Genomic DNA, 60,948 nt, shown 5'->3' with positions numbered 1-60,948 from the left:
GTAGTTTTGTGCTGGATTACTAGACATTGGATTATTGGGCATCAGATCAACACTGTGCATATTTTCCTTTGATCATAAAAATCCTTTATTGCACCCACAGGCTTCTGCCCATAGCAGATGGCATCCTGGGTGGCATTTCTCCTGCTCCCTTAGCTGTGTGGTTGCAGAATTGTGTGGATGTGTATCATAGCAAGTAGCATGATATCCCAATTGCTCTTGTGCAGAACATTTTGTCTAACTTTCCCTTTAAATGTGAAATAGTTGTCTGGTTCACTCTATTATTGGAATTAGATACGGATTTATGTCATCAATGTAGTTCACTTTTGGTGCGTTTACACAGAGAGATTTATCTGGCAGATTTTTGAAGCCAAAGCCAGGAATGGATTAAAAACTAGGAGAAATCTCAGTCTTTTCTTTATGACCTTTTCTCTGTTTATAGTCTGTTCCTGGCTTTGTCTTCAAAGCCAAATTTCTCTGTGTAAACGCACCATTTGGCTCAGACATGCAGTTTCGGTAAGATTAGCATCCATCTAGCTCATTTGATACCTCTTATTTCCAGAGGAAACAAAGTGTATGACCCTTGAGGAATTGGGGTTTGTTCACACACTGCAAATTTTTTGCAACGGCTCTTGAACTGATGAAGACAGAAGCTTTGCATATTTGATAGTTGTCGGCTGAACATTTTTATGGCCAATGGCTATCTTTGTCCCATACACATGCTCCCTGGGCTCTGCGGAGAAAGGGGTAAACTCTGGCTTTTCTCCCAAGGAAGGCAAGAATCAGGCATGTTGAAACTCATCATGCCCAACCAATTTCTCTCCTGACATCTGCTATGGGGAAAGTCAAGAGGCTCCATACACATTAGATTGGGGATAGGGAACCTTTGGCCCCCTAGCTGTAGCAAAACTACAATTACTATCATACCTGGACAGCTAAAGCTTTGATGGGAATTGTTGTTTTGCAACAGCTGGAGGCCGAAGGTTCCCCATCCCTGCATTAGAGGGTTGGCTGATCACTCCAAAATCCACAAAGAAATTTAATGTGTATGAACAGGATAAAGTGTACCTATCTGACGTCAAAGTTCAATGTCAAAAGTTTTGACAGAGGGGATCGAGGTGCTGAGACATTAGCAATCGGTAAAATAAAGGTGCAGAAGGCACTCCCCTTCCCCCCCCCCCCCCCCATGTGGTATTGCAGCTCCGTTGCATTGAAGTGAATAGAGCCAAATTCTAATACTATTCACTACCTGTTGCTACTTAAAGTGTCACTGTTGTTTAAATTTTGTTATAGTATAGGCAATTTTATATAGATAGAGATAGATATATATATAGTATAGGCAATTTTAAGAAACTTTTTAATTGGGTTAATTAGCCGAAAAATGCATTTTTAACATGAAAAGGCAGTTTGAAACTCTACCCTCTGTCTTCATGGTTCTCTATGGAGAGGGGAGAGGTGAAGGGATATGAGGCACCAAAACAGGACAAAAGAGAGTTAATTTACAGCTACATCACTGGGCTATCTGCTCTGAAGTCAGCACTGACCTCTCTGACCTATGAATACCGGCTTTCACACAGGTCCCACTGTGTAATCCTTTGTTCTCTGCTAGCCACTAATCTCCCTCCTCCCCCCTCCTCCCTCCCTAGAACAGACAGGACCCGACTGATGTAAAAGAGTCGAGATTTCCTGATATTGAGCAGTGGATGAGAGGGGGAGGGGGGACTTGGGGAAAGGCTTTTTGAGTGCAGATAATGGCATATTTGCCTAATAAACCTAATTACAAAGTTTCATAAAATCGCCTGTACTATTAATTTCTGCAAAAAAAAAAATACAACAGTGACACTTTAAAGTGTCACTTCACAAAACTTTTGACATGTCATAGAGACATTTCAAACGTTTTGATTGGTCTGGGTCTGAGTGTTCAGATTTGTACTGATAGAACAAGGAGAAGACGCGCTGCAGGGCCTCCACACCCGGCTCTGTGTCACCTGATCAGTCAGGCTCCATAGAGCTTCATTATAAGTCCAACAGATCGGTACGGGTCTGAACACTCAGACCCGGACCGATCAAGACTTTTAACATGTCTCTATGACATGTTAAAAGTTTTGTGAGGTGACATTGACACTTTAAGGAAGAAGAATGTTTTTTCTAATCCTCGATGACCCCCTTTAAGGTAAATCTTCACCTTTTAACATCATTGCCAAACTATGTCTTCCTGTAGCCATCACTTGTAGACTAGTTTGATCATTGGTTTCAAGGAGAACCTTTAGGATCTGCCATCACATATCCGTCGTGTTTTGTTACAATGTGCCGTGACCTGATCCGGAGACGTAACCTGAAAAGCAATGCTGAGCAAACATTGCCATCAGGCCAGGTGTTGTGCTTTCTTGGTGCATTGTGTTACTTTTACACTTCCTTATATAGGATACTTTGTTGTCTTCTCTATCTGCCCCCCCCCCTTGTTTTCTGGTTATTTGTGACTCATCATCTGTGTGACAGTCTCTTTATCAGCGGCCTCCTGGCGTTCTCTGAATGGTACAGAAGAATTCTGCACACAGAACAAAGCGCCAAATTATAGCTTGGCCAGAAGACAAGAAGCATCGAGCGATGCAGGACCCCCGTCTGTACTGAACCCTGCGCGAGGCCCCTGCTGGAGCTGTAAGTAGATATTAGAAGAATTCACATCCTGCTATTAATACCGCTTTACTGCAATGGGTTAAATAATGTGTTTGTATGAGCTGCGGTCTGCTGAGTAGCGTGTGAGACACAGAGCCTCCTCTTTACCTGGGTCAGGTAACCTGATTCTGTCTGTACGTCCTCTCTGGGTGTGTCTATAGCCGTCCCTGCCCAGGAGTGAGACAGCACCAGAAATGTCAGCAAGCCCATCCTCTGGAAGCATCCCTGGACTAGGATCCCCGCAAGACGCTGGGCTTTAAGGTAGGCCACTGGATCTGTTGGCCATATGCTAACCTCTGTGCATCAGAGCTCCAAGATATGAAGTAGTTACAGGCGTAGCAGAGCTGAGTTTGTCAATTGGCACAAGTCATACTCATATAACAAATGGATTTACATAGGACTGCAGATACACCTGCTGCTTTAGCTTAACTCAGGCAATGCAAGAAATAAATAGCACCCGGTAGAATACAGCAGGTGCATAGTTTGCGCATATATATATATATATATATATATATATATATATATATATATACATATATATATATATATATATACACCTGACCTCAGTAGGTTTACCTGTCGTCCTAAACGTACCGGACCTCCTTACAGTTTACAGGATCCCAGTGAATTGTGCCAAATGACAAACTTGGCTTTGCTGCATGGGTGTATTGTAGCTGCAGCTGAGCTGTAGTTGTGTAGCACAAATCAAAAACAAGGTTTATCTGCATTGCCTCAAACTTAAAACAGTATACTAAAATAGCAAATTCAGTTCTGCTATAGCTGTATAGATACATTATATATATATATATCTCCAGGATATAGTGGCCCGTTCTCGTCAATGGTTGGGGATCAGCGGTACACATCAGTCACAGGGCAGGCAGGTTATCACAGCACGTTTCTTCGAGATGGTTATCAGACATCCTTCTAGTGTTGATGGACGAGGACAGGAGATAACCGCAGGGTAAGAAGTTGTACACCTGCTGGGGGAGGATGGTTGTGTACACTGCACAAACTACCCCCACTCCAGAAACCAGGCAGACGTTATGTATAAACCAGAATACAAAGCGAAAACCCCATTGCTAGGAAAGCCAGGACTATATATAATTACCATTGTTTCCTCTGCCCATACAAATACAATATAGCAGCATGTAAATGCAAAACTATGGCCAGTTCCATATAACGAGGATTTAGTGGCACATTGCATTGTTTTCGCTGGTGCTGGCAAACCCTGTACCATGTTTACAGCTGATCCTCTTTTTGTTCTTGCTCTGGAGGTGTCTGGCAGCCCCCTTGTCTCCCCACTGTTTAGCTGTATTGTGAATGCTTGGAGGGGGTTATCATTGGCTGTGATATCACCTTATTGCTGGCAGCAATGTGTGCAGGCACCAGTAGTGTTGGGTCTTGGCAGTGTCCATGGGCTCCTTACTGCCAGCATAGTAGTTTAAAGGGAACCTGACACATTGAAAAAGCAGACATGTTATAGAGTGAGCGGATTCATATATTATATTATGTTATAGAGCAGGAGGAGCTGAGCACATTGATATATTGTTTTGTATAACAAGGATAACTTGTCATTTATTCATAGAAATCTCCGCTCATTTTGGGTTAAGTAGTCAAGGGGGCGGTCCTATTCAGTGATTGACAGATCTCTATATAAAGCTGTCAGTCACTGAGTAGGTCCTCCCCCATGACTACTTAGCATAAAATGAGCATAGATTTACATGAATAAATGACAAGTTATCCTTGTTATACAAAACAATATATCAATGTGCTCAGCTCCTCCTGCTCTATAACATGTCTGCAGACTGGGCTGCATATTCACTGTTCCCATTAGCAGAATTTCTCAGTTTTGTGCACTTAGAGGGGAATTGGAAAAGCTTTTTTTTCTAGAAGCAGCACTATACCTGTCTATGCATTGTGTGTGGTATTACAGTTTAACTATACTTATGGGACTCGGCTGCAATACCTTTCACAACCTTTGGACAATGGTGGTGCTGTTTTTTGGAAGAAAGCTGACTTTTTTCTTAAATCCTTATAATTGTTAAAAAAATGTGGCTTTTGGTCCCTGCTTGCCATCGGCCTGCTGGTGGAGCGCTAATATCCATACGGTCAGTCTACTCCTGGCCGGCCCAGTTGGCATTCAGATGTTTGACACCAAGGCATATTTTAACCCATCTGACACTAATCAGCGACTACAGAGGTGTCTGTAGGTTTTACCATAAATGTGTCCCCCGATGACATAAACCATGCATCATGCATCTGTGGCGGCAGCAAGTGCACTCTTCACCCTTTTCGCAAACTACCGTCTGACGGTGACTAATCTTTTATAAGCCAATAGGATACAGGTGATGACTGACTAACTAATATTGAAGTGCAAGTGATGACTGTCATTACATCACTGTATACAACTCGTAATCTTTTATAGATCCTATTCCAAGAGCTGATGCTTTATGCGGCCCAGTACCCTGTAATTGTAATGTAATGGATCACTACGTAAATCCTGTAGATCCCATCTGACCTGTCTGCAGAAGCCGATACCGAAGGCAAATATTTACCCAACGACTTTGGCCTGATATCAAACAGCACTAGATGGCGGGCCAGGTCTGCAGCCTGTTTATTCAGGCTGGGTACTACCCGCCATGTTGTGTACTGCTCTGCAGGAGGCTAAGGCTGACAGGTACTGTTTATCCATTACACATAAGACTTGTGTATATACCATTGTCCTGCTCAAGCTTCTCGGCTGTAAGGACATGATCATGACATGGGTGTGACCCGTTTATAGGAAAGCAGTTTAGCTTCAGGCAGCCGTACCCATAGGATAGCCGTCACCTGAACAACCAGCTGTTAGCTGTCACCCCTGATGCCCCCTATAAAGTACGGTTAGCTCTACCAACGTAACATGGCATCAATAAAGGAGCTTATCACCTTGTGGAACAAAGGATATAATGACATCTGCTAGTCATCCATCAGCATTGTATACAGGCAGTGTGAGGTGGAAGCATTGTTTGCTGGGGTTTCATCAGGATGGCACCCCTGCTGCACTGAAAGTGGTGAAATCTACCAGCCTGGCACTATAATCTGCTGTGGATGTTACCTGTGTAAATCTGCAGAATTTTCTCCATTTATGAATTTAGCTTTAAAGGGTTTCGAAAACAAGGATTAGAAAAAACAGCAGTTGATTTCCAGAAATAGCGCCATCCTCAGGTCGTATGCGGTATTGCACCTTAGTTCCATTGAAGTTATTCATATGCACCGCTGTTTGCAAAAATCATCCGGTTGCTTGTTGCAGTTTATCTTAAATCATGTGACCTACCAGATTAGCACTATGTGTAACAGTCACCTGCACTCCCACAATGCACTGCATCTTGTAAACAAACACTATGGGTAAAGGTAATACACTGGGTTACAGCTCGTGCAGGACTGGTGGGGAGCAGCATGACGCAGGGATTCTCTCTTCGTTGGCTCTTGGTACAATATAGGGTATCGGTAGTTCTGCACAGCAAAAAAAACAATATGGAAGGCAGCACTCGAATTTTCCCATCAGATGGGTGAATAAAGCACTATTTTTCATCTTGTAACTTTTGAGTGCCACCTTATATATTATTTTTTGGTATATTGGAGAAGCGTGTCCAGCTTCCCGAGGCTATATAAAGGGTTACATATAGGGTATATGAGATTACATGCAGTTCTGCACAGAGTATTACTGTAACAGGTATTCCCCTTTAAGGCCACACATAGAAAGGATGTATACAGTAGGTAGACTTATGTATTTGATGGTTGGCGATATTGCTGTTATCAGAACAGGTCATTGGATGCACACCGGACAGAGTGAGACCATTTGGGCCTGAAATCTACATTCTAGTCAAGGGGGTGTAGCTGGAACAATAGACTTCTATGTGTTTCTGTATGACTGTGCATAAAGAGGCTTATCCCCTATCGCCTGCTGCAGAAATTAGGAAAAATTATCAGTCACTTACAGAGAACTTTTGTCCCTGAAGAGGAGGCCCTGTAACGCCCTTCTTGGCACACGCATTAACCGATCATATCTGCTCGCCTCATCTGTAATATTATATATAGGGCCCCTACTCCTGTTATTGGAATAGAGCGCTGCTCCATTAATTGCCTATGGAACTGCCGGGAATAGAGAGGCAGCACACATACATGCCTAAGTTGCTGCTCCGGGTCCAGTCATGAAACATGAAAACATGAAACTTAGTGTAGGGTAGGGGGCGCTGTTTGTACTACTGGTTATGGATACCTGGGAAGATATTAGTATCTGGGGTTATAAGAAGGGGTTATAAGAATCTTAAACCTTTTCTTGTGAATTCATTTGTATTAAAGAAACGTATTGCTTAGACACAGGCATTTGTCGGGATGTGGGGTGAAGGGGCATTTTAAGGGAAACAGCATTGAAGCTGTATAAGAGGACATCCTGGACCCCAGAACCAGTGTTTTTTATAAGGATTGTTTCCTCCAGGTCTTATGACCACTTTGTAATACTACTGTTGACCAAATCAATGTTTTCTTGGTCTGCTATGGAAAGGAAAAAGTAACGCAAATGTCTATAGTGAACAATGATCTGTTATCTCTACCCCATTCCCCCCCATCACTAGCACCCCCATCCGGACTCCTTCACCCCAGTAACAGGGCACCTGCCAGTCAGTCACCATTCACACTGACCTGGATATCCATACAGATGACACAGTATTCTCACCTTGTAAACATAATTGGCAGTTGCCAAAATCTCATAAACCTAGCCACATGAAAGGAGGTGGAAGTGTCATCTGCTCCATAAGCATATAAAGAGAGGGTTGTACAAACATGGCGGCTTCACATGTCAGGCACCACGCCTGCAGCCAGTTATAAAGTATTATATTCATGGGAAGAAGAAAAAAATGCTTACATTTCACACCTAGACCACAATCAGTCAGTGGCCGATCTGTAAGTACAGCTCCTTGCATGTGATGTCATCATTTCCAGTGAAGTCAACCATTCACATTCCACTTTGCAGAATGTCATTTGTTTGCTTTGAGTTAATAAAACGTTTCCTTTTGTCGTTGTAATGTTGGAATCTATTTTTCTTGTTCGGTGTGTGTTTTTGTATATTATAATAATAGCAATAATATATTTGTTTATTTTTATTTTTTAAAGGAACAGTCCAAGTAAAACAGCGGGGGGACAGACAGGCATGTTACAAGGATTACAAGTACACCCATGACTGAATCTCTGTAGTCCCCTTACTGTCTACGCTAGTCACAACACAACTTTCCCTGGAGTGTTCCTTTAACTTTGCCTATTATTCATCAGATTGCTGAGAATGCTACCTGATTCCACTCTCTGTACATACAGTGTTGCAGAAGCCATATATCACATTCAGGGCTGATGCCGGCCATACACATACCTATTATTATGAGACACGGTACAAATAATGGGGGAGATTAATCAAACATGGTGTAAAGTGAAACTGGCTCAGTTGCCCCTAACAACCAATCAGATTCCACTTTTCACTTTCCAAAGAGTCTGTGAGGAATGAAAAGTTGGGATCTGATTGGTTGCTAGGGGCAACTGAGCCAGTTTCACTTTACACCATGTTTGATAAATCTACTCCATAGAGTCTATAGACAATTATCCAGCATGCCTTCACCAATAGTCCTATTACAGCCAGCTGGGTGCCACCATAGGGAAGGTTCCCTCCATATTGTAAGCTGTATTGCCACAGAGCATTCCTGTGGTTTTTATGGGGAAAATTAAGCTCTGACTGCGGCTTATCTCTACCAGAACACAGGTGTCAGGTGGTGATTTTTTTTTTTCATCTCGGCCGACGCCAAAGTCTGACATCATTTGTCAGTGGTCAGCTAGGAGAGCTGTAGTGTTTCGGATGGTTGTGTATCGGATGCCTTTGATGTGGTGTGCAATAAATGAACCAGACACAACCATAGCTAAAAACAACTCACAGGTTGCTTCACTAGTGTTTATCAAGATCTTCAAGAAGGAGGTAAAGTTCTTGGGCATTAAAGTTAGGGGGGCTTTAGGCTGGAGCAGGGTAACTCAAGGTTTTGTCTCTAGGGTCCCTGGAGCGGATCCTCTTTATTCAAGCTCTTTTTGTCACTTGCCCAATGACTAGGTGGAGACCATGCATTAACTTGCCTTTCCTGTACTGCAATTCCCATCAATGCGGTGCGAGACTGAAAAACGTAACAGTTTTCAATACTTCTTAACATTAATTCTTAACAGAAACCAGTGTCAACGCCAAACTGGATGAAATAGAATTCTTAGTTGCTGGTGTCATCCCAAGCTGTCCTCAGCTATTCTCATTGGACATAACTCTCAGTAGAAAGGCTGTTGTATACTTCCTCTCACTAAGGAGACTAGCTGTCCATTGAACGTCCTCTTCCTGTTAGTAGAGAGACTGGAGCAGAGCAAACTCCGCCCTTTCTTCTGCAAGGTTCCTAGCAGCGAGGGAAATAAATTTGTGGAATACGTGAAACAAAAGTAAAAAACTGTTATCACTGTAGTCCTTTTTTTTACCATATGACCAAAGAGGGGTGAGGAGCCTTAAGGTGATTATCGGGCGTACTCGGCCGATACCGAGCGTTACGGCTGATAATCGCTTAGTGTAATAGGAGACAACAATGAGGATAGCAGCAATATGCTGCCGGCGCTCTGCTTAATATGAGTGGCGGCAGCAGACCGACGCTAACTCCTATGGGCTGTCCCCCCCCCCCCCCCCAGACACACAGCTCCCCGTGGCCCCTCCAGCTCTTACCCACTCACTGCCGGTGCGTGCAATAGCAGGGAACGAGAAGCAAGAGAGCGCTGACCTGACAGGTTGGCGCTCATTTACTCCTCTTAATCGTCCCGTGTAATAGGGGCCTAAGTCTTTGCAGTGATATGTATTGGTGATTGCTGACAGTACTATATGTGATGGGATTACCCCAGCGTCCTCCGCATCGTGCTGTGCATTCCAGATCTGTTTGGGAGTGGTGGGATGATTTCAAGGATGGGCCCCCTCCCCCCGCTGTCTATATGATTAGACTAGTTATTATTTGAACGAGAACGGCAGATAATTATTTGTGGTTTTCCAGACAGTTTGAGTCACGCAGGTTCTTTGCTTACATAACATAATCCAGTGTTTTCCTGCCAGTCCCAGAGGCGCAGTTGTATCTCTGTGTTACTTGGTATCTTTGGCACAAAGCTACAATTCCCAAGGGCCCTTGACATCATCTGAAGCCTCTTCTAAAAGTTCTACCAAGCAGCTTCTTGGCCAAAGGGATGTAAATTATAACTGAGGTCTTAAAGTGTCTGCTAAGAATGGGACAATACAGTTCCCTGTAACAGATATGCCTTCTCTTTTGTGGCCCTTAAAGGGAACCCGTGTCACTGAAAGTGCAGTCCATTCTACTACCATCATGTTATAGAGCAGAAGGAGCTAAGCAGAATGACATATATTTGTAGTAAAAAAAAAAAAATCAGTATAACTTGTAACATTGCTCTTTCTAATTAGCACCGCCCACCGGACTCCTAAGCCCAGAAATATAAGATATATAAGTTCTGTTGACTCTTTTCCCACTAAATTATATATCAGCATTTTCAGTATGACAAATACCCCTTAAGGTCATGAGGATGCACATGTGGAAACCAGAACCATATACATAAGGGCTTTTTTTTTTTTTTAGCGTCTTGTCAGATCTGTTGCATCTATAGTTATCAACCAACAAAACACAGTAATCACTGAACTCAAGGAGAACAGCGAAAAAATTTCCAATGAAGTACTCAATCAAGAGTCTCCACTGATGCCCCCCAAAAATTTAAATATGCGAAACAAGAGTCCGTGGAGCCTCAGTTACGAGTCTCAAAACACGGGATAGCCAGATATTTCTAGCCTGTTGCCAACGGGGTGCCTCCATGATGGGGAGAGCACCACACCACCCTGATAAATAACCCCTTAAGTCCCACTCGGTTGCGAGTATTGGAACATAGACAGGGAAACAGGCTAGAGATATCTGGCTATCCCGTGTTTTGAGACTCGTAACTGAGGCTCCACGGACTCTTGTTTTGCATATTTAAATTTTTGGGGGCATCAGTGGAGACTCTTGATTGAGTACTTCATTGGAATTTTTTTCGCTGTTCTCCTTGAGTTCAGTGATTACTGTGTTTTGTTGGTTGACTTTTCATTGCCCCAACTAGCCAGAATCCTACCCCACACTGACGAGGGGCAAATACCCCGAAACAGCTGTCTGTGGGTGGAGGCCTGCCTTTGCAAGACCTTGTCATGATCGCAATACTCGCACCTTGAGTTAGACATTGACAAAAGAGGCCACCCTGTTGTTTCCCTGTCTATGTTCCAATACTCGCAACCGAGTGGGACTTAAGGGGTTATTTATCAGGGTGGTGTGGTGCTCTCCCCATCATGGAGGCACCCCGTTGGCAACAGGCTAGAGATATCTGGCTATCCCGTGTTTTGAGACTCGTAAATGAGGCTCCACGGACTCTTGTTTTGCGCATCTATAGTTATGTAATATCATATGACTGCAGTGATGTTTCCATAATAATGACTTTCAGAAGTGACTGACCATTCAAGCCTGCTCCATATGAAGGACTGATACTGACCAATAATAGAATATGCTTCAGTCTGCAACAATGTTCCCTTGCACTGACATACTGCCACCCAGTGGCCACGCTATCATGTAGCACAATTTCCTATATATTTAGTCTGTCAATCCTCTGATGTATATAGTAAACATATTTATAGACCTCCTTTACCCTATTACTCTGTTACTCCTGTAAGTGTGAAATGAGAACTGGGTGTTATCATATTCCCTTTCAATGGGATGTGTCCGTATACAGTCAGCGCTCACTGGACCATGCCAGACTGTGAATGGAATAGTATTGCCCAATGGTCAATTTATTATAAATTTCCAGGAGTAATAACAGAGGAGCCACACAATGCAAGGGAAGATGCTCCCGCATTGTCCCTTTATAAGAGGAGAAGAGGAGACAGATCTTTTACAAAGTATTTGACTGTATGACTACTTCATGTAAATGATTTCCTGAGCACGGAGTATATATAGATGGAATTTGAACTTTCCATTCAAGAGAATTTATTGCTGGGACTATAACAAAGCATACAATAATGGTCATAATTAGAGGACACAGTATATGGATTGGATTATAATCACTGCAAAACCACAAAGGGCGTATGTGATCCCAATTCCTGGGACAGTACCGCATCCTCAGAAAAGTCCCTAAGTATGTTCTCAACATTACATTATTTATGAATAAAACATTGCGTTACATAGCTACAGGAAGATCTACTTTTTACGGTATCATTTAACAGTGTAAAGCGGGGTTCTCAGAGTAGGCCAACCCAAAGAGCATTAAGGTACAGGCCCAAAGCCTGAGGCTGCTTTAGTAGCAGGTTTTGATAACAACAACTAATGCTGGGTTTACACGTAGCGAAAATTCGCCCAATCATACAATGAAAGTTTTCAAAATAAGGATTTTTTTTAATAACAATCAGCGTTTAGACGGAACGATATATCGTTCGGAAAATTAGTTTTGCGGTTGCTTAAATAGGTTAAATCGGTGAACGACTGTTTACATGAAACGATCTGGGAATTTTTTGCCAACGACGATTTGAAAACATGTTCAAAGATCAAAATGAACGATTTCTCGCTCGTCGCTTGATTGTTCGCTGCGTTTACACTTACGATTATCGTTTGAATTTGATAATAATAATCGTTCCGTGTAAATGCAGCATAAGGTCGTATTACATTGCACCATAATGAAGGGGAAGCAAGCGCCGACCTGTCAGGTCAGCGCTCGCTTCCCCCTCATTTCCCTATTACATACACAGACAGCGAGCGGGGGCAGTGGAAGGGGCTGCCCATTGAAGTCAGCAGCGGTCTGCTGCCGCTGCTCCTGTTACATGGTGTGACAAGCAGCAGACTGTCGCCGACATGATCTTGATTTTTCAACATGTTAAAGACCATGATCAGTGTTGGCTGGTAGAGGTCCTTTAATATATCCTATAACACCAAACGATTATCGTACAAAAGGGCCTGTAATCGGCCAAGTATGGATGATAATCGTTTCATGTAATCGGTCCACAAATGTATAGTTGTAAATCATCAATAATAATAATTTACCTACCTTTTTATTCGTGTATGTGGTCATAGTAATGTTTTGGTGATTCGGCTCATGTTTTTACTGTCTTTTGTATCATCTTTAGACATATCTTATAGATGTTGTAATTTCTTTGAGTCTTGGTGGTGAAAGCCATACCAACAGCTAGATAAGGGGGGTCAAACTCGTGCCCCTTCAGCTGTTGCAAACCTTTATTTACCATCATGCCTGGACAGCCAAATATTAGCTATCCAGGCATGATGGGAATTGTAGTTTTAAAACAGCTGGAGGGCCGCAGTTTAACAGCTGTGAATTAGAAGAAAAAGAGGAGGTTAAAGGACAAGTGCCATGAAAAACTTTTTCTCGGTAATTGAAGCACATTACAGAGTTGTATAACTGTGTAATATGCTTCAATCACCTATCTGCCTCCCTTCCCTGTCTTTTCCCCCCTCCACCCCCCAGCAGTAAGTGTAAGAAACTCACACAGACCTAATTACTGTCGTCACCGTCACCAAGCTCTTCTCTTAGCTCCTTCTTGTGTTGATGAGTCATCAGCAGAAGGGCTGGGCTAGCTCCTGTTACACCAACCTCCCCCTCACCTGCCTTGTCAGGTGACTCAGCTTGCTCAGCTCCGATTGGCTGAACAACTGCAAGCCATCTGAGTCTATGTCACTTGCTTATCTTCTCTCTGACTGACCCCCAGCACATAGGCAGCCTCCCCCATCCCCTCATACTCTCTCCTTCTGCCGAATGGACTCAGTGAGTGAAGGAGTCATGTCACTAGGGAAGATAAGCAAGTGACATGGACTCAGATGGCTTGCAGTTGTTCAGCCAATCGGAGCTGAGCAAGCTGAGTCACCTGACAAGGCAGGGGGGGGGAGGCTGGTGTAACAGGAGCTAGCCCAGCCCTCCTGCTGATGACTCATCGTTACTAGAAGAAGCCTAGAGAAGAGCTTGGTAACGACAGTAATTAGGTCTGTGTGAGTTTCTTACACTTCCTGCTGGGGGGTGGAGGGGGGAAAAGACAGGGAAGGGAGGCAGATTGGTGATTGAAGCATATTACAGAGTTATATAACTTTGTAATGTGCTTCAATTACTGAGAAAAAGTTTTTCATGGCACTTGTCCTTTAACCTCTTAAGGACCCATGACGTACCGGCACGTCATGGATCACTGTCACTTAAGGACCCATGACGTGCCGGTACGTCATCCCTTTAAACGGGCGCCGCGGCCGGCCGGGTCCCGATCGGGGGAGATAGCCTGCTATAATACATAGCAGGCCATCTCTCCCTGTCGGCATGGAGGGTTGTTAACCCCCCCCATGCCGACGATCGCCGCTATTGGCTGATAAGCCCATAGCGGCGATCGGAACCTTTCCGGGCCATCGGTGGCCCGATGACCCGGAAAAAAATGGCGGTCGGTGCTGTCCGAGGACGGCACCGACCGCCATTACTGTAAAAAGTAATGGTGGTCACGGTACCACCGTCCCGATCGCCGTGAACGGCCGGCCAGCCGGCCGGCCGTTCACGGCGATCAAAGTCCCCACAAGTAATAAATACCTGCTCCGGACCCCTCAGCTAGGTAGCTGAGGGGTCCGGAGCAGGTATTTGTACATTACTCACCTGTCCCGGGGTCCTGATCGGCGTCTTCCGGGTTCCCGGCGTCCACTTCCTCTTGTCGGGACTTCGGCTTCTTCCGTGAGTCCCGATCGGCTGTTTCCGGCTCCAGCGTCGTCTATTTTCGTATTTTTCCGGCTCCAGCGTCGTCTATTTTCGGATCTTGCGCTCTGCTGCCCCCTAGCGGCTGATAAGTGTAATACACGTATCAGCCACTACAGGGATGTTCAGAATGTAGTAAAAAAAAAAAATTTTTTCCCAATTTTTTTTTTTTCTATTTTCCGCACCCTATCGCCGCTGAGTGTTGATCAGCATCGCACGAAAGTGCGCTGCTAATCAGCAACTCCTCCTTTTTGGCGTAGGGTGTTTTTTTTTTATATCCTACTGCCACGGTCTGCTTATAAGTGCCGAACATAAGTGCGGCATTCATCAGCAACACCATTTTTGGCGTAGGTTTTTTTTGTATACTTACTGTAAAAAACACGTAAAAAAACACTACATTACACCACACTACATTGAATAAAGTTTTACACTACACCACTACATACCCCATATACCAATCCCCATATAAAGATGGCCCCCAGGGTGTTTTCGGTGTCGGACGCATACATTATTATTGCCTCCGACACCGAAACAGCCAGTGAGGATGAATTGGGGGGATCCTTCTTTCCTCCATTCATCCTCATCCTCCTCATCATCCAGTGACGTGTCTGGGAGTAGCGTAGCGTACGCTGCCCCCCAGACACGTCTTTTCCGCCAGTACCGTCCCAATAAGAGATGACGGTATGGCGTGAAATTCTACAAACTCTGTGAGAGTACCTCAGGGTACACTTACAGATTTAGGGTACGTGCACACTGCGGAATGGCGAAGGATAACCCTTCGTGCATTCCGCAGCTGGCACCCGCCGGCGGACTGATGCAGGTGCGCGTCTCCGCCTGTGTCATAGACTCTATCCTATGCATGGGCGGATTCCATTATCCGTCATTCCATCAACACGTTGGACGCAGAGCGGAATCCGCCCGTGCATAGAATGGAGTCTACGACACGGACGGAGACGTGCGCCTGCATCAGTCCGCCGGCGGGTGCCAACTGCGGAATGCACAAAGGGTTATCCTTCGCGATTCCGCAGTGTGCACGTACCCTTAGAGTGTATGAAGGAAGGGACACCCGAATCCAGCCGCCAGATGCCCCCCCCCCCATCCTCGGAGTTAGTGGGGAGATCGTCCGGGAACTGATCTTCCCACTGCTGGATAAAGGTCACCACCTGTACGGGGATAACTTTTATACCAGCACCCCCCTCCTCTGGTCCCTCGCTGCCTGAGCTACTGTAGCTTGCGGCACGATCCGAACATATCAGAAATAGTAATAGCGCCCTAATATTTAGCAGCCATGGAGCGGACCCAGCGCTTCTGGATATGAAGGACCCCGTATCGCACCAGGACAACATTTTCCAGGTGACGTCCCCCACACTGGAGAACAGGAGACCCCAGAAGAAGTGCAGAGTGTGGGGTAACAGGGGGATCAGGAAGGACACCATTTACCAGTGTGACACCTGTCCTGATCCCCCCGGCCTCTGCATACTGGATCGCTCCAAGGCGCACTACACGTCACTGGGGTTCTACATTATCTAAATTCTGTCCCTTATTCCTATTTCAGGGGTCACGTTGATCCAGGGATTATTCTGATCGCCATTATGGAGTCGGGAAGGAATTTTTCCCCTGTGATGAGGCTACTGTCGTCTGCCTCACGAGGGGTTTTTGCCTTCCTCTGGATCAACACAGGTTGAATTTGATGGACACCTGTCATTTCCAACCTTATAAACTAATAATTGGCCTAATACCCCCAAATAAATTAGAATTGTCCCTTTTCCCCAGCTAAGTAGGTATGGCCGCCATTCCCATTAGAGGATGCCATGATGCAATTACAAAGCCTCTGTGCGGCCAGGACAGTAGAAACCCCCCACAAGTGACCCCATTCTGGAAACTACACCCCATAAGGAATCTAAGAAGGGGGGCAGCGGGGATATGGCCCCCTGGTGACGGCCACATTTGGGACGTGAAAATGAAAAAAATGGTATTTTTTATTTTCACGGCACATGTCCTACACATGTGCCCATCACTAGTGGGGTCCATATGCTCACTGCACCCCTTGTTAGATTCCTTATGGGGTGTAGTTTCCAGAATGGGGTCACTTGTCGGGGGTTTCTACTGTTCTGGCAGCACAGGAGCTTTGTAATTGCGACATGGCCTCCATCCCCCATTCCAGCCTCTAAATGGCGCTCTGTCCTTTTGGTGACTTGCCCTGTGCCCATATGGCAAATTATGTCCACATGTGGGGTATTTTCGTACTCAGGGGAAACTACCCTACACGTTTTGTGTTCATTTTCTTTTTTAACCCCTTGTGGAAATGGAAAAAAATCAAGGCTAGACCAACATTTAGTGTAATTTTTTTAAAATTTTTACTCTAAATCATTGATCTTGTCTTGATTTTTTCATTTTCACAAGGGGTTAAAAGATAAAAAAAAACACAATGTGTAGAGCAATTTCCCCTGAGTACGGAAATACCCCACATGTGGACATAAAGCGCCATGCGGGTGCAGGGTAAGCCTCCAAAGGGAAGGTGCGCCATTTGGTTTTTGAAGGCTGGATTTGGATGGAATGGATTTCGAGGGGCCATGTTGCATTCAAAAGGCCCCTGTGTTGCCAAGACAGTTAAACCCCCCACAAGTGACCCTATTATGGAAACTACACCCCTCAAGGAATGTAACAAGGGGTGTAGTCAGCATATGGACCCCACTGGTGACGGGCACAAATGTGGAACAATGTGGCGTGAAAATGAAATATTAAATTTTTTACACTATAATGTTGGTCTAGCCTTGAATTTATCATTTTCACAAGGGGTTAAAAGAGAAAAAAACACACAAAATGTGTAGAGCAATTTCCCCCGAGTCCGTAAATACCCCACGTGTGGACATAAAGCGCCATGTGGGTGCAGGGCAAGCCTCCCAAGGGAAGGAGCGCCATTTGGATTTTAGAGGTTGGATTTGGCTAGAATGGATGATGAACGCCATGTCGCATTTACAGAGCCCTTGTGCTGCCAAAACACTGTAAACCCCCCACAAGTGACCCCATTCTGGAAACTACACCCCTCAAGGAATCTAACAAGGGGTGCAGTGAGGATATGGACCCCTGGATGACGGGCACATTTGTGCCATGAAAGTGAAAAAATGAAAATTTTCACTTTCACGTCACATTTTTCCACATTTGTGCCCGTCACCAGTGGGGTCCATATGCTCACTGCACCCCTTGTTAGATTCCTTGAGGGGTGTAGTTTCCAGAATGGGGTCACTTGTGGGGGGTTTCCAGTGTCTTGGCAGCACGAGGGCTCTGTAAATGCGACATGGCCCTTGAAATCCATTCCAGTGAAATCCAGCTTCCAAAAGCCAATTGGCGCTCCTTCCCTTTGGAGGCTCGTCCTGCGCCCGCTTGGCACTTTATGTCCACATGTGGGGTATTTCCGTACTCGGGAGAAACTGTGCTACATGTTTTGTGTTTTTTTTTTTCCTTTTATCCCTTTGTGAAAATGAAAAATTGAAGGCTAGAACAACATTTTAGTGTAAAAAATACTTTAGTCTTTTTTCAAGCCATATTGTTTGGAAAATCTGTGAAGCACCTGTGGGGTCCAGATGCTCACCGCACCCCTTGTTACATTCCTTGAGGGGTGTAGTTTTCTAAATGGTGTCCCTTTAGGGGTGTTTTTTAGGTTTTGGCACCCCAGAGCCTCTGCCAACCTGAAGTGGTACAGTCAAAAATGACCAAAAATAACGGAGCCATTGAAATTCACTAGGCGCTCCCTTATATCTGAGGCTTGTGGTTGCGTCAAATAGCGCAATAGGGCCACATATGGGGTATTTCTATAAACTGCAGAAATGGGGCAATCAATATTGGGGTGCATTTCTCTGGTAATAGGTTTATAATTATGAAAAATATTGGATTACAATAAAATCTCTGCACAGAAAATTAAAATTTTCAAATTTCTTACACACTTAGCTTTTATTTCTGTGACTCCCCTAAAGGGTTAAAAAACTTTCTGGATGTGCTTTTGCAGAGTTTAGGGGGTGCAGTTTCTGAAATGGGGTGCTTCGTGAGGCTTTCTAACACACAGTCCCCTCAAATACACTTTAAACCTGAACAGTTCCCTAAAAATATCTGATTTTGAAATTTTACTGAAAATTTGGAAATTTGCTGCTAATGTTTTAAGCTTCCTATTGTCTAAAAAAAATGAAATATAGTTTAATAAATGCCGCCAACATAAAGTAGACATGTTGCTAATGCTATTTAATATATAATTTATGTGGTATAACCATTTTCTGTATAAGCAGAAAAGTTTTAAAGTTGGAAAAATGCATTTTTTCACAATTTTTCACGCTATTTTGGGTTTTTTCATAAAGATTCGTTATAAGTATCGACTCCAATTTACAAGAAATGTGAAGTACAATATGTCACGAGAAAACAATCTCAGAATCAGCCGGATAGGTAAAAGCATCCCGAAGTTATTAATGAATAAAGTGACACTGGTCAAATTCATAAAATTTGCTCCGGTCCTTAAGGCCATTTCAGGCCCGGTCCTTAAGGGGTTAATGATAAATTCATAAACCTGGTGATCTAAGGCAGTAAAAGTTTTCAATCTTAGTTTGCTCCTTAAAATCTAGTCCTAGTCTTTGGGGGCCCTGAAGAAATGAGTCTACCAAATCCCCCACACACACACACACACACACACACCTGCCAACAATCAACTTACCTTAGGCCTTATTCACATGTTCCATAAATCTGTCTGTAATTGTGGATCCATAAATTTAGGGCCCATTGATTTCTATTGGGCTATTCATACTATACGTAGTTTTACGGATCTGCAATCCGTTCCGCAAAAAAGTCTGCATTTCCTAGTGCGGACTGTAATTGCAAACAACTAACCAATAGAAGTCTGTGAGATCCGCATTTTTTGTGCACGTTTGGAAGTTACATCTGCAACATCCGCAAAAAATATGGATCCCCTTAATTTAAATATCACTTTCGGATTCTGGATTCACAACGGATGATTTTTTTTTTTTTGCAGATTGCAGAAATAATATACTAAACGTGTGAAAATGACTAAATGTGTGAACGAGGCCTTAGGCCTTCCACAACACATCCATATTGGTTTTATACTGTGCACAGATCTGTAATGCCCATTCGCTATCACTCACTGTAAGGCCAATAAGATTCTATAAACCTGGATTGATCTTTTTGCGGTCCAGGCTCCAGGCAGGTGCACTGACCATACCATCCACTGCCATGTCCATTGGCTCGTTCAGTACAATCAGTCCTATTAGGGTCACCCAGAATCTTAAAGGAAGTTACCCAGACTTGCAGTGGTTTTAGAGCCCAGTAGAGGTAACATTTTCTGTGCTGTGTCAGCATACACAATGTAAGTACTCTCATTCACTGACTCTCATATCCACTGTTTATAGGTCAGTGAGCACAGCGGCTCCGGGCAGAATAGTGCGATGTTTGGTTGTAATGTTGTTTGTTTTGGCGCGGTGTCAGGGAGACGTTACTCTGGACTTTAGACATAAACCTCACAACACATCACAGTGGTGTCCACGTGGAAATCCCTTGTCTGCTGCTTGGATGACTGACACCACCCTGGGCATCTAACCCCCATGCCGTGATTTGCACTCTGGGTATGTATAAGGTGGGCCCATTCTCAAGATGGAGGGGGGAGGGCTGGTGTTCAGTACAGACACTAAACATGAAAACTACGAGCTTCAGAGTCTGGCACATGTAGTGATCGTCTGACTATAATACTAGCGATGGTATTATCTGTTTATCAGCCTTATCTGGAACTGTTAGATGCTGAGATAATAGTAGTGCAGGTTTTTTGCTACTCTGCTATTAGGAGTCCTACCAGCAGAGGGGGTATTTCTTTATACAGATGATCGGGGTAGTACCAGTACATCATGTCATTGTTCCGTCAAAGAATATAAATATAGTCACAATAGAAATGTTTGAAGCGGTGACCTCACTCAATTTTCTTAGTGTTAATTATAATGTTGTCATGTCAATATAAAATCCTGCCCATTGCAAAGAATATAATAATTACTGCACCTTAAAATAAGCCTTGTTATCCCTGTGCATGGTTCTTAGGGCTGGGTTCACACTATGTATATTTGAGGCTGTATTTGGTCCTCATGTCAGGTCCTCATAGCAACCAAAACCAGGAGTGGATTGAAAACACAGAAAGGATCTGTTCACACAATGTTGAAATTGAGTGGATGGCCGCCATATAACAGTAAATAACGGCCATTATTTCAATACCACAGCCGTTGTTTTAAAATAACAGCAAATATTTGCCATTAAATGACGGCCATCAACTCAATTACAACATTATGTGAACAGAGCCTTTCTGTGTTTTCAATCCACTCCTGGTTTTGGTTGCTATACAGCCTCAAATATACAGCCTCAAATATACGTAGTGTGAACCCAGCCTAAAAGTGATTACATGGTGCGGACATTGCATTTGAGCAACACGTTTGTCTCCATTGATTTCTTAATATAGCTTTGTTAGAGGTCAGGGCTATGTTTTCCTTACACATTGTACCAAATCCTTTGCATAGGTGTGGAGTTCATTGACAAAATTCTGAGGAGCTTAGGGGTCTATCATTGGGTTCCATTTATTAAAGGGGTTGTTCACAAAAAATGTTTTTGTTTCAAATCAACTCGTACCAGAGATTTGTCACTTACTTGCACAGTACACTACTATAGACAGCATGTGGAGGCAGAGGTGGTTATTGATGCACTAGGTTTGCAAGGTGTTATATGAGCAGAAAGGAAAGCACTAAGTTGCTGCTGTTGCTGAAAAGCTAGAGGGGTGGGAAGATTACACTGCAGTCCTTTGGACATACAGCAGTAAGCACACAGACGTTTACATGCAGAACTTTATGGGTGGGTAGATAGGTACACAGCCCAGGCCCTATATAAATACATAAGAAATCACATAAACTGTCAAATAAAGGGAAATTACAGTAACCATTTAAGTCAACAGGAGACAGATTTCCATGTGGAAATCTTCTGATTTGGACGCAGAAATTATCTCGGACTTGGCGTCCACATGAGTTTGGATTTTAGCTAAGTAAATGTTTCCGTAATGGGGTTGTTCCAAGAATAGGACCTATCTTTTAGATAAATGTATGAATGGGGGTTCCAACTGCTGTGACCCCCATGGGCTTTAGAATAGTGACTTAAGTATGCCATCGGAACAGAGCAGTGGTCATATGTGTGCACTGAAAGACTTGCAAACGATTAATTGATAATTCTGAGGTCGACTCAAGATGTGATCAACTACATAAGAATATCACTCAAATTCAAACTATTTAACGATTTTTTGCACGATAAAAGGCCCTTAAGTAACGTTCTCTGGGCATCCACAAAATTCACATTCATCCATCAGACTGCCATATGATGAGAGATGATCGCCATGCCAGAGATCACGGTTTCCCAGTAGTGACGTACTTTACACCTTCCTAGCTGACACTTGCTATTGTGCATAGTGATCCTGTGTGCAGCTGCTCAACCACCACAGAAACTCATATCACCAAGCTGCTGATGCTGGTGTCACTTCTACTACCTCTGCAGTAAGAATAGGTGATTTTTACATGCCGAGTGCTTCTCCCTCAGTGGCCCTGCTCTGAGAGGAGTTTACATGGTGTATTCTGCCTTGTAGCTACTGATGTTTCCATTTCACAATTTTAACACTTATAGGTGACCAGGGCAAAGGTGGTAACCTCTGGTACTGCCATATTGAAAGTTAGAGCACTTCAGTTTGACGCCTATTAGTAACAATGTTTGTCTATCGAGACTACACGACTGTGAGCCTGATTATATGCATCTGTCCACCAACATTTTGCTATATAAAATGTATTAAGAAAATCTGCATAGAAAATTGCCTTCTTTAGAGTAAAAAGAAGTATTTAAAATATTACTGCCAATTATAAAAAAAAAAACTTTTTAAAAATTTACATTGGTTGTAGTCCCTTCACTCTGCAGCTTACTGTTCAATCCATTTCATTGCAGGAGACAGGCTCCATAGACTTATAATGGAATTGTTCTCCTGCAATCAGTTGGATTGATTGCCGATCCACGAAGTGAAGTACACTGTTGCGCACTTCTACTGACTGTCCCTAGAGATAAGTGGAGGTCTCAGAGGCCCTGACCAATCCAAATTTTGCATAAATATAATTATTTTTTGTTTATAAATGGCTGTAAAACTTTAAAGAAGCACACCATGTTTTTTTTGTCTATATAACGTACGCTTAACATCTCTAGTCTAACAGTGCCCTCTGTTTCATTGCTTCTCCTTAATATAACTGAGCCATGTGATTACCAGCCTGACCCACAGAAAATCACAGTGTTTAATGTGTAAGAGTCAGCTGACTTCCTGTGAACTACAGGAGACCTAATAACTTATTTAAGTAGTTTTACAGTTTTTGTTCACATTGTGCTATTTTGCCATGTTTTGTTTGTTTTCCATTATTTCCTGAAATCGCTAAAAACACCTTTCTCTAATGTTTTTTACACAGAAAGAATCCACATTATGGAGCCATGAGAGAAGAAGACGTCATCTTCATAAGCAGTCCCTGTCTTCCCCATCCCAGTCCCCCCTCATCTTCAGATCTATCAGATTTTCCTTCTTTCCCTGTAATAAATTACAATTCTTCTCATGACAGCGCTTCTACTGTAACCAACTCTGACTTCTCATCTGTGCCACCCCTAATCTCTTCCTCTATGGCTCCCCAGGACTGCTCCTCTTCATCAGAACCTGCATCCTCCTCTCTGGCGTCACTGAACTGCTCCACCCAAACTGAGTATTTTCCCTCTGCATATTGTCAGAACTCTTCTGTGAGATCCCAAGAAGCTTGTTCCCCTTTACCACCTGAGGACCACTCGTCCATACATGACTATACCCCCTCGACATTGATTCCAACGTACAGTTCTAAATTCCAGATGGAATATTCTCCTTCACCTCTTTTGAATGGTGCCTCCACATTTCTTACTTCCACCCACTCTTTAACTTCAGCCAATAATTCTTCTACATCACAACCTGCCTCCTCGCCCTCTTCTAAGTCTCCTGTAAACTGCTCCTGCCAACCTGAATACTTGTCTACATCATGTCAGAACTCTATGTCCATATCCCAAACAACATATTCTTATCGATCATTTCAGAACTGTAAATCCATATCTGAACAGACCCAATCTGACTGTTCCTCTTTGCCACAGATGAATGGCGCCTTCACCTCTAGAACTGATGACCACTCTCTATCCCATGTAGACTATTCCTCTGCCTACATTATTTTCCCAAATAAAGACCCCAGAGATTTCTCTCCTGTGTCCTCTTCGTCGACACTCAACTACAAGCCAGTCAACCAACATGCCAAAACTACCCAGGAATGCCAAGTTAAAGCCCAATCTGATGAATGTTCCTTGGTGTCCTCCATCTTCCCTGTCGATATTCCCTGTATCTGCACCTATGAGTTACCCAACGACTTCTCATCCGGGATTTCTTCACCTCACCTCAATGAACATGAATGCTCAAACACTTTGCAGTCACAGAACTATTTCGATCTGTCAAGCAACATGGCTTCCATTAATGGCACCACTACCCCTCATGTGAATGCTACAACCCATCCATGTAGCAAATGTACTTCTACTGATCATCATCATAATCAAAATACAGACTTTGACCCTCTCACGCCATGGTCTACCCAGAGCTTCTACTCTCCAAAAATTGCTGAGACTGATGTGGTTTCCACCAATGATGAGTTATCAGTTGGCCATTCACTTGTCAATGGTAGTTATTTGCCTAGCAAATCCCCCCACAGCTTTTCTATTCCCAACTCTGTTGACCCCTTTTCTTCTTTTGACACTTCTCCTGTCCAAGATTCTACTTGCCCCAACTCTGCAGATGACACTGTGTTCACCAGTACACATGAAAAACATCCCATAATGTTCCCCAGCTGTCTTCATGCCTCCCCTTATACAGTAATACCCAAGCATACTCCTTTTTCTGAAGAAGAGAACCAAGTCCAGGAATGTGAAGTATGGGAGGCATCACTGGAAAATAAGGTTCGGTGAGTAACACTTGGATGATAGATGTGCACACTATATTAGCAGACCATGCAGTGGATATAGGGCCCTGAAACAGATTGGGCCTCACTCTAGCGTTCTTATTGACATTAACTAGTGGGTGGTGAGAATATGCACAGGGCGCATGAAGTATGAACTGCGGTTTTGGGGGTGGGATATTGGCCAAAGACTCCTGGAAAAACAAACACTGTTTTCTACTGGGTGACAAAACAGGGCACCATAATGGAGGGGCCATTTTAATCTTTTCAGTGGTACTATCTACTATCTTTAATCTTTCCCTCTAGCATGGATCAGGACAGACAACTATGTGAACGCTTCCTGGACTCCCTCTCTCGTTTTGAGGATTGGCTACAGATTGCTCAGATAACCACTTCTCAAGGAAACCGATACAAGACACTACACCAAGAAGCTAAGCTGGCTCTGAGGAAGTATGAGGTAATAATCACTAAAATGTGTTGTTGTTTTTTATTTTTCAAATGTTTTGTAGTTTTACCAATAACCCCTTTCTAACCTACCTCCCCACCATTCTAGGTCCTGCTTACAGAAATGCGAGAGAAATTATTAGATCTGGAGTCTCTAAACAGACAGTACTGGAGACTCACCCAGACTCCTCAGCAGACGCTGCTTCCCAGTGTCCTCCGGAGTAGGATGCAGGAGGTCAACACCTTATGGAACAGTCTACAAGGGGAGACAGAAACCTTACACAGGACATTTAAGGTACATCCAAATCTTCACACTCAGGTATCCCGAGATTATCACCTAACCACAGGATTGGGACTTCCACCAGTTATATGAACATTGGTCCCTTGTCCTCAGACTGAGCGGACCGGTGGCCACTAGCTATGGCACTGCCGAAGAGTGTTGCACTTAGGTATCTTTGGCAGTCCCATAGAAAGTGAATAGTGTGGCACTGTACATACTTGATTTCCACTAATTTTAGGGACAGTGGACCCTGTTCTTGTGATCAGAGATTCTAATCTCAACTAACATAGCTTTACTTGTAGGGCTTGTCAAGTTAAAGGGGTACTCTGATTAATTCAAATAAACTGGTGCAATAAAGTTATACAGATTTGTAAATTCCTTCTTTGAATAAATCTTGTCTTACATTACTTATCAACTGATATATGTTCTGCAGGAAGTGGTGTACAGTGGTACCTTGGTTTAAGAGTAACTTGGTTTAGGAGCTCACAGTTTTTCAAAAATGTGACTTGGTTTAAGAGCATTGCTTTGGTTTAGGAACTCCCTGTACTGGGTGGGAGCGGGAGTGGGGGAGGGGCATGGTCTGTATAGCGGGGTCTACAGCACTGTACTCCGACCCAGGAAGTCTCCCTCACCTTCCAAATGATAGCAGATTTACATCAGGCTGGGGCTTACATCAGGGGACAGGACTGTGGAGGTAATCTCTTCATAGCTGTAACCCCTCTCTCCCCGGACAGAGAGTGCTGCATGTATATGCCCACATCTGCCCTGCTCCTTCCTTCATGCTCCCTGCAGTCTCTGTCTGCCCTTGTGTTTCCCATCCTCTCCATTACTGTACAGTAACTTATAATATCACATATTCTGCTGTTTCTCATCGTTTGTTTCATTTGTTTTATATGTTATTCAGAATAATAAATCATTATTTTTGGGGTGTGGAACCAATTGTCTGCATATTAGTGATTTCTTATGGCAAAATTTGCTTTGGTTTAAGAGTGGATTTGCATTACAAGCGCGGTCCCGGAACAAATTATGCTCGTAATCCAAGGCACCACTGTATTCTATTCAGTATGATACTGTGCTCTCTGCTGCCACCTCTGTCTATGACAGGAAATGTCCAGAGTGGAAGAGGTTTTCTATGGGGATTTGCTGCTGGTCATGACAGTTCCTGTCATTGGTATATAAAGCTATAATATACATATTGCTATATATTATAACATGTGTATATATACACTATCTATGAATGCATCTACATTATAGCTATATATACACCAGCCAGACCACTGCTTTTAGAGCAGAGTGGTGGTCTATTACCTAGTTAACAACCTGCCAACAATGGGAGGGAAAAGCAGGATTATCAGGAGAAGGAGGCAAGTTTGCTAAATAAAGTTATTTTAAAAATTATTAAATGAGAATACCCCTTTATGGTAAAGAAAGAATACATTAAGATGCAGCTATTGATTTTCTATAACCTTCCCACAGTCTAGAGTCCAGCAGAGGGAACAATTTGAAACTGACCAGGACGACATGAAACTGTGCTTGACGGAGATGGACCTGGAATTATCCAATGTAGAGTACATCTATGGGGGCAACTCCGCAGAGAAAATTCAACAACTAAAGGTAGGAGATATGAAAAGGGTTAAGATCAAATGTCTCACCCAGTGTGCAATTCTTCTCTCCACACTTCAGGTAGTAGAATATACCTGCACATTGTCTTAGGGTAGCTTCACACACACCGTATCGCAGTGAATTTTCTGCTGCAGATATGCAGCGGATACGCAGCAGATATGCAGCAGATTTGATATAAATAAGTGAACCCAGCATCAAATCTGCACCATCAAATCTGCTGCAGATCTGCTGCTGATCTGCTGTGCATCAGTCGTGTGTGTAAGCACCCTTAAAGGGGATTTGTCATCAGAAAATGACCCTCTGTTTAAATCAAGTTTTTATGGATGTTTCTTCTGTCCCCTAAACCTAGTAATAAGCAAATATTAACAGCTCTGTGCAGGTCCTATTCCTCTTTATAATCACAGAAAGGATTAGAGTGAAAGTTGACACCAGTATATAAATAAACAGAATTAGGCCATTGACAATTGTGATGCTTACAGCTCCTCTCAGCACAATAATTCTGCACAGGTCACAGAGCATGCCTAGAATTTCTCCTATAGAATTAAATAGAGTCATCTCCAGAGTTGTGCCTACGTCCATAATGCAGTGATTTTATAATACCCACTTAGACTATTAGTGTATTACATCAGGCACGTTCTATTAATAACATTACAGCTTGATCATTCATCTCCAGGCTTTCCAGGAGGATGTTTGGAGCAACATGAAGAAGGTGGAGGGTCTTCTGGAGCGAGGAGACCAGTTGATAGATAACAGTGATCCCCGGGATGCTGCAGATCTAGAGGTGGAGATGACAGAACTAGGCTCATACTGCCAGCAGATCTACATTCGTCTCTCACGCTTACAAAAGAGACTTGTGAGCACCAAACTGGTATGTATACATGTAGCCAGTGATGTGCAGGGTGGGGTCCTGTTATAATTGATATGATATGTCAAATCTAAGCAAGCAGTCGGGTACAGACCTAGAGAATGGGTGTTGGTCTTTGTTATGGTGATGTCTATAGCAAGTCCACCCTGCCTTATCCTCCTGCCACGGCCAGATTCTGCAGGTCTCTTTGGTCTGGTTTAAAGATGAGCGAACCGGGTTCGGGTTCGAGTCGATCCGAACCCGAACGTTCGGTATTTGATTAGCTGGGGCTGCTGAACTTGGATAAAGCTCTAAGTTTGTCTGGAAAACATGGATACAGCCAATGACTATATCCATGTTTTCCACATAGCCTTAGGGCTTTATCCAACTTCAGCAGCCACCGCTAATCAAATGCCGAAAGGTCGGGTTCGGATCGACTCGAGCATGCTCGAGGTTCGCTCATCTCTAGTCTGGTTCCTTTGCTCTTTGGCAAAGAAGAAGAGGACCATGCACTTGGCCTAGCTATCCATCCTACAGCTTATTGAAAGTAATAAAAGCTATGATTAATAGTGACTGGAATTGTTACAATATCAATGACTGGAATTAACTTTCTCTTGAAGGTATTTGAGGATGACTTCCTAGATAGTGCCATAGAACATCTGTCATCTGGGTCTTCAGATGTATTTTTAGACCTAGACATTGAAGATAGAGAAACCTCCAGCCCAGTAAATGTTCCTGTGACCAGTACAGCATTGCCAGTTGACCTGGAGTGGGACCCATTAGGCGATGTTGGAAGATCTAGTTCTCATGATGGACAAGAGTCTTTCTACACAGCTACCTCTGGTAGGCAACTCTCCTTTGTCTTCTAGTCCAATTACCAATTATCCACTACTAGGAATAACAATTGACCTTTGATTCCTTATCAAGCACCCTGGAAGCGTCTCCAGAGAAGTGATGGATCTCAGAGCAGTCTCAGTTCGTGTTCTGGAATTACTTATTCTAATATGACAAGACATGAAGGCAATGAAACGTTGGGAGATATTTATACCAACCGTTCTTCACCTAGTAACACTTGTCATTTAGAGTGGGACCAAGAGCAGATTCATGGCCGAGGACTGGTGGGAAGTGCATTGGTAAGTAGACAACCTTCTCTTCATATTGCTGTTTTGTCATGTAGTTCTAGTCTTCTGTCTTGTGGTAGATAATCTGTTAAAGCGTCTCTGTACCCACAATCTGCCCCTAAAACTGCTTGTACCGTTGGATAGCTGCTTTTAATCCAAGATCTGTCCTGGGGCCTGTTCGGCAGATGATGCAGTTATTGTCCTAAAAAAGAACTTTTAAACTTGCAGCCCTGAGTCAAATTAGCGTGGCCTAGAGCGTCTGTGCCCTAGGCCTGCAAAGCCTTGCTTTTCTTCCTCTGCCCCAGGCAGCATTTCTCCTATCTCCTATTCATCACTTGTCTGAACACTGCACATGTGCTGGATAGTTAAGGCTCATGTGCAGTGTTCAGACAAGTAATGATTAGAAGAAATCCTGCCCAGAGGCATTCCTAATGATGAGGAGGGAGGGGAGGAGGGACAGAAAGATGTTGCATGCCTAAAGCATAGACACTCTAGGCCACGTCAATTTGACACAGGGCTGCAAGTTTAAAAGTTGTTTTTTAGGACAATAACTGCATCACCTGCCGAACGGACCCCAGGACAGATCATGGATTAAAAGCAGCTATCCGAAGGTACAAGTGGTTTGGGGGGCAGATTGTGGGTACAGAGTCGCTTTTAGGCTTTTGCACCCTCGGTGGACCTTACCTTTCACCAAAATGTCAGTTCAAGTAGACATTTCCTTTATTGTTTACAAATCTCCACAATATTTTCTGAGGTCCCCCACCAAAGGATTAACCATAGAAATTATGACTATGTTGAAATGGGTGATTCACCCAAGCAAGTCCATGTCTTACCAAGTTTTGAAGGCAACCATCATTCATATATAGGAAACTTTACATGAATACATATGAATAAACCAAATTCTTCCTTCCTATTTGGGAGTTTATAATTTACAACTAAATGGTTTGTCCACGATTAGAAAAAAAAAAAACAGGACCACATTGTTTATAGATGGTGTCTAGTATTGGGGCTCAGTCCAAGTATTTTAAATGGAAATTATGAACTTCAAAACCAGACAAAGGCTACAGCCAAGAGTGGTGCAGTTTTTAGGAAAATCTATTCTATGTATTCTTGGACATGCCCTTTAAGAGGTGATGGTGCAAACCCATCCAACCCTAGACTCCAATATAGGATATTATTACAGAACATATGCATTTTGTTTCACCATTATTTTACACATATAGATACCAGCCTGGTTTTGCAGTTTGCTCATCTTATAATAGTTTTGAATTACAATCTATACTGTGTAACCCTATAGGTGCAGCACAGCTCTCCACTGGAGACGGGCAAGGAACAAGACATTACCCGCTCATCAGGTGAGTGTTTTACGTACAAGAAATATCCATAGAAGCCCTGATGAATCTGTGGTATAACATTAGGGACCTCCATCCCCATGTACATTTTACTCCATGTGATTCACAGGCAGAACCTCAGTTTATAACCTCACCGACATCTACAGACAGCCATCATTTCGGGAAAGTAAATACAGACACTACTGCAACTTGTAGACTTCTAATTGCAATCTTTTCCCTGGGTCTCAGTCTCTCTTGCCATAGATGAGCCCGACGCTGAACACAAGCACAACATTCACTTTGCTTTAACCCGATACTACGGGAAAGCTGCTGATCCAGATGAAGAGATTGACAACCAGTCACAACCCAACCGCTCTGGACAGAGGAGACGTCAGAGAAGGAAGAAGCGAAGGGTGCGGAATCAGGTGAGATACACATGTACGGATATTAGCAACATGCATATTTCACAGGTTATATACTCCTGTACAAAACTTTATATCATACTCAGAAAAGAAGTGTGAGTGCATGGGATGTAAGGGTGCCTGTGATTAGAATAAACAAGGAAAAGACTGATTGCTAAAGGTTCGGCCAAACCCGAACTCCCAAAAGATGCATCCATGTTTTCCAGGACACTCTAGGGCTACATCCAAATGCTGCAGGCTTGGGTTTGCTCACCTGTACTGATTATATATTGGAATATTGCACTGGCACCATAAGGACACCTTTTCCCCTTGGGGGCATTGATACCCATAAGTTGTCAGCCTGTCATTAGAAGCCAGTGATATCACCAAGTCATAAATAATCTGCAGCGAGCGGGTAAGAGTCGGGGGGCAGCCCATAGAAGATAGCGTCTGCTGCCACCGCTCCTAATTCATGGCGAGACGGCAGCACATCGCTTCTATCCTCATCGTTGAGCTTTCAACATGTTGAAGGATAACAACAACATCTGCATGTCGGATGATCATTGTCTTCTAATACACGAGACGATTATTGTCCTGGACGGCCGATCTCGGCTAAATGTGGCCGATAATCGCTTTGTGTAAAAAGGGCTTAAATTGTTAGCACTGGGTACAGCAGCACCTACTATAGATGTACTAGAAAATAATTCTATATGTGATCTTTATGTTGTAGGATACAAAGGGGAATGGAAAGCCAGATGTGTCGATTCTTATGGAGAACGGGTAAAAAAAATCTCCTTTGTTTCAGTTTTATAGTTTGGTGATTTGGACAACTGTTTTTTTACGTTTTTTTTTTGTTTTTGTTTTTTAAAGAAAATGTGTTTACTCCCCCCGCAAGACAAGGCGCCCCACCACGACTATAAGTGAATGCGGTCACATTGCAGTCCACAAGTGCCTGGGACTGTGACCTCAGTTACAAGAAATCAAGCTGAGAAGATTTTCTTGTGACTCTGAGATCACGGTTGCAGCCACTTTGTGAGTGGCAACATGTTCCCTTTTACTCACATGAGTCCTGGTGCCGTGGAATCACAACAGTGGTTATCGGTCGCATACCTGATATTGTCACATAGGTTCAGCCCGAATGAGAATCTTTTTATTTTCTATCTAAGTGGGTGATGTATATGGATTAGTCCTCTTTATACAGCTTCAGGCCATGTTCACACGGCGTATTGTACCGACCGGTCTCTGCAAAGATCATCCCAGCCGATACTGCAGTACCGGCCGGATGATCTTTATGGCCATAGAGTTCTGATGCGGGCGCATCAGTGTGTGCCCGCATTAGAACTTCCCACTACTCACTATGAAGCTTTCGGCCGGAGCCACTCTCTTCATAGTGTGCACTGACATGGGTTTCTGTGGCTGCTATTCACTGAATAGCGGCTGCAGAAAACTGACATGTCAGTTGTTTGCGGCGCTGCGAGGGAACCCGGCCGGGGCGTATACACAAGGGATCCCTGCCGGAGCGTATACCTAACGGGATCCCAGCCGGGATCCCATAACCTATAGGCAACGTATTTTTCCATGTAAACTATGGCCGTTGTTGCAATGGGCAACAACGGCCGTAGAAGTACGAAAAAATATGTTGTGTGAACATAGCCTCAGGCTACAAAAGTGATGAGGCTTTAACACTTTGCAGACAAAGAACGCAGCCCTGACCCCTGTTTGGTAATAATAGAAAACACAATAAATGTTTTACTTTATTAAAGCAATACAATATTTAAAATAATAGCCTCACTTTAATATTCTCACTTTAATTGGCCAATGTAGTGATGTCATCAGCCTATCTGGTGCGTCTATATTGTCTAAAGGTGTTCATCTCTGGTGAATTGGAAACACTGTACGTACGTTTCATCAAAACCATTACTACTTTCCATGTATTTAACTAAATAGTGGTTATCCCTATAATGATGTTGACCTAACAAAGAGTATAACTTAATTTTTCTGGTATTGAGAAATCCCCAAGTTTGGGCAATAAACTTATGAGGTCTATTGGTCCTACTTGTGGCTTCACCTATACATTGGCATATTATACATAAAAGGCTAAGACCTTTCTATGGACAATATTTTAAGTAGAGAATGGTTTACAGGGGTCAAAGCTCAATTTTCTACTTAAAGAACTCCAAATACCCTATTTCCTTTCAATACAGCCTTTAGGTTACATTATACAATCTGCTTTTCCTGTAGCCACCTCTCGGGGGAGATCATGGCATGTGGAATTATACTGTACATTTTCTATTAACTGTAATAATAAAGCAGTATGCAATGAGCTCCGCCTAGTGGTAGTGGAAATAATTGGATTATTTACTGAAGCTTCGTCCACACCAAATAAGCCTCTGTGTTACTTTTGAGTTGTCCCTAATTTGCTATGTCTCCAAACATCCTGGGAGCTGGGACCTTAGATCCCACCAATTGGTAGAATAATGTACGTAAGAGGTTGGTTTCACCTATATTTTTTGTAACTAACCCTCTGATTTGTTCTCCTCCCTGTCAGGGATGACCTGCACAAATCCTCCTACAGACCTCCATGTTCTCCTTGCCTCTGGATGAGACGCCTGGCCTTTGCCTCGGTTTTGCTCCTGGTCCTGGTTACCTCTCTTCTCATTCCATGGGGTCCTCAAACCTGCCCATCCAGACGCTTCTCTTGGTCTGTGATGCTCACTTATGTGAATGGACCTCCACCGACGTAAAACAGGACATATTTGACACTTGTAAAAACCTTTCCTCAGGAACCAGCGGAGGCTGCACAAGAGTGGTTACCTACCCTGATACCCTGGTAGGGGTAAAATGTTGGTATAGGAGCGACTACTATTCATCTAGGTGTATGTACAGTATATTATAGTGTATTTAGTGTATTATAGATGCTTGTGAGTAGATGTGGCTGTGAACTTCTTTAAAAGCAGATGAATTCAGATGATTGTGGTAACAGAAGACTTAAATATCATAGGTGTCAGTCTTCTTGGAGGACCCATCTCACCTGTGAATTAGACAGAGAGCCCTTTGATTTTAGTGGGTAACTTGTAATGCCTTACTTCACCTGCGGGGGCTCTGCAGACATATTAAGCGCTTTCTGCCAGGTTCTCCTTCAGATTACAGCTCCTCACTTGGAGTCCCAGCAGTGGGGCACCCTGTAAGTGTCTTATTTTGGGGGAACCATTTAATCCACAAGGAGTTGTCACATGTAAACAAATGCTTTAATGTTGTCAGGACCATGTGGTTAATTTCCATATGAATGCAATCTTTCATTCATTTTTGTGTGGCCTACAGTCTATTGGAATAGGACCAGCTCAGTCCCCAAATTGATGTGGGTTGTGACAGCAATATGACTGAAAAATAATAAAAGTGGATATCCCATCTAAATCCACGCACTTTAGTTGAGGTCCTGCCCTTTTATGTCCTATACATTGGACACATACAAGTGACCCAAGTAAGTAGGGAGAAGACTGTGAAGAATAGATTGGCTGAATGCATTGTAAATACGAGTGTAAGGTATTTATTAAACATTCTATTGACTGCTGATTATATATGTTCCTGTATATAGCTCTTAAATCTTTTTTTGGAAGCCATCTTGTTTCTACCTCTTCCTCAGATTTATATTGTTGCTTTTAATAATATTCATAAAATCTGAAAAATAAACTTGTATTAAAATTGATCTTTCCTTCAAACCTGACGTGACATCTACAGTGTTTCCCTTGATAAAGCTGCAGTTTGTGCTCTAGAGCAGTTCTTCCTTTTGTAAAATTGGGCATAAAGTTGTTGCCGTAGACGCCCATTTTGGTGGCAGGGGAAGACTGCTTTTCGTCAGTAACTACACAAAAGATTAGCACAGTTGTATTCTTGTTAGCAGCGTCTATGACTAAGGGTACTATTACACGGAACGATAATCGGCCGAATCGGCCCCATTCGGCCGATTATCGTTCCGTGTACTAAAGACAACGATCAGCCGATGATCGTTGTCATCGGCTGATCGTTGATATAAGTTCAGACCTATAACCGATAATCACCCAGTGGAATAGGGCCCTTAGGGCCCTATTCCACCGAAGGATTATCGTTCGGATTATCGTTAAATCGTTCGAATCTAAACGATAATCATTCGGTTGAAATGCAGTTAACGATTAACGACGGACGAGAAATCGTTGATCCCTTTATAAGACTTGGACCTATTTTTATCGTTGCTCATTCGCAAATCGTTCGCATTGAATAAGACATCGTTCGGTCGTTCGCAATAAATACGAACGCAATAGCAAAGAAATAGCGAAGAAAAACGATCGCAATTACGATCATAAGTAACGATTATCGTTCCATGGAAATGAGTAAAAGTTTTCAGGTCTTTCGCAATAGCGGTTGTTTTAGATCGTTAATCGTTAACGATTATGCAAACGATAATCGTCCGGGGGAATAGGGCCCTTAGATTGCTTAGAAGTAGGAATGCCTACATGACATCTAGTAATGGAAAATTCTCTTAGGTTTCCATTCATCTCAGTAGACTGGAATCAAGAAGAATAAGAGTAGTTCCATAAAGCAATATCTTTTGAAGCAGGTAGCAAGCTCACAGAGATAAAATATCTCTGTGTTGTTGCGCCATCCCATGGCTGTGTTGAAGTATACATATAAAAGGCAGTAATCACCAAATCTCTGACTTCAGGAACAGAAAGTAAATAGTACACAGTATAGATGGACAACTGCCAATCAGTGGCTGGTGGGCAGAGTTTGCTGGTGCTCATGAATAATGATGAATACTGAGGATACGTACAGGATATCGCCGAATCAGCTGCCAGTCAATGGAAGTATATATGTAAATAAAAATACTTTTTTATATCACAAAGTATACTCTGTAGAGGTTTAAGAGTTTCAGGTCACTTGGCATTGGCCTGGATCACAACCCACATTGATAGTGTGCATAGTTAATGCATTTCCAGGACTTGTGCCACCATTATACGTTATTAGGCTTTGTTCACACAATGTAAGAGACCGGCCGTTCCGTGCCCACGGCCGGGTCACGGAAAGGCCGGTCTCTGCACGGATCATCCCGGCCAGTACTTAAGTACCGGCCGGGTGACCTTTCCAGCAGCGGAGCTCTGATGTGGGCACATCAGCGCGCGCCCGCATCAGAGCTTCCCATAGCCGCTCGCTTCACTGTGTGAACTGACAGGTCTTTCTGCGGCCGGAATTCAGTGAATTCCGGCCGCAGAAAACTGACATGTCAGTTTTTTCCGGTGCCGCATGGGATCCCAGCCGGATCGCATACGATGTGTGTACGCTCCGGACGGGATCCCATTAAAAATAAGGCTATGTTCCCCCCCGCAAAACTACGGCCGTAGTTTTACGTAGTGTGAACATAGCCTAAGGGGAAAAGTGTTAGATATAGCCTATTGTGTCTCTCACATATCCAACAAGCTCCTGCACTCTCATTTTACTATCAGCAGTAGATTTGTCGCCCGCCTCTCATTTTTTTTCATCTTTCCACAAGGATTTATTATTTATTTGTGAAACATTTTTTATTGAACTTAAAGGGGTTATCCAGTGCTACAAAAACATGGCCACTTTCTTCCAGAGACAGCCCTGCTCTTGTTGCCAGCTTGGGCGGGGTTTTGCTGCTCAGTTCCATTGAAGTGAATGGAGCCTAATTGCAAACCGCACCTGAACTGTAGACCAGAGTCGTGTTGTCTCTGAAAGAAAGTGGCCATGTTTTTTGTAGCACTGAATAACCGTTTTAAGAAAGCTTGTCCTGGTTTGGAAAGTTCCTGTCTCAGACAGATGTGGCAGCAGAGAGCACCGTGTCAGCCATCAGCCATTACTCAGCATAGCAGGGCCGGAGAGGTAGGCCCCAAAGCAATAGCCCTTTTTGCCCATAGTATAATCTAACCCTAAGGAACTGTGTCTCAGGAACTCATTAGATCCCACTTACCATGTTAAACATTGCTGCTCTACTGAATGTATCTGGGTCCATTCTGCAAATTTAAGTTAAAGATTGACTCCATTATTTGTAAAATAATAGTATTTTATTAATACTAATCACAAGAGCAGAGTTTAAGAATCTTTGACCTGATCTGTCCCTTTAAAATATCTTTCACCTAGCATGAAGACCAGACTTCACCCATCTTGCTGTCCACTTTAAGGCAGATGTAGAGGGTCCTTAAAACTGTACAAGTGACAGCTGCACATCTCCTTCAACCTCCAAGGTGTCAATCATATTGAGCATTTGGAAGCGGTGGAAATATTCACAGAAGGGTTGTCCATTCACAAACACCTTGTATCGGCCATTGCCGCAGCGGATGGAAATCTGTAAGAAAAATGTATTCTGTGTTAGACATTTCATAATAGATCTTACGACCAGCTAAACAGTCACCAGGTAATACCCTAATACCTCCACCTTGTGTAAACCCATGAAGCCTTCACACCTTTCTATAGTAACCACTTACTGTACAGATACTTACATCAAAATACTGCCCGGCCATAAAGGGGTTGTCTGCCATCTGCCTCTCCTCTGGACCCCAGGAGCCGCCAAGGTAGCTGTTCCGCACCACTGTAAACTCATTCAGACGGACATTGAAGTGAAACGCTATTTCACCTGTTCCTGTCTTGAAATTAATATGGAACCTGAAAGAGAGAGGAAACATGGGGTCATAACAAGGCAGTTTTATAGTAATGGACTATTATACTATAGATTAGGGGCAGCATTGATCTCTTGCAGAATTGGGTTCTGGTTCAAATTCAACCAAAGAGGGTGCATCCTTTGTATATTTTCTCCATGTTTGCAAGGGCCCAGTTTCCCTTACACACTTTACAACTATGCTGAAAAGTGTTACTAAGCAGCATATGAAATAGTGTGTGTGTGACGGCCAGATGATATGCAGGGTAACTGGAGCACATGGCCTTCAACACCATGGGGAAGTAGTGATCTCCACCCAAATTGGACCAGGCGTCCTTATGTCACGCCAACAGATTAGTGCCAGTGGGCTGACCTCGAGTTAGGACGTAAGCTAAGGCAAGTTCAGACGCGGCTGCATGGGTCCTAAGGCCATATCCTAAGGACACAATTACACCAAAGGATTATTGGGCGTACTTGGTGAATTACTGGTCATTCTGGCTGATAATCGTTTGGTGTAATAGGTCATGTTAAAAGGCAACTATCAGCCCATATGTACAATGTCCGCTTTCGACATGTTCAATCAAACCCCACCCCAGCCCTGCTCCGGCAGTGATCGGGGAATGAGGAGGAAGTGAGCGCTGAGTTGACAGGTCGGCACTCGCTTCCACCTCTTTATTGTGCAGTGTAATACGGCCCTAAGGCCCCCTTCACACGTCCGGAAAAACCGCCCGGATTTCCTATCAGGAAATCCGGACGGATTTCCGGACGCATAGACTTTCATTGGACACGGACACCGTTCTGGAATTTTCCGGAGGGCTGTCCGTTCCGGAAAATAGGACCGGATTTTTTAAAACCGGTCCTATTTTCGTCCGGAAATCCGTCCCAGACGCCCCCATAGGAGTCTATGGGAGCGCCCGGGCCCCGGATGCTTTCCTGATGCACATCAGGAAAGCGTCCGGAGTTCCACTCACCTTCCGCCTCTGCTCCTGCTGCCTCTTCGCTGCCTCTTCATCCGCAGGTACCCCTGGCAGCCACTCGCGCCACTCGCGGCACCCCCGCACCCCCCCGCGGCCACTCGCGGCACCCCCGCAGCCACTCGCGGCACCCCCGCACCCCCCCGCGGCCACTCGCGGCACCCCCGCACCCCCCCCCCCCCCCCCACGGCCACTCGCGGCACCCCCGCACCCCCCCCCCCCATCCCCACCCCCCGGCGGCCAGGAGACCAGGACAGGTGAGATTAAAACTCCCATCATGCCCTGCTGACAGGCCATGATGGGAGTTGTAGTTCTGCAGCCTGTGGCCATCCAGGTGGCAGAAGTACAACTCCCACCATGCCTTGCTGACAGGTCATGGTGGGAGTTGTATTTCTGCAACCTGGATGGCCACAGGCTGCAGAGGTACAACTCCCATCATGTACTGCAACCTGGGTGACCACAGACTGGAGAAGTACAACTTCCATCATGACCTGTCAGCCAAGCATGATGGGAGTTGTAATTCTGCAAGCTATGACCATCCAGTTTGCAGAAATACATGTCCTATTTTTTTTTCTCATCAGGAAATCCTGAAGGTTTTTCCTGATGGTTTCCTGATGGTAAAAACGGATTACTGTCAGGAAATCCTGATACTATCCTGATGACATTTAAGGCCTCCTGATCAGGATTTCCTGACAGTAAAAACTGACACGGACGTGTGAATGGGGCCTAAGGGCCCTATTACACCGACAGATTATTTTACAGATTTTTTGAGCCAAAGCCAGGAATAGACTATAAACAGAGAACAGGTAACAAAAGAAAGACTGAGATTTCTCCTCTTTTCAAATCCATTCCGGGCTTTGGCATAAAAAAAAATCTGTCAGATAATCTGTTGGTGTAATACGGCCCTTAATAAAGAGTCACTGTCGTGTTTTTTTTTGTTTTTTTTTTGCAGAAATCAATATTCCAGGCGATTTTAAGAAACTTTGTAATTGGATTTATTAGCCAAATATGCCATTATCTGCATTTAAAAAGCCTTTTCCCAGGCCCCCCCCCCCCTCCCTCCTCTTTTCCATCCACTGCAAAAAATCAGGAAATTGTGACTTGTTGCATCAGACGTACCTAGTCTGTTCTAGGGAGAGGGGAGGAGGAAGGAGGCAGTTAGCCGCAGCAGAAAGCAGATAACAGAGGATTACAGGCACTGAGCTGGGTGACAGCTGTAATCAGAGCTCAGAGCAGTCCTGGTGACTGTCAGAGGAGATAGAGGGTGAGGGATTTGTAGATTAACTCTTTGTTGCCCTGTTTTGGTCTTTTATTTAGCTCTCTCCATAGGAGAACAATGAAGACAGGGGGGAGAGCTTCAAACTGCTTTTCATGATAAAAATGCATTTTTCGGCTAATAAACCCAATTACAAAGTTTCTTAAAATCGCCTGGACTATTGATTTCTGCAAAAAAAATTCACGACAGTGACACTTTAAGCTATAGCAGCCAGGAGTGGTAAATACATTTTTTTTTACTCTGATATGAAGTATAATATTGGGGTCTGGTCCAGGCTGACAAAAAGGCTGTAGGCAAACTCTGGCACTATAAGGACATTTTTTGTCTTGTCTGGAATCTAAATATTTTTCTGGCCTGAGCACTGAATTTTATAAAGAGGTTTAGTCTGTAATCTAAATGAATGCACTGGGTTTGCAATGTGCTATAGTGTATGGGAGCAGAAATGTAACAGCAACAGCATCAGGGCTGTACTAGTCCAGTCGAAGTTTGCTCCAACCTAAAGTAAAAAATAATGCTGTGGTTCCTGAAATGTGTCAGTTCTTGACAACTACCACCCCCAATTTTATTGTTGCAGTATTTTGCATTGTTAATAATATGGGCCCACATCTGTAAAGATAATTTACAGCTCTGTATCAAGGGAAAATGGAGCTCTATCCACTGTAAAGATATATTTAAAGGGGTTGGCCACTTTATAGTAAAATTGTTCAGTGTACAGTATTAGTAAGTGTACTCACTGTATATACTGACAGCAGCTCCCTGTGTACCTCATAGAGCTCAAATCAGACTCCCCTCATCTCGGCTGTGCTGCCCTGCTCTGTGGTGAGTCTGTCCATAAGATGGCTGACATAGAGGAACATGTGACCATGCTCCGCCCCCCAAGTGTCCAACACTGAGCCTGTATATGCCTATGGTGGACACTGGGGGCGGGGCATGGTAACATTCTCCTCCATGTCGGCCATCTTATGGACAGACTCACCACAGAGCAGGACAGCCCAGCCTGGAGGAGGGGTATCTGATTTTAGTTCTATGAGGCACACAGGGAGCTCCTGTTAGTATATACAGTGAGTACACTTACTAATACTGTACTCTGAACTGTTTCACTATGAAGTGGCCAACCCCTTTAAGCAATAATTCAGTACAGAATATCCAAACCTTAAAGAACGTCAATAAAGGGTGGAGAGTTATTTCAAGGCGGCAAAAAATCCGCTGTATAATCTCCTGTATAAAGCACCTTACTATTATTAACCAGCTCCGTTATCCCCTGGAGCAGTTAGTTGGCTCTGGAAATAATAAATTAGGTTAATAGAAGATATTAATATTTGCTCTGTATTGTTTAGTATGTTGGCAAATAATAGACCATGATGAGTCACTTAATAGTGTGACTACTCCCTCACCTTTGGCTTCCCATTGGCATGAACCCTCTAATAATAAAGGTCCTCTTAGGTGACACTCCTCCAGGTATGTTGGCCCGGAAAGGAACAGGCTGCAAGGAGACAATACACACAGAACATCAGTGGCATAGACTGGAGCAGTGTTCTTCAACCCTGGTTCTCAAGTAGCCCTCAAGTAGGATATCTTTAATGCCTTGATGCCATCTGCTCCCTTTGACATCCCACCATCACACTATAATCCAGTAAAGGATACAGGGATCAGTCATGCGGCAGATCTCTCGCAGATCAGCCCTTGTTTCTGGCTGCAGATTGCTGAAGATAGCTCCTTCTCAGGGCCCTATTACACCAGCAGATTATCTGACAGATTTTTGTGAGCCAAAGCCAGGAATGGACTATAAACAGAGAACAGGTAACAAAGGAAAGACTGAGATTTCTTTTCTTTTCAAATCCATTCTGGGCTTTGGCTTTAAAAAATCTGTCAGATAATCTGTTAGTGTAATAGGGCCCTAAAAGGACCTTTGGATAGGACTTGTAGGCTGTCATGGCAGATACACTGCAGATTTGTGTTAGATTTTGGCAATTTATGGCTCTTGTAATTCAGTGTCCTTGTTACCAAGGGGATTTACCATTAGTCATTACCATAGATGTTCTATGGCAAATCTTTTAGGCCTGACCTATTGGGAATACTTAATGAACGGAGTTGAGAAACGCTGGTCTAAAGGTTAAAAAGATATGTATGGGAATGTCTAATGTACAAGACTCTGGTATACTGACCGGGTTAAAGTTAGGTCCTCCCATCACCTATGAAGATAAGAGGAAAAACACATTAGAATTAAAGAAGTTACATGATGATATGGTATTGTCCAAAAATATACGTGCATAGATAGAGTAACAGCTGAACATATACTCACCGGCAGGCTCATGTTTGGAAACCCGGGCAATGGCATCACCTGGAGAGACAAAGAAAGAATATGTCTTATAATGGCCACATGTCCAGGCACCCAGTGACCCCACAGATGGTACATTCAGTGTCTCTATCAGATGGCACTTACCCCAGCCGATGGGAAGGAAGGAGTCACCATTGGGCCCTGCAATAAACATAAACACAATAAAATAAGACTTCATACTTATATTGCTATACTGTTAGTTCTCTTATCCTTAAAATCCTTCTCTCCTGGGCACCTACAATCACAGTTCCTACATCTTCTGCCTATTTTCTGCCTAGTCACTAATATTGGTGATGTCGGCTATCTTCTTTATATGTAGGTCAGTACATACCTGTGTTTCGTGCAAAATAACAATTTGGCTTTATCATATCCTGGCAATGGGAATGGGAACTTCATGTTGTCAATTTAGACATTGTCAGGAGGAATAAGAGAGGAACAATATAACACTGAGTGCCTCAGATTTATCATTTTCCAGGAAACACTAGTATTTACGCATACATACTTGTGAGTAGAGATGAAGGATCTTCTACATCCTAGAGGTTGAAGAAGAGCTTCCAGTGCTCCCAATTTTTTTTAAGAGGAAATACAATTTTTTACTAAAACCAACACATCCAGAGAAATAAGATGTCCTCTTAATCTTAATTTTCTAGCATCTTCCTCAATGACCAGAGTTTACTCACCCCACCTCCTCCTCCAACAATGCTCAAAGATCTGATGGTCACATCTCCTTCCACCTGAACACAGTCCACCCTCTCCAGAGGAATTCTGTGACTGTAATCATAGAAGTGGGAACCATTTATATTGACCTGGACAGAAAGATAACATCATTATTGTCAAGAGTTGACATTGTTATGATATAAGAAAATAAAAAAACATGGGATTACATCAACTGTTTATGCTTCCTTACCTGGAAGCCTCCAAGATTGGCAAAAAATGCCAATTCAAAGTGGCCACCTTTGTGAAAGGGGAACTTATCCTTCTTTTTTTCCTCATGTCCCCATGACCCAGATTGGAAGCTGTTAAACACCACCTTGTCCTTCCCATCCCAGCGGGGATTGAAGTGGAAGGCAATATCTGCTCCATTATGCTGACCACATAGAAAGTTCACATGAAACCTATAAGGAAGAAGAAAACACCAAAGTTACATCTGTAGAATGGACCTTCCCTCTGGCCTTCACCTTATTCTTACTCATGTGAGCAGTATATAGTGTATTGACGTAGTGTATTGGGTCAAGAGTCATAGGACACCCTTTTTGTTCCTGGAACTGAAGGGAAAAATAATTATCTGAATACTGAGTATTGGGTAAGGGCAGGAGCTATCCTTTAGGCTCGGTCTGGAACATGGCTTGAAATCCACCATATTGTATGAAGAGCAAGTTTTCGAATGGAAAGAGGGTCATGTATCATTCCCCTGGAGTATACTGTGGCCTGGGCCAGACTATATTGGGGTTCCACATTAGATTGGAATATTCCGGAATGGTATAGTTTGGCCTAGGCTATTTTACACCCTGGGATATAGTTTGGCCTAGGAGAGTTAATCCCTAGGAAGTATACTCGTGCCTGGGCCAAACTATACCCAGATTTAATCTTCGAGACTCTTTAATAATGCTCCACGTGCTCTTCTTTTGCTGATTAAATCTTGGAATGGGTTCATTTTGCCTGCTACACTACAATTGCCTATACCCTCTTATGGTTCAAATGTTATCAACATAGAAAGTTACAACAACTGAGAAAGTTCCCTGTGATGCACAGCTATTCAACGCGTTCAATGTGATGTCTGTGGTGCTGAACACAGAGCTGATGGAGCTGGAATCAATCGTTATTGGATCATTATTGCGACTTTCTGTGTTTGATGGTTGTGACCACCACTTGTGTCCATTTTATGAGACACTCTACAGCACTGTTATCAGATGACTTCATGGAGTCTTCATCTTTAGCCAACATTACTCATCATTACAAGATAAGACTTGATTGATGACTCCTGCAATATAATGGCACCGGAAAGCTCTCTGGGAGCCAAACTGTACCTGACGGCTACAGCAACCATTGACGTTTATTGCTGTAATCAGTTATAGGCCATATAAGTTTATAGCTCTGTTTACCGAGCCAAGTCACAAGGGCTCACACAACAACCATTCACATAGAGATCATGCTAACAGGTAGGAGCCCCATCATCAATCCAGTCAGTTTAGCTGAAAATGTGTTACTTTGGTTATATTGAGAATAGGCCCCATAAAAAGAACATTAAAGGTCATGTAGACTTTTGCAAACTTCTTTTTTTATTGCACTGGAACCAATTATCTTGATATAAAAATTCTGATTTATTTGTTTTGTCCACAGCTGCTATAGATACCCCTTATGACATTTATTTTGAGAATTAGAAAAGTTATGACCGGTTAAAGGATATGGGCACATTTGCAAAAAAAAATGTATTGTTCATTTCCTGACTACAAAATTAAGCAAAGTCCATTCCTGGTGTAAAGTCTATATAACTTCTTTACTTAGCTGGCTGCCCTGCTGAATCTGACTCTAGAAAAATCTAAAACTAGGAACAGGTTGCAAGCTGTATACCATGTGCTGTGAGAATGAATGAATGAATGAATGAATAAAGGATAAAAGGTGGCAAACTAATACTTAGGGTATATTCACACGAACGGTCTTTCTGCTCCCGCCCGGCTCCCCTGCTGTAAGCATACATTACCTGTCCTCGCTGCACGGGTCCGGCGTCCTGCTCTCCCGCCCGGCCAATCAGTGTGTTGCCCAGCCGCAGCCACTGATTGGCCGGACGGGAGAGCACGATATTCTCGCTGCGAGACCGTTCGTGTGAATATACCCTTAGTGCAACTTTATTACTTCTAGGTGACCTCTTGCATATAAAGTTCATTTTTTCCATGTAATAGGTGTTAATAGCCTTTAAAATCCATGTGCCTTTTTCCCTCTCTCCTCTACTAACAGTCATTGGCGTACAGACAGCCTCCATAGCAAAGATAACAATAAGGCCTAACCATTTGTCCTTGTTGCCCATTCTATTTTAATGAACGTTTTCACTCATGGATCCTTACTTGGGACATTGCCATTCAACTATAATGGAACGTAACTAGGATCCATCTGAATGGATACAACCTGCTTATAATGAGGTGGTTTTATCAAGACCGATGTATCCATACGCTAAATCCCTATGGCTCACACCAGATTTATTGAGTAAAATGATTTTTGGTTTCGTAATGATTTTTCTAAAAGGACTGCTGTGATGCGTAATGGTAATTAGATATAGGCACTTACCTGTTAACATGATGAGGGACCATGCCCTGAATGTGAACCGACATACCAGGCCGAAGACCGCCAAAAATTGGTTGCTTGAAAGGAACAGACTATACAAAGATAGACAAGTAAGAAAGATATTAAGTCAACATTATAAAATGGAATATTAAAGGGAATGGATATTTTTTTCTTGTTCTGGTGCACCTTGAAATGAAGCAATTCTGCAAATAACCTTTACAAATTTTGTAAAAAATGCATTTCGAATACCACCAGAGTACTAAGGAATCCATAGATAGACCCAGGCCCTGATACAGTAATGGACCTCAAGCAGATCAGAAGAGGACAACCCCATCTGGAGCTGATGTTGGAGCCGATCAATTGCCATGGGGGGTCTATTTCTATAACTTATTAGATCTTACTTATATAGAACATGGGCACAATGATAACTACGATAAGGATTACAATGCAAAAGCTGTGGACATATACAACTTATGGCTATGTTCACATGTAGGAAGAGACGGGCTATCTTTCAAAAGATCATCCAGGCCGGTACTGTAGCACCAGCCGGATGATCTTTGCAACTGCAGAGTTCTGATGTGGGCGCATACGTGCGCGCCCACATCAGAACTCCCCACTGCACACTATGGAGCGTGCTACCGGAGCCGCTAACTCCTCAGTGTGCACTGACAGGGTTTTCTTTTCTTTTCACTGAATAGTGGCCGCAGAAAACTGACATGTCAGTTTTCTACGGCGCCGCGAGAGATCCCGGCCGAAGCGTATACTATATGTATACGCTCCAGCCTGGATTCCATAGAAGACAAGGCAACGTATCTTTTCGTAAAAAGTACTGCCATTGTTGCCAATGGCAGATTGAAGATACGATGTGTGAACATAGCCTATGTGTAGAAGGTGGACCTCAGAATCATTTCCTCTAAAAAGCTCAAGAGACCCCATTTCAAACTTGGTGCCACAAATGTATACTCTCTAAATGTCAATGGGGTGACAGATCAGCTGGATTTTAATATCTGCATAGAAATATAATTATGTGACTCCACCCAAGCAGCATGAATAGACTCTATATAATTACTCAGCATATAAATGGTGCAGGAAGGACCAAGCTATCACTTACCGGGTTGTAAACCGGCTGGTATCCTGCAGCTGCAACAAACGCCATGTTTGCAGTTATCCACCTGTTAGATTCAGTGGCTATCAGTGCTCTGAACACACGGCAGGTTCCTTATATACACACACTTGGTATGGGCATGGTAGCTGTCTCATTCTTTCAGTCAACCTTTGATCCTGGGCCTGGCTTGCTGCACCTACGAGCAATATGACAAACCTTTGGTACTGTCATCATAGATTTAATTAAAGAAACAGTCTGATCCCAGTCTACTATGGAGGTTTACTCTATGTGCCACTGTATGCAGAGATATTGAGATACTATGCATTGTGAAAAACTGCATGCAATGGCTAGGAAGGATTTGTAGATGATTATGGAGTTCTCCATAAAGAATTGATCCTAAACCAGATAGTAGATCACATATAGTGGCACAAGATCTTTATGTTTACAGACACCTAGACTGGCGCCATAAGTTTAATAGTTACAGAACAGCCTTAAAGGCACAGTATGCTTTTTGGATAGAAATACAGAAAGATGTCACACAAACTTGACTATTACTGAACACAGCTTAAAAGTTCATATAAGGGACTACATCCAGGAATATGTAGTGGCTAATAGTATTATAAGCGTTAACCAGCCTGGTTTTACGCTTTAAGGTCTATGGGTTTGAAAAGTTTAGTCTGTAATTGTATTGAAAACTGGTTTGATAATCGTACCCAGAGAGTGGTGGTCAATGATTCCTACTCCGAATGGTCCCCGGTAATAAGTGGTGTACCCCAAGGGTCAGTACTGGGCCCCCTTCTATTCAACTTGCTTATTAATGATATTGAGGATGGAATTAACAGCGATGTTTCTATCTTTGCAGATGACACCAAGCTTTGTAGTACAGTAGAGTCTATGGAGGATGTGCAGAGGTTACAGGATGACTTAGACACAATGAGTGTTTGGGCGTCCACTTGGCAAATGAGGTTTAATGTGGATAAATGTAAAGTTATGCACCTGGGTACTAATAACCCACATGCATCATATGTCCTAGGGGGAGTTACTCTGGGAGAGTCGCTAATGGAGAAGGATCTGGGTGTACTTGTAGATAATAGACTACAGAACAGCACACAATGTCAGTCAGCGGCTTCTAAGACCAGCAGGATATTGTCATGCATTAAAACAGGCATGGACTCACGGGACAGGGACATAATATTACCGCTTTATAAAGCTTTGGTGCGTCCTCATCTGGAGTATGCCGTCCAGTTTTGGAACCCGATTCATAAAAAGGATGTTCTAGAGCTGGAGAGGGTACAAAGATGGGCAACTAAACTAATAAGGGGAATGGAGCATCTTAGTTATGAGGAGAGATTAAAAGAATTACATTTGTTTAGTCTGGAGAAGAGACGTTTAAGGGGAGATATGATTAATTTATTTAAATATATAAATGGCCCCTACAAGAGATATGGGGAAAAGATGTTCCAGGTAAAACCCCCTCAAAGGACAAGAGGGCACTGCCTCCGCCTGGAGAAAAAAAGGTTCAATCTCCGGAGGCGACAAGCCTTCTTTACCATGAGAACTGTGAATCTGTGGAACAGTCTACCACAGGATCTGGTCACAGCAAAAACAGTAGAGGGCTTCAAAACAGGGCTAGACAAGTTCTTAGAGCAAAATAATATAAATGCATATGTATAGAACCTATCACCCCTCCCCCTTCCCTGTATCCATCCCCTCCTTGGTTGAACTTGATGGACATGTGTCTTTTTTCAACCGTTTTGGCTATGTAACTATGTAACTATGTTCACTTCTTGAGCAGCTCATTATTATGGCCTGTGACTGTGTGAAGATCCCCTGCTCCACCAAGAGTCAGGTGGCACCTGGAGGGGCTGTTGGCTTTTCCCTATACTATGGTGCTGCTGTGAGTCCTTAGAAGAGTCACCTTTGCTCAGTGTTCTGTTTGCTGTTCCTTTATCCAGGTGCTTACACTCTTTAGTGAGTAGCAGACATTATATTATCATAGTTGACAACATTTGAATTCTTTTCCAGGGACACTTTAGCGTTGACAACAAGGGGTGTGGCTTATTGTGGGTAGTGGTAGTACAGGAACAGATGAAGGGTGTAGTAGTACAGGTATAGATGAGGGGTGTAGTAGTAGTACAGGTATAGATATAGGGTGTAGTAGTAGTAGTACAGGTATAGATGAGGGGTGTAGTAGTACAGGTATAGATGAGGGGTGTAGTAGTACAGGTATAGATGAGGGGTGTAATAGTACAGGTATAGATGAGGGGTGTAGTAGTAGTACAGGTATAGATGAGGGGTGTAGTAGTACAGGTATAGATGAGGGGTGTAGTAGTAGTAGTACAGGTATATATGAGGGGTGTAGTAGCAGTACAGGTATAGATGAGGGGTGTAGTAGCAGTACAGGTATAGATGAGGGGTGTAGTAGTAGTAGTACAGGTATAGATGAGGGGTGTAGTAGCAGTACAGGTATAGATGAGGGGTGTAGTAGTACAGGAATAGATGAGACATATAGTAGTAGTAGTACAGGTATATATGAGGGGTGTAGTAGTACAGGTAAATATGAGGGGTGTAGTAGCAGTACAGGTATAGATGAGGGGTGTAGTAGTACAGGAATAGATGAGACGTGTAGTAGTAGTACAGGTATATATGAGGGGTGTAGTAGTACAGGTATAGATGAGGGGTGTAGTAGTAGTACAGGTATGTATGAGGGGTGTAATAGTACAGGTATAGATGAGGGGTGTAGTAGTAGTAGTACAGGTATATATGAGGGGTGTAATAGCAGTACAGGTATAGATGAGGGGTGTAGTAGTACAGGAATAGATGAGACGTGTAGTAGTAGTAGTACAGGTATTTATGAGGGGTGTAGTAGTACAGGTATAGATGAGGGGTGTAGTAGTAGTACAGGTATGTATGAGGGGTGTAATAGTACAGGTATAGATGAGGGGTGTAGTAGTAGTAGTACAGGTATATATGAGGGGTGTAATAGCAGTACAGGTATAGATGAGGGGTGTAGTAGTACAGGAATAGATGAGACGTGTAGTAGTAGTAGTACAGGTATATATGAGGGGTGTAGTAGTAGTACAGGTATAGATGAGGGGTGTAGTAGTAGTACAGGTATAGATGAGGGGTGTAGTAGTAGTAGTACAGGTATATATGAGGGGTGTAATAGCAGTACAGGTATAGATGAGGGGTGTAGTAGTACAGGAATAGATGAGACGTGTAGTAGTAGTAGTACAGGTATATATGAGGGGTGTAGTAGTAGTACAGGTATAGATGAGGGGTGTAGTAGTAGTACAGGTATAGATGAGGGGTGTAGTAGTAGTACAGGTATAGATGAGGGGTGTAGTAGCAGTACAGGTATAGATGAGGGGTGTAGTAGTACAGGAATAGATGAGACGTGTAGTAGTAGTAGTACAGGTATAGATGAGGGGTGTAGTAGTAGTACAGGTATAGATGAGGGGTGTAGTAGTAGTACAGGTATGTATGAGGGGTGTAATAGTACAGGTATAGATGAGGGGTGTAGTAGTAGTACAGGTATATATGAGGGGTGTAATAGCAGTACAGGTATAGATGAGGGGTGTAGTAGCAGTACAGGTATAGATGAGGGGTGTAGTAGTACAGGAATAGATGAGACGTGTAGTAGTAGTAGTACAGGTATATATGAGGGGTGTAGTAGTAGTACAGGTATAGATGAGGGGTGTAGTAGTAGTACAGGTATGTATGAGGGGTGTAATAGTACAGGTATAGATGAGGGGTGTAGTAGTAGTACAGGTATAGATGAGGGGTGTAATAGCAGTACAGGTATAGATGAGGGGTGTAGTAGCAGTACAGGTATAGATGAGGGGTGTAGTAGTAGTAGTAGTACAGGTATAGATGAGGGGTGTAGTCGTACAGGAACAGATAAGGGGCAGGGCTAGGAGTCACGGGGCCCCATAGCAAACAACTGCATGGGGCCCCATAAAACCTTGAAAACTGGGGGTGACTGGAGCAGACTGGGGGTGACTGGAGAGACTGGGGAAGACTCGGGGGGAAACTGGGGAAGACTGGGGGTGACTGAAGCAGATTGGGGGACACTGGGGCAGACTGGAGGTTACTGGGAAAGACTGCGGGTAGCTGGGGCAGACTGGGGGGAGCTGGGGCAGACTGGGGATGGCTGGGGCAGACTGGGGGTAGCTGGGGCAGACTGGGGGTTACTGGGGCAGACTGGGGGTAGCTGGGGCAGAATGGGGGTGACTGGAGCAGACTGGCTGTAACTGGGGGAGACTGGGGGTAGCTGGGGCAGACTGGGGGTGACTAGGGCAGACTAGGGGTAGCTGGGGCAGACTGGGGGTGACTCGGGCAGACTGGGCATAGCTGGGGCAGACGAGTTTTATCTCCTTCAGCATCATTCCCCTCACGTGGGCCCCTCATTACCTGGCTCCCTGCAGCATACAGCCATCTTCGTTTCCTTCAGGCTCTTCTAGCCCAGAGGCAGGAGTAGCCTCCCTGCCAGGACCTGTAGCTGGGAGGAGAGAGCGGCATCTAGTGGCTGCAGTCAGAATATACAGCCTCCAGCCAATACTGCCAGGTTTTACTTTACTTCTTACTTTGGCTCATAGTTTTCATTGGGGGATGTTACAGGGCTGGGCGTGACATCACGGGGCGGGGCTTACATACCCAGGACATTAATTTGCCAGGACTGCCCTGTCAAAGCCGGGACAGTCCAGGCAAAACCGTGACTGTTGCCAACTATGTATAATGTGTACAAGTTAGCTGCCGTTACACATGAAGCCGACTACCGAATAACAACATGGTGCAATAATACAGTTAAACTAATATAGGTAGTGAGACCCCTAGAGGTCATATCCAGAGGTCATATCCAACCCTATGAGTGCTGCTCATATGGTTGCACCAGTCACTCTGCGTTAGTAGGACTCATGATCACTAAGTGTAAAGTGATGCCCAGGGGCGCCGCAATCATCAGGCGACTTGAATCGTCTGCCTCAGGCGGCGCCACCAGCTGTCTTCGTGGGGGCGGCATTCAGTGGCAGATTATAATATGGGCGGTTCGGGCGGCCGCCCACATTATAATCCGCCACTGACTGTACTGGAGCCCCCCCGCCCCCGGCAGTATCTGTAATGAGATGCTGTGAGCGGGGGGGACTGTATTCATAAGCGCCGCCCTGTAATGAATCAGCCGCGCGGTGCTGATACTACAGCGCGGCGCTTATGAATACAGTCCCCCCCGCTCACAGCATCTCATTACAGATACTGCCCGGGGGCGGGGGGGCTCCAGTACATGCATTCCACGTCCGTGATCCGACAGGATCACGGAACGTGGAATGCAGCCTTAGTCCCCTGGCTGATGTGTGGCTGCCGGAGGTGTCCCATCCTGTCCCCGGCAGCGCGCGCATCAGAGAGCTCCCCGTGCGCCGGAAGTCACAGCCACAGGCGCACGGGGAGATCTGTGATGCGCGCGCTGCCAGGGACAGGACGGGACACCCCGGGCAGCAGCACATCAGCCGGGACCAGACCAGAGAGGCTCGACGGGGGAACGGAGGGCAGGTGAGTTATGTGCTGTTTCTTGTTTTATCTGCTGTGCAGGGGGGGGGGGACCATCTATAAGGGAGGGGGGAAAGAGGGGGACCATCTATAAGGTAGGGGGGGGGGAAGGGGACCATCTATAAGGGAGGGGGGAAAGAGGGGGACCATCTATAAGGGGGGGGGGACCATCTATAAGGGGGGGGGGAGAGGGGGACCATCTATAAGGGGGGGGGGGGGAGGGGGACCATCTATAAGGGAGGGGGGGAGAGGGGGACCATCTATAAGGTAGGGGGGGGAAGGGGACCATCTATAAGGGGGGGGGGAGAGGGGGACCATCTATAAGGGAGGGGGGGGGGAAGGGGACCATCTATAAGGGAGGGGGGAAAGAGGGGGACCATCTATAAGGGAGGGGGGAAAGAGGGGGACCATCTATAAGGGGGGGGGACCATCTATAAGGGGGGGGACCATCTATAAGGGAGGGGGACCATCTATAGGGGGGGGGAGGGGACCATCTATAAGGGAGGGGGACCATCTATAGGGGGGGGAAGGGGACCATCTATAAGGGAGGGGGGAAAGAGGGGGACCATCTATAAGGGGGGGACCATCTATAAGGGAGGGGCGGGAGGGGGACCGTCTATAAGGGGGGGAAGAGGGGGACCATCTATAAGGGGGGGAAGAGGGGGACCATCTATAAGGGAGGGGGGAGAGGGGGACCATGTATAAGGGGGGGGAGGGGGACCATCTATAAGGGAAAGGGGACCATCTATAAGGGAGGGGGAGAGGGGGACCATCTATAAGGGAGAGGGGGACCATCTATAAGGGAGAGGGGACCATCTATAAGGGGGGGGAAGAGGGGGACCATCTATAAGGGGGGGGAAGAGGGGGACCATCTATAAGGGGGGGGGAAAGAGGGGGACCATCTATAAGGGGGGAGAGAGAGGGAAGAGGGGGACCATCTATAAGGGAGGGGAAAGAGGGGGACCATCTATAAGGGAGGGGAAAGAGGGGGACCATCTATAAGGGAGGGACCATCTATAAGGGAGGGGGGAGAGGGGGACCATCTATAAGGGAGAGGGGACCATCTATAAGGGGGGGAAGAGGGGGACCATCTATAAGGGGGGAAGAGGGGGACCATCTCCTAAAAGATCAGCACCCTCCTCTCCTGACATCCTCTGTGCTGCTGTGACCTCTCCTAAAAGATCAGCACCCTCCTCTCCTGACATCCTCTGTGCTGCTGGGACTTCTCCTATAGGATTAGCACCCTCCTCTCCTGACATCCTCTGTGCTGCTGGGACCTCTCCTATAGGATTAGCACCCTCCTCTCCTGACATCCTCTGTGCTGCTGGGACCTCTCCTATAGGATTAGCCCCCTCCTCTCCTGACATCCTCTGTGCTGCTGGGACCTCTCCTATAGGATTAGCCCCCTCCTCTCCTGACATCCTCTGTGCTGCTGGGACCTCTCCTATAAAGTCAGCCCCCTCCTCTCCTGACATCCTCTGTGCAGCAAGGGACCAAACATTATGTTTATTGGGGACAGCAGTGGGGGGGGGGGGGCAGTAGTGGATTATAATGTGGGCGGATTGACGGGGGGGGGGGGGGGGGCGTCATTCTATAGTTCGCCTCGGGCAGCAGAGAGGCTAGAATCACCCCTGGTGATGCCCTGATAATTGGGGGAAAGCGAGCACTGACCTGTCGGCTCAGCGCTCTCTTCCCCACTTGCTGACTGTGCTATTACATACACAGACCGTGAGTGGGGAGCAGCGGGAGGGTCCACCTGAATGATTCTTAGATCCTTTGGGCAACCCATTAAAGTCAGCTGTGGTCTGCTGCCATTACTCCCATTACATGGAGCGAACCTCTGCACAAATCGGGATCTCCATCATGCATGTCTGCTGATCTTGGCCTTATAAGTCGTATTACACTAAATGATATCAGCCTGAATAATTGAGGCTGATAATCATTAAGTGTAATAGGGCCTTAACTCTGTCTATGGATTTATGCAAAACAACTCAGCCATTTACTTCAACTTGACATAACAGCAATACAGAAGAGAAGAATAACAATGCTTACAGACTATAGGTCTCGCCAGAGGTTAGTCTCACCTTGAAGCTTGATGTGAAATCATTAGATAAATAAGTCAGTGGACCCTATGAATATTACTGTGATAAGTTATTCTTTTGTACACTACACAAAGAACACAGTTTCTGCTTATGGTTAAAGGAAGTGTAATTTCATCATAACGTTCTAATGGATTCCTATACTACCTAAACCATTAAAGAAGAATTCCAGGCGGGGGGCTTTTTTGCCAAAGTGTCGGGGAGGATGAAAGAAATAATATGCCCTTATCTCCCCAGCTCCAGTGCTGATCCCTGTAAACAGCGGCTCCAGTTCCCCGGTCCCCTGGTTAGAGAGAAAGCCTGGTATGTGACGTTCCAGGTCCGTTCAGTCAGTAAGCGGCCAAGGTGGGACCCTGCTACGGCTTCTGACTGGCTGAGCGGACCTGGAACGTCACATCCCAGGTCCTCTCTCTAACAATGAAGTGGACTGGGGGAAGCAAGGCTGCGGTACAAGGGCATCTGCGTGGGAACTAGGGATGAAGTTATTTCTCCCCAGCACTTTGGCAAAAAGCCCCCTGTTCAGAATTCTCCTTTAAAGGGGTAGTGCACCAAAAAATTTTTTCTTTTAAATCAACTGCTGCCATGAAGTGCCAGAGATTTGTAATTTACTTCTATTAAAAAATCTCAAGCCTTCCAGTACTTCCCTTACGTCCCATTGGCATCACAACATATGGGGTAAATTCGCCCCTGCGAGCCCCTGGGACGAAGGAATATTTAATGAAAAAATAACAATTAAATTTTAATCCCCTCCTCCATGAGGTATAAATAGGCTCCACCTCCCCCTAGACCTCAGTCTTTTTTTACTTCGTTGCTGTTAGCCCTAGGGGACTTTGTCCCTCCTCCGTTTTTATGCTTTGTTAACCTGTTGCATTCAGGTTTTCTCTCCAGGTAATGATTGCTGGGATGCCGCTGGAGCCGGTGTCCAGGTAGTATCCTGATATTTGCTTCTGCAGGTCTTAGCTTTTAAGTTTTTCTTACCTAGTGCGTCTTGGAACGCACTCTGCGTGTCACCCGAGCCGCTGGCTTTTCTTCCAGTCGCATTCGACTGTGGAACGCATCGGCGCTGCGTGCGTCTCAGCACTGCGGCATCAGCGTCATGTCACTTCCGGGGGCCGGCAGCGGCGCGCGCTCTCTGCATGCCGGATTAGCTGTGTGTTCAAGGCAGAAGGTAAGCTGTTGCTACCTCTAGGTCTGGCTGTCTTCCTCTGGAAGGATTTTCTGTGGCTCATTTGGATCTAATAGAAAACATCTGAGTGCAAAGTGCTGTGATCTCTCTTCTATATACTTAAAAGTAAGTGTTGCTGCCACCTAGTGTCTCTTTCCGATATCACTCTAGCCAGGCTAGTGGTTTATATGTATTGTAATACATTGATTATTTGCAGATGTCTGAAATGGAGACCAGTCCTGCTGCTGGTAAAAGACCTTCTAAGGAAGCACTTCATGTGCCGAGTGTGAGACTCCACTACCTAACGGCTATGGATACCGTAGGAGGATCATTTTTTCCAGATAAGATTCATCCTTTCTTTCATAAAAATATTTTTGAATGCCTAAAAATATTTATAATGCCTAAGTACGCTGTCCTTCATGCAGACCAAAACCTATGAGGAGCCTGATGTTCAGGATGTAGTTGTATGGGTCAAGTACTATGTGCAAAAGACTTTAGCGGCTAATGAGAATCGCCGCCCGTGTCCTAAGTTAAAGACCAAATGGAGTATTTCTCTCTCTACTCCCAGCCTTTGAGTATATTACTTTATGGCTGTAGGATTATGGTCATTTTCAGTTTTACTGTGATTGATGAAGTTAACTCATCATCTTCTTCTGAAACCTCTTCTACTTCTGAAGATGAGAAAGAATTATTCAGGGGTTATTTCACAGCTGATAGAATTCACAAGCTCTGCTAAGCTGTGCAAGCTGAAATACACCCTGAGGAAATAGAAGAGGATAGGATTGGTCCTCCTCAAAAAAGCCTAGGGCTTTTTCTGTGGGTAAGACTTCAGTGTCTATGTTACAGGCGGAATGGAAGGAACCGGAAAAGGCTCCGGGTTTGAGCAAGAGGTTTAAGACCTTATATGTTCTCAAGGAAGAACAATGTAAGGACTGGATTGAGCCTCCAAAGGTGGACCCGGCCATAGCCAAACTGTCAAAATGTACTGTGCTGCCTGCGGAGGACGGATCCAATCTTAAGGATCCGATGGATAGAAGGGTGGAGGTAGCCCTCAAGAGATCATATACGGCAGCGGCAGCCCAAGGGGCAGTCTCCATTTCTTCTTTTGAGGTTTCTAGAAGCCTAAGAAAATGGCTGACCAAGGTCCAGGAAAATTTGGAAGGTAGAGCTAGCAGGGACAAGGTCCTTCGCTCCTTAAAAAAGGTCATTATGGCCATTGACTTCCTCTGCGATGATGCATCTCAGGGAACCAGGTTAGCGTAAAAAAACTAGTACGCTCTCAACCGCTGCCGAAGGGCGCTATGGTTAAAACCCTGGTTTGGAGATGCTAACTCCAAAATTCAGCTCTGTAATATGGAGTTCCAGCCAGGTAGGCTGTTTGGCTCTGAGCGGGATAAATTAATGGAGGAATTGTCTGACAAGGAGGGGAAGTCCCTACCATTGTCCTATAAGAGCGGTGATTCCTTTCGCAGAGCAAAATCTCCTCAGCGAGGCAAAGGGAGATACCAGTACAGAGGTCGAGGAAGAAACTATTCCAGAAGAGGTTCTGGGAAGCAGCAGAATAAGGACACCAACAAGAAACCAGACTTCTGACGCAGTAGCTGTCCAGTGGGAAGACGTCTGAGTTTGTTTCTCCCTGCCTGGGAAGAATTAAGAAAGGATCACTGGGTGTTAAATATTATTCAAAATGGTTATGTCCTTCATTTATCATCTCTTCCTCCTCCAAGATTTCTTCTGTCAAGAAATCTTAAGCCAGAAAGACACTTAGTCCTAGAGACAGAAATTCTATATCTCCTTTCCATTGAGGCTCTAGAGGATGTTCCTCTATCAGAGATCGGTCAGGGAGTTTACTCCCCAGTGTTACTAGTGCTGAAGCCATCCGGAAATTGGAGGCTTATTATAGATTTGCGATATCTCAACAGGTGCATCGTAAAGAAGACGTTCCACATGGAGAACATAAGATCGGTAAAATCTATCCTCCAGGAGGGAGATTTTATGGTCACCATAGATCTACCGGATGCATATCTTCATGTACCGATTCTGAAGGCTCACAGGAGAGCCTTCGCCATCCAAATCCAGGGGAAGGTAAGACACTTACAATTCAAAGTCCTTCCATCCGGAATACCTCCGCACCCTTTGTTTTCACAAAGGTAGTGTCACCATGATGGTTCGCTTCCGTTTAGAGGGGATAAAGTTATCCCTTACCTGGATGATTGGTTGATTATGACTCAGACTCAGGATCTTATGAGAGTTCAGTTGAACTATGTCCAGGACATACTTCAACAATTAAATTGGTTTATCAACATAGAGAAATCAGACTTAATTCCTAATTCCTCCTCGTCAGGTATCCATAAGAACATAAATGCGCTTTCTAGGGCTCATTGCCTCAGCTGCGGACGCGGTGCCATGGGCGTTATGGCACATGAGATTTCTTCAGAGAGAAGCACTAACAGTATGGAACCGAGGACTGAAGGACTTGGATGCGATGCATGTTCTATCGACTCAAACAAGACATTCTCTAATGTGGTGGAGACAAGTCAAACATGGAGTTTTATTTTCAGAACCACACTGGATAACCATCACGACAGATGCTTCAGGAACAGGTTGGGGAGCTCATCTGACAGTCATCACGACTGCAGGATCTTGGAGTCAACAGGAATCCGCTCTGCCCTCCAACGTGAGGGAGCTTAGAGCGATTTACCTAGCTCTTCTTCATTTTTCTCCTCCTATTTTACAGAGAGCAGTCAGAATCCGGATGAACGACATGGCCTGCGTGGCGTACCTAAACAGGGAGGTACCAGATCCCCTTCTCTCCCCAGGGAAGTAGAGAAGATTTTTCTGTTGGGCAGAAACCAGAATAACCAGACTCTCTGCGATTCATATCAGGGGTGTCGACAATATATTGGCGGATTGACTGAGTCGAGGCCTGACATTACCGGGGGAATGGTCTCTCTCAAGGAGAGTGTTCATTCAGTTAACCCAGAGGTGGGGGCTTCCTCAGAGAGACCTCATGGCATCAGCAAGCAATGCCAAACTGAGGAATTTCTGTTCCCTTTACAGGGCAGACAATCCCACGGTAGTGGACTCAATGACAATACCATGGACATACCAGCTGGCGTATATCTTTCCTCCCATAGCCATGATTCCCACAGTTTGACGAAGATCAGTCTAGATCAGTCGTCAGTAATAATAATAACTCCCTTCTGGCCAAAGGGGTCATGGTTCACCCTGCCCATGAATATGAGCAGAGGGGAATTTTGGAGATTACCTCTGCACCCGGATCTAATATTCCAGGGTCAACATCTGTGCAGGAATCTTTCCAGCCTCAGCTTGACAGCTCGGAGACTGAGAGGACCGTATTGGACTCTAGTTTTTCTGAGAAGGTATAGTATACCCTTTCTCACGCTCGTAGTTGCACAACAAATAAATCTTATGCACGGATTTGGAAGATTTTCAAGATTGGTGTGCAAGCAGGAGTATTGATGGACTTAAACCTTCTACTCCACAGTCATTGGAGTTTTTACAGGAAGGCTTCTATAAAGGATTAAAACCTAGTTCCATCAAGGTGCAGATAGCATCCCTCTCTGCACACCTAAACTCACGTTTCTTTCAGATCTTGGAGGTAAAGAATTTTGTTAAGGCTAGACTAGGCCTTACCTGGTAAAGCAGGTAGACCCATGGGACTTATCCTTTGTGTTGAGACGCCTGTGTCTTTCTCCCTTTAAGCCTTGGGAGGAAGTAGACTTCAAGTTAACATTGAAAGTTTCTCTTTTACTAGCCATTACCTCTGCTAAGAGAGTTGGAGAACTTCAAGCCCTTGGCTCCGCACCTCCATACGTGATTTTTTTCCCAAGACAAAGTTATCCTTAGGTTCCTTCCAGGATTCCTGCCTATGGTGGCTTCATTTGCCAACATCAACCAGCCAATAGTATTGCCTGTATTTTCTCCTACTGGATCGTCTAAAGAAGACTTGGATCTTTCTTTATTGGACGTATCCAGAGCTATCAAGATCTATCTACATAGAGTAGGTGATTTTCGTAAAGACGAGAATTTCTTTATCCCTTTCACAGGAAAGAACAAGGGGAGAAAGGCTTCAAAACCTTCAATATTCAGATGGATCTGTGACTCCATTGCCTTATGTTACTCTTCTGCTGATCTGGATCCACCAGAATTTACCAGGGCTCACTCTACTAGAGCTGTGGCCTCCACTTGGACAGAGCGTGCCGCTGTGCCACTTGAGGACATATGCCAGGCAGCTACCTGGTCGTCTTTGACTACCTTTGTGAGATATTTCAGGCTGGATACTTCTTTCTTGTCAAGAACAACCTTTGCAAGATCTGTTCTTAATGCGGACATAATAAATAACCCGCCCATTGGGGATAATGCTTGCTAATTCCCCATATGTTGTGATGCCAATGGGACGTAAGGGAAGCTAAAATTATTATGTTAATTTGTTTTCCCTAAGACCCATTGGCATCACAAGACTCCCTCCCTGTGTTTTATGTTTCTTTATAATTAGACTGAGGTCTAGGGGGAGGTGGAGCCTATTTATACCTCATGGAGGAGGGGATTAAAATTTAATTGTTATTTTTTCATTAAATATTCCTTCGTCCCAGGGGCTCGCAGGGGCGAATTTACCCCATATGTTGTGATGCCAATGGGTCTTAGGGAAAACAAATTAACATAATAATTTTAGCTTATCAGCTGCTGTGTGTCCAGCAGGAAGTGGTGTTTTCTTTCCTGTCTGACACAGTGCTCTCTGTTGCTTCCTCTGTCCATGTCAGGAACTGTCCAGAGAAGGAGCAAATCCCCATAGAAAACCTCTCCTGCCCTCCAGACTGGAAATAATACCACTTCCTGTTGGGCATACAGCAGCTGATAAGTACTGGAAGGCTTGAGATTTTTTAATAGAAGTAAATTACAAATCTCTGGCACTTCATGGCAGCAGTTGATTTGAAAGAATTTTTTTTTTTGGTGCACTACCCCTTTAAGTTCTTGTATATGGTGACATGGGATCTGGTAATAGCTGAAAGTGTCACTAGATTAAAGGAGGCACTATCGTGAATATTTTTTTTTAAAGAAATTATCAGTATTTTTGCAGTATGCCCTCTTTATTGTCTTGTGGATGCTCAGCAGCCGTACACATGCGTAGTTTAGACTTGTTTCACTGGGACTTGCTGTGTTTGGTTTCCTTTTTTTGACCAGAGAAAAGACGAGAACTCAGCGCGAAGGGAGCGCGGACCTCGTTTTTCAGGAGACACCTTGTGGCCATATGTAAAACATTGGGGGGGGGGGGCTTTTTCTTCTTAAAATAAATTCGGTGTCTGCCATTTAATGGGGTTATCCAGCGCTACAAAAACATAGCCACTTTTCCCCCTCTCTTGTCTCCAGATTGGGTGGGGTTTCAAACTCAGTTCCATTAAAGTAAATGGAGCAAACCACACCTGAACTGGAGACAAGAGAGGGGGAAAAGTGGCCATGTTTTTGTAGCGCTGGATAACCGCTTTAAAGTAGATGGACTTTGTTCTTATTTTAGCCAAGTAACTACGTAACTATCATGCGGAAGATATTTGCTTAGTACTGTTGACTGGCTACATGTGAATAGAAAGGATGTCGTAAATTATGCTAAATCAACCACTTAGCTGCGGCCAGTGCAGGGACAGATTTCCTGTGAGTAATAAGGGAGAGGACTACAGTAGTGTTGTAAGAGAAAAAGACTTAAAGGGAACCAATCACCTCCATGGTAAAGTGTAAACTGGCCCCACTACCTTATAGCTGCTGCTGTGCCTTAATATCTATTTAACCTTTAATCCTAGATACCAGCTCCCGGTATCTAGGCATTGGGACAGAGCATCATGTAGTCATGCCACGTGGCCGAACCTGAATGGCATTCATATCTGGAGAAGTTG

At 44.3% G+C, this 60,948-nt stretch overlaps 2 protein-coding genes across 4 annotated transcripts; one reads left to right on the top strand and one right to left on the bottom strand.

Annotated features, from left to right (window-relative positions):
• The first annotated feature begins 2,516 nt into the window (after positions 1 to 2,516).
• On the top strand, positions 2,517 to 34,340 carry LOC138766019 (serine-rich adhesin for platelets-like). 3 transcript variants are annotated; one of them, XM_069943290.1, is made up of 12 exons: positions 2,517 to 2,655; positions 23,031 to 24,578; positions 24,879 to 25,029; positions 25,126 to 25,311; positions 26,773 to 26,910; positions 27,593 to 27,787; positions 28,384 to 28,606; positions 28,691 to 28,896; positions 30,182 to 30,239; positions 30,465 to 30,640; positions 31,347 to 31,396; positions 33,165 to 34,340. In XM_069943290.1, exons 2-12 carry the CDS (start codon positions 23,053 to 23,055, stop codon positions 33,358 to 33,360), a joined length of 3,105 nt encoding a protein of 1,034 aa, XP_069799391.1. In that variant the 5' UTR covers positions 2,517 to 2,655; positions 23,031 to 23,052; the 3' UTR covers positions 33,361 to 34,340. The 3 variants fall into 3 exon arrangements, with proteins under 3 accessions (XP_069799391.1, XP_069799390.1, XP_069799389.1); XM_069943289.1 differs by lacking the exon at positions 2,517 to 2,655 and adding an exon at positions 2,802 to 2,934; XM_069943288.1 differs by lacking the exon at positions 2,517 to 2,655 and adding an exon at positions 20,049 to 20,135.
• Positions 34,341 to 36,650: 2,310 nt separating this feature from the next.
• On the bottom strand, positions 36,651 to 46,350 carry LGALS4 (galectin 4). Its single transcript, XM_069943287.1, has 10 exons — positions 46,241 to 46,350; positions 45,133 to 45,221; positions 42,758 to 42,965; positions 42,531 to 42,656; positions 41,956 to 41,991; positions 41,815 to 41,853; positions 41,678 to 41,704; positions 40,907 to 40,995; positions 37,108 to 37,270; positions 36,651 to 36,953 (listed from the first exon to the last, which is right to left on the bottom strand). Exons 1-10 carry the CDS (start codon positions 46,283 to 46,285, stop codon positions 36,807 to 36,809), a joined length of 969 nt encoding a protein of 322 aa, XP_069799388.1. The 5' UTR covers positions 46,286 to 46,350; the 3' UTR covers positions 36,651 to 36,806.
• Between the last annotated feature and the right edge of the window lie 14,598 nt (positions 46,351 to 60,948).

The sequence above is a fragment of the Dendropsophus ebraccatus genome, chromosome 10, assembly GCF_027789765.1.
Source record: "Dendropsophus ebraccatus isolate aDenEbr1 chromosome 10, aDenEbr1.pat, whole genome shotgun sequence".
Classification (NCBI taxonomy): domain Eukaryota; kingdom Metazoa; phylum Chordata; class Amphibia; order Anura; family Hylidae; genus Dendropsophus; species Dendropsophus ebraccatus.
Note: the sequence above shows the minus strand (reverse complement) of the source record. Positions and strands in the feature narration are given on the sequence as shown.

Excerpts from the sequence above, each read along its gene's own strand:
- LGALS4 (XM_069943287.1), bottom strand. The coding sequence starts at position 46,285 with ATGGCGTTTGTTGCAGCTGCAGGATACCAGCCGGTTTACAACCCG. Across the intron at positions 45,222-46,240 it reads ACCAGCCGGTTTACAACCCG|TCTGTTCCTTTCAAGCAACC; the intron begins GTAAGTGATAGC and ends ATCTTTGTATAG. Across the intron at positions 37,271-40,906 it reads ATGCCAATGGGAAGCCAAAG|GTTCCATATTAATTTCAAGA; the intron begins GTGAGGGAGTAG and ends TCTCTCTTTCAG.
- LOC138766019 (XM_069943290.1), top strand. The coding sequence starts at position 23,053 with ATGAGAGAAGAAGACGTCATCTTCATAAGCAGTCCCTGTCTTCCCCAT. Across the intron at positions 26,911-27,592 it reads AGAAAATTCAACAACTAAAG|GCTTTCCAGGAGGATGTTTG; the intron begins GTAGGAGATATG and ends ATTCATCTCCAG. Across the intron at positions 27,788-28,383 it reads GACTTGTGAGCACCAAACTG|GTATTTGAGGATGACTTCCT; the intron begins GTATGTATACAT and ends TTTCTCTTGAAG.